The following is a 60,948-nucleotide window of genomic DNA, read 5'->3' on the forward strand; positions in this document are numbered from 1 at the left end:
TGCCCCCCCCCTCCCCGGATTGGGCTGCCCAACAAGGAATGCACTAAGGCAGATTTTGGGGGGTGGGCGCAGAGGGGGAACAGTGTTTGCATGCTTATGATCCTTTGCAAATATGATGAATAACCCTCAGAAAAAGGACGGGGTACTTTCCCCCACAGAAAAGTCACTCATGGGAGACCAAAATTATCAGGATCACCAGAAGACAATGCGAGAAAGGAGGTCATCGGGGGAAGGTTTTGACAAGATGGCATTCTTCCAATATCTGTTTCCACCTGTACTAAATTAAGCCTCGGCTGAAAAGACCGATCCTGGATAACGCCCATTGCAGATCCCCTATCAAGAAAGACTTTATTCTTATATCTTTATTAACCTTTAATAGGCATAAAACTTTATTCTTATAATAGTTGGATTGAATCTGTTTCCCATGTGTTCTTTGTGTTTTTTGTGCTAATATACACGACTCCTTCGTCAGCCTTTTCCCTCCCTGCTGAAACACAGAAGCCGCATACGACCAGATCAGAAACCGCATATTACCAGTCTGGTTGCTAGATTTCTCTTTATTGCCACGAGAACGCGAGGCCATAGTGCAAATAATTTTCCTAATGGTATCTGCCGTGTTACTATTCCCCTTAACTTTTAGTACTTGATTAGGCCCATAAAGGTTGACTGACTGACCGACTAATGCCTACTGCAGATAAACAGGTCTACTCTGTCCTAGATCTAAAAAAGGATTTTTAAAAAAAACCCTACTTCATGGGAGGCCAAGAATTTGGAGGTGCCCAGCAGAATTTGCCTTCCTTTGAGCAGAACTCTGTATTGCATGCTGTTTTTGAAACACACCACATTTTCTAAAAACGGATGAGTGATCCACCCACCCTGAGGGGAGGGGGCCCAACATCTGGTCGGGCCCCACCCTCCCTACTCTTCACCCCCAGGGTGGGTTGGTGGGCCTAAACCAGATGGCAGGCCCCCTCCCCTCAAGGTGGGTGGGCCATGACCTGATGAACTCCTTTCCCCTCCCTCCCCCTAGGGTGGGTGGGGCTTGACCAGATGGACTGTTAAGGTTAGGCTGACCAGCTGTCCCGCTTTTGGTGGGACCGTCACGCCTTTGTAATACCTGGTTCCGCTCTTCGCAATCAATTTATTTTCGGGAGGTTGCTGCATCGCCTTCTGGGGCGCAGCGCGCGGCAGCCTCCTCTCGCGGCGCCTGTCGCGAGCGTGCGATAAGTTGGGCTTGCCATTTGTCGCCTGTCACAGGGCTGCAAACGGCAAGTCCTACAGTCTAAGTTTTGCGGTTGCGCGATGCAATTCGCCGTCGCTTCCCCGTCCCGGATCACAAAGGTGACCATCTGGTCACCTTAGTTAAGGTCATTAATATATTCAAAGAGGAATGCAGCGTCAAACTACACAGTATCAAAAAAATCACACTGCACACCAGGCTGAACGTCTTCTTCAGTTTACCAAACTAATTACTTCCATAATATCTACATAACTCAGTACGTTCACATATCGCTCCAAGTTAAACAAAACAGCAACTCGCCACAGACAATACGCGTCAATTCACTTGACAGATTATTTAAAGAAACATGACACCGTATCTGATATGAATACGGGATCCAAGTCTCCGAATTTGTGTCGTCCTCAGCAACTGTCCAGTGTATAATACCGTGTTTCCCCAAATATAAGACAGTGTCTTATATTAATTTTTGCTCCCAAAGATGTGCTATGTCTTTTTTTCAGGGGATGTCTTATTTTTCCTGTGTTCTGTTCGTCGGGCATGCTTCCAAACAAAAACTTTGCTATGTCTTACTTTCGGGGGATGCCTTATATTTCGCACTTCAGCAAAACCTCTACTCTGTCTTATTTTTAGGGGATGTCTTATATTCGGGGAAACAGGGTAGTTCACCAATACGCATAACATAAGCCAGGCAGACACTAGTCATATCCTCTATAAGTCATTCACGAATTAGTACTTCTCGTTTATATTCCATTCTCAAATTGGTAGGTAAAACGCATAGCGTTTTCTGCAATCTTCTTTAGTACCACACCTCAATTCATAGTTTTTATGCTCAGGCATCCCATGTTATATTTATTTATTTATGGGATTTTTATAACTGACAAGCCAACCGAGTACTACTGGCAAGGGGGTGTGTTCTGAACTATTATACACTGGACAGTATTGGTGAACTACACATATACACTGCCTATTGGATTGAACTATGGTTCTTCCAGATACACTGGAACCAGTTGCCATAAGCTCCTGACTACTTGGCAAGGGGGTGCTGGCCTTATAGGTGGGATGCTTCATATTGCATCTCCCCCATGTGACCTACATAGACATTAGCCTATGAGAAGCCTGGGTATTTGAGACACTTGTGCTTTTCCCGCCATGTCCCCCCGGTGCAAAAAAAAATAAGACATCCCCTGAAAATAAACAAAAATTTTCGAGCAAAATTAATATAAGACCCTGTCTTACCGTGTCTTCCCCAAAAATAAGACAGTGTCTTAAATTAATTTTTGCTCCCAAAGATGCGCTATGTCTTATTTTCAGGGGATGTCTTATTTTTCCGCTCCACGGCTGCATGCTCTGGTGTTCTGTTCGACGGGCATGCTTCCAAACAAAAACTTTGCTACGTCTTACTTTCGGGGGATGCTTTATATTTAGCACTTCAGCAAAACCTCTACTACGTCTTATTCTCAGGGGATGTCTTATATTTGGGGAAACAGGGTATTTTGTGGTGTCAAGCAAGAAGCTGGGTGTGATGTACTCACGTACACTTATATAATCGACACTGGAAACATTTTCTGTGGAACGGTTTTGAACAAGATGCTGTTCCTGAACTCTTGAAAATCACCTTTTACCTCATGACTCACCTGGACTCTGCTTTCTGCATTTGACAATAGAGGACGGGCTTGGAGCGTCATGTTTCAAATTCCGCCTCAAGCACTTCTGGAGATTTTAAGGAAGTAGATTAATGGGTAACTTTATTACACTCTGCTGCATTAGCACATACAGATTTCCCACACCAAAGTTTTAAACTGATTTTTTTGGGGGGTGGGGGAGGGATCTGCTTCTAATGCTCATTTAAAAGATTTAACATTTTGTGGTATGCTCTGGCCAGCAGTTGGACCCTGCTCAAAATCTACATTCAAAAGTACTTAGCTGGAAATCAAGTCTCATTTTTCTCGTCAGATCAGCTCCGTGTAAGTCTACTGAAGTATCACTGAAATAACTGCCTCGGATAACTCTCTGCTTGAATACATGACGCATTTGCAGGGGCGGAGCGAGGGGGAACTCCGCCCAGGGCATGCCTCCGTCCTGTGCCCCCTGCACACCCCGGGGCACGCCCAGCGCATCGCGCCCCACCCCTCCCCCTTGGCGCTACACCATTGCACATTTGTAACAGAAGATCCTTGAAGACATCGTTTTATTAGCAAAAATGAAATCTGATTAAATTCTTGGTGAACAATATAAACTCTAAATGTCCCAGAAACAATGTCTGCTTAGAGGGCTGACACCCAGCTGTAGTCCAGTTTTCTTAATTTACGTAGCTCTTTTTCCTGGGCTTTGGTCAACTTTGGTGCGACGTCCCCCAGACTCTCGACTGCCCCTGGCGCCTGGCCGGGAATGTCACTAACTGCTCCCTCCTCTTCAGATTCATTCTCTCCACTGTCACTTTCCATTTCAACTTCACCCGGAAGTTCATCAGCACTGCTGAAAAACGAGAAAGAACAGTAAATAAACGCTGATTATTTTAGAGCTGATACCAGGGGTATGCAACCTGCGGCTCTCCAGATTTTCATGAACATCTGGAGAGCCACAGGTTGCAGACCCCTGCCCTATATGGTGGTCTCAGGCTGTTTTCACAATTGAAAAGTGAAGAGGAAGGCATTTTGCCAGATGCCGAAACTCATAAAGGATTGGCGCCTGGCAAATTTCCACGGGGAGGCTGTTCCACAGTGTGCAAGCCAGCCACGGAGAAAGCCCTCCCGTGTACCTGCATAAATGTGTGAGATACAAATAGCTACTTCATTGTGTATCCTGGAGCTAACAGAGATGATCTTGTGAGGTAGCTGAGCTTCAGCATTTTGGCCAACGCTTGGGGTGAATTTAATGAATGCCCTTCATAAAAAATACTTCTGTAAGTACAAAACTAGAAGAAGAAGTAGAAGAAGAAGAAGAGGAGGAGGAGGAGTTTGGATTTATATCCCCTTTCTCTCCTGTAAGGACTCAAAGGGGCTTACAATCTCCTTGCCCTTCCCCCCTCACAACAAACACCCTGTGAGGTGGGTGGGGCTGAGAGAGCTCCGAAGAACTGTGACTAGCCCAAGGTCACCCAACTGTCATGTGTGGGAGCATACAGGCTAATCTGAATTCCCCAGATAAGCCTCCACAACTCAAGCGGCAGAGCTGGGAATCAAACCCGGTTCCTCCAGATCAGAATGGACCTGCTCTTAGCCACTGCTCTTAGCCACTACGCCACTGCTGCTCCCTAGTGCATCAGGGAAAAAGTTAGCTCTTAAAATGTTATGCTTGACAGGTTAGCCTTATGCATGCAGGCAGTATTTCATGTTGGAGAACACCAAACGGACTTATCATGACAACCAGCAATTAAAGTGTCAAACGAAGATTAGGGAACCCAGATTCAAATGCCGAGGCAACCACATTGTTCCGGGTTGACTGGGAGATCAGCTCAGTCCCATCTCCTTCAGCTGAATCTACTCTGCAGGATTGTTGTGAGGATAACACAGAAAGATGGGTACCATGTACACTGCCCTCGAGTTACTTGCAGGTAGGAGGGGAATAGCACCCGGGACAACGCCTGCTCTGGCTGCCCCCCACCCCCAATTATCTTAGCAGGCGGGAGCCTGTCATGGGCTGTCCCTTGCCCCGGCCCCCACCAAGCATGGGATAGAAAATGTTGACAGAGAGAAATTTTTCTCTCTTTCTCACAATACTAGAACCAGGGGGCATCCATTGAAAATGCTGGGGGGAAGAATTAGGACTAATAAAAGGAAACACTTCTTCCATTTCATTTCCATTTTAACCTTTAATGGCATATAAGGAAACACTTCTTCACACAACGTGTGATTGGTGCTTGGAATATACTGCCACAGGAGGTGGTGATGGCCACTAACCTGGATAGCTTTAAAAGGGGCTTGGACAGATTTATGGAGGAGAAGTGGATCTATGGCTACCAATCTTGATCCTCCTTGATCTGAGATTGCAAATGCCTTAACAGTCCAGGTGCTCGGGAGCAGCAGCAGGAGGAGGCCATTGCTTTCACATCCTGCATGTGAGCTCCCACAGGCACCTGGTGGGCCACTGTGAGTAGCAGAGAGCTGGACTAGATGGACTCTGGTCTGATTCAGCTGGCTTGTTCTTATGTTCTTATCTCTGCCAGCTGAAGGAGCAGCCTGGCAGGGCGGGGCCGAGGGGGGCAATTCTTCACCCCCACGTGACCAGTTGGCATGTGCCCAGGGACATATGACCCCCACATGTTCCCATGAGCGCTACACCTCTGCGTGGGATAAAGGATAATATACAAAAATGATGCTGGGTTTCTGTCTGTCTGAGCACCCTGTGTTCTTGTAGTTTGACAACCTGTCAAACGAGCACAGCACCACACACAAACTTTGGGTACAACACTGGTAAAAGCCTGGTCCGACAAGCAGCACCCAGCTACTATTATTATTATTATTTATTAAATTTAGTATACCGCCCTATCCCCGAAGGGCTAAGCTTTCATCTCAAATAAAAAGGATTCTGGCTGTTGTGGGTTATCTGGGCTATCTGGCTGTCGTCTGGTAGTTTTAGCTCCTAACGGTTGGCCTGCGTCTACAGCTGGCATCCTCAGACGCATGACACAGTAAGATGCGTTTCTCTCCATGGCACAGTGTGGAGTGATTGTTCTGTGGGGTGTTCTATGTTTTGTCTACCCCACCTGAGGGTGAGGCGCACTTGCATCTGTCTGGGTGGAGTCCATTTGCAGTTGCATTTGAATGTCTCTGGTGTTTTTAGTACCGGTAACCAGGTTTTGTTGATTTTCAGCCTTTCTTCCATTTTTGTGGAAGTTGTCCCAGTGTTTGTGGATTTCAATGGCTTCCTTGTATAATCAGACACTGCCGTTGTCGGACTTGTCAAGAATGTCTGAGTCTTCCAACAAGGACACGGAAATCAAAATAGGGATTTGTTTAAAAACAACATAACTTTCTGAGGACCACCCCGCTGGTTCCTTACCTGCTATGCGCTTTTGGTGTCAGCAGCGAGTTGATAAATATAGGGCACAGGAAAGAAGCGGACGGCAAGATGTGGGCTGGAGTGTGAAGCAGCTGAAGGAAGGGGGGAAAAAAGAGAAGAGGCTCAACAAAATGGAGGCTTTGTCTAGGGTTCAATTCAGTATTTACACTTCTTTAGCATGCATTATGTGCTTGTGAGCTGTGATGCCAAAAGAGCTTTTGAGTTACTGAGGCTGCCTGCCCAGCTGCCCTTCGCTAAAGAGGAAAGGCTTGGCTGTAATAATGAATGGATGAATGACTTCAAATTCCATTAAAGTAACAGGCGCTGGCAAGAGCTGGCGTTGACAAAAGTGCCCAGCTTGGCTGCGTCAATCATACAATGGCCTGGTTTACAGTGTCTCCGAACAGCATCTTCCGGGTCCGATTAAAAACATTTCTAGCCTCGACAAGTGTGGGCCCTGGAGACCCCAAGAAGCCCTTTTCTTCCACAGGAAGTTAGCCATTCTTTCTTAAAGGCTCAGTAGCAATCAGAGTTATGGTTCAATGTATTGTCGAAGGCTTTCACGGCCGGAATCACTGGGGTGCTGTGTGGTTTCCGGCTGTATGGCCGGGTTCGAGTAGCATTTTCCCCTGACGTTTCGCCTGCATCTGTGACTGGCATCTTCAGAGGATCATGAGAACTAGAACACGGCCATACAGCCTGGAAACCACACAACACCTCAGAGTTGTAGTTATGTAGTTATCTGGGACAGGGACTTTCCTACAGTAGCTCCTCTCTCCCTGGGAAATTTTTTATGTATTAATTAATTAATTAATTAATTTTATATACCGCCCTCCCCCTAAGGGCTCAGGGCGGTTCACAACAAGATTAAAACATACATTAAAACATAATTTAGATATCAATTACATAAAAACAGAACCCATTTTAAAATGTGGATGGCATGCTCTGGTTACCCCCTCCCCCTTGTGCACCACGGGAGGCCAGGATGACAAGCGTAGATATGTATTTAACCAGGCTGGTTGAAACAAAACGCCTGGCGGAACAGGTCCTGCTCTTTGCAGGCCCTGGCGGAAACTCTGTAAGTTCTAGGGCCCCGATGTCCCTAGGGATCCTGTTCCACCTGTGTAGTGGGCCAGGGCTGAAAAGGCCCTGCCCCTCGCCGCAGGCCAGCCTGGATCATCATTTTGGGCCAGGGATCACGTTTAGGTAGGTCCTCCTCCGAGCGGAGGGGCCTACCGGGCAATATGGGGGAGAGGCGGTCCCCTTCAGGTATGTATGCAGGCTCCGGTAGACCGCCGAACGGCTTTGAAGGTCAAAACCAACACTTCCAACATAACTCGGAACTCAATCGGCAGCCAGTGCAGATGGTATAGGATCAGTGTAATTCGATCCCTGCTCGAACGGCCAGTAAGCAGCCTGGCTGCTGCATTCTGAATGAGTTTTAATTTCTGGATCACGGCCAAAGGCAAGCCCGCTTTGCACCACCTTGCTTTGCACCACCTCGCTCAGTTTATTTGCATATCAGGAAAAGGCCTTTTTTCCCCCCAGATTTCAGAAACCTTTAATAGGCATTACAAAAAAACCCCAAACAGTTAAAACCAAATAAAGTTACAGTTAAAAGAACATTACTACAAGGCATGCAAAACACGTATTAAGAATGTGGCTACAGCTTCGGATATTTCTACCTCAGGATTATTCAGTAACTTAATCATTTTTATTCTGTCTGGGAGAGATGCAAATCCTGCGGGAAATAACGCAACCAGGTCAGATCTAAGATTATTACGTTTAGGGCAGTGAAGCAAGACACACGCAAGTGAGTCTGGTATATGGAGACAGAACAGGCAGCGTCGCTCAAGATGAGGCATATTAGAAAAATGACCTTGGAGTAAAGCTGAGGGAAAGGAGTTACATCTTGCTCTGGCCATAACCCATCTAAGTTTATAATTTACCAGTTGATCCAGGTAAGGCTTTTTTAATTGGATTTTTAGAGGAATCTAGTTATATAGATTGTTGGGTCTGAAGGTTATTCTGTTCCTTGCTCTGGCACAGTAGGAAATCGCTGTTTTACTAAGCGAACGAAAAAACAGCGAACGAAAAAACGGAAGGTTCACTCTCTTACTTCTTTGACCGCAGGTGAATCTTGCGCCAAGGTCTTTAAGACAGGGACTCTCCCACCTTCGGCAGCTTCTTTTGTCTGTTGCTGGTGCTTCCCCAGTAGCAGGTAAAATGGAGTCACAGGTAGACTCTCCTCCGCAGTCAGCTAAAAAGTGATGCACAAATACAGGGAGAAGATAGAATCAGTGTTTTTAAATACACTTCACAATTTATTTTGGGGAAAACATTTACCAAGGTTATGAAGTGTAAGCTTGAAGATATCATAGAAGCGGATGATTAGAATTGATCCTAAAGGGCTTTCTACAAGGCTAGCTCCGCAGGACCCAACTCAAAAAGCCTAACAACTAAACAGAAACAAGCCCTTGAGAGTAAGGCTATAAGAGTCCTTTGCAAAACACATTGAAGTCAGCATATTTTCAGGTGTATAAGTGAACCTGAATGGAAACGGAGCCTCTGGTATGTCGCTGCCCTAGACTGGGGCTCCACACCGACTCCTGCCCCACTCACCGACCCCCACCCGTCAAGCAGGGAATGGTCTCTAAAGGACTGCTAGGTCAAATATCCCAGTGTATTTATTGTCATGGATCAACATTTGTGCATGTTTGTGTACCAGTAAAGCTTCAGCAATTCGGCAAGGATCTCTTAATTTTCCAAATCTGAGCAGGATATACATTAAGTACTTTAAGCCTCTCAATCAGTACCTGATCTGGGAGGGTGGCGGGGGGGGGGTCAGAGGGGTCAGATGTGACATGTGAGGGCGCACTGGGCTGTGCCCCCCCACCCTCTGTCCCAGAAGCAAGCAGCAGCAGCTCACCCACCTGCCAGGCCCGCTTGCTGGCTGCTTCTTCGGCCGCTTCTTGGGACCCTCCCCCCGCTGTTTGTGCTGCCGCTCGCTCGCCACTGTTGCACACCGTCTGCATGCCACAGCCCCTTTAAGCCCTTTAAGGCCCTTCCACCGATGACCAGGACATACTGGCGGCGCAGAGTCTGGCTGTGACACTGGAGAAGGGCCCAGGGTGTTCAGCCTAGCCCCGCACCCCTGCAGACTCCTGTGGCAGCGTGACCAGGAAGGGGGGGGGGGGCTCAGGTGCAGCTGTGAAGTGGATGTAGCTGTGGTGTGGATGCAGTGCCCAGGGCTTGTCCCGGCTGCCGTTTTACGATGGTACACCCCGTGCTCTCGACCCTCCCAACAAGAAGAAGAAGAAGAGTTTGGATTTATATCCCCCCTTTCTCTCCTGCAGGAGACTCAAAGGGGCTGACAATCTCCTTGCCCTTCCCCCCTCACAACAAACACCCTGTGAGGTAGGTGGGGCTGAGAGAGCTCAGAAGAACTGTGACTAGCCCAAATTTACCCAGCTGGCATGTGTGGGAGTGCACAGGCTAATCTGAATTCCCCAGATAAGCCTCCACAGCTCAGGTGGCAGAGCTGGGAATCAAACCCGGTCCCTCCAGATTAGATACACGAGTTCTTAACCTCCGACGCCACAAAACACCAACAACTGCTAATTAATAAAGCGGCGCTAGAAGAAGCTGAAATATGCATTGTGTTTTGAGAAGCCAACAAAGAGGACTTCAACAAAAGGAAGCCAAATTGCCAACGAAATCATACACGCTGCTGCTTCTTTGAACTGGAATCCCTGGGAACAGAAGTCCCCTTCCAAGAGTCAACTGAGTGGGCCAAAAGTCTGCGTTGGCATGCATGAAAACTCAAGGAATTGCCTTGTCCTGAATCAGATCCTTGGTCTACCAAGGTCAGTAATGTCCACTCTGACTGGTAGCAGCTCTCCGTGGTCTCAGTTCACTTTCACATCACCTACTTCAGGGGTGTCCAACTCTGGTGCCTCAAGATATTCATGGACTACAATTCCCATCAGCCCCTGCTGGCATGGTGCATGGTGGCAGACCCCTCTGCCAATTGGCCATGCCAGCAGGGGCTGATGGGAACTGTAGGGCGTGAACATCTGAAGCGCCAGAGTTGGACATCCCTGACCTACTACTTGGTTCTTTCTTGGCCCTCCGGGGATAGGGCGGTATAAAAGTCTAAAGTATAAATAAATAAAATAAATAAATAAAGTGGAGAAGCTGGGGGTCAAACCTGTGACCTTCTGCGTGCAAAGCAAAGGTTCCTCCACTGAGGCACATCCTCTCCCTCTGACCAGCAGCTGCTCTCCAGGGTCTCAAGCACAGGTCTTATATCACCTGCTGGCTGAACCTGCTAGCTGGAGATGCCAGAGATTGAACCTGCATCCTTCTGCGTGCCAAGCGAGTGATCTACCACTGAGCCACTCGCCGTATCTCTGACCCCCCCTTCAACTGCAAGGCTCTGCATTACACAACACGGAGAGACGCCCCCAAGCCTCTACCACTTGCTATTATCTTTAGATGCAACACTTTACAGTTGAAAACGGCTCAGATCAACCCCCTCAAAACAGATCCCCGGTTTTCTCGGCCGTGCCGCCAGCTCTTCTGAAAGTCCTACCTGTCTGCTGGAAGGGGTCAGCCTCTCTTCCGGGGTCTTTGTGCTGAAGGTCATCAGTTCCTAGACATCCAGAAATGAACAAAACATAGATTACAGCGCGATGGGCCTTCCTACAGATTTCGATCCATGTTAACGCAAAAATGTCAGCGGCGTTTGAAAGTTTCTCATTGCCAGTTCTTATCCTCGGGTCCATGACAAACACTTCCTCGTGGTCTGGTGATGGTGAACGCTGTCAAGCCACAGCTGATGTATGGTGACCCCTACAGAAGTTTTCAAGGTGAGAGAGGAGCAGAAGTAGTTTGCCATTGCCTGCCTCCTTAAATATCACAGAGCATGTACCTCAGCCTGGTTCAATGCCCTTCCATCGGCTTTATCGGAAGGAAAATATGCTCGCATTCCTTATGACCTCTGTCACTGTCCGTGCCAGTTGGGAATGATAGAAACTGTTGAATGTGGGATTTTATATTGTAGTTTCTATCAAGACATTTGAACTCAGAACACCTCTACAATGTCGTCTAAATAACCACTTTTATATCTCTCCAAATATTTGCCTCTTCTTCCTAACCCATTTCACAGAGGCTATTGTGACGACAAAAGGGGTAACGGTAATACAAGGAAGAGGCCTACAGAAACAACATTACATCAATGCAAATCTTCGTCCTGGTCAACGTTCACAACCCTGTCCCAGTTTATCTGTTCTTACTTACATGGGTTTCAGTCAGAAAGTAGAACTGAGAAAGGCTCAGCCACTGATATTTTTTTCTGGAGTGTAATACACTCGGCAACGCCTCTCGGCAACAAAGACAGCTCCACGGAACCTTTTCTCTACAGACTTGTTTCCGGATACACAGAGGTCGCGGCTCGCTGGGTTTAAACACAAACACTGAGGAGAGAAGGGTATTTTTTTTAAAAAGATGCAATTAGATTGTAAATCTAGACAAGCCTCCACAATAATTTCCCCCTGCCAGGGCAGATTTGGAGAAAGCGGGGAGAAAATCCAGGTCTCTGTGGTGCGAAAGGCTCTGGTTGGTTGCCAAGCCATTTGTTTTGAAGGTGTTCCTTACCTGAGGCTACTGGCATTTTGCATCCTATACCCTGTATACTGCAATAATAGCAAAATTGTTCAGCTCCTCGACTGTTCACAAGAGGTTGTCTCCTTATATAGGACCGTCAGTGGTGGGACTGCGCAGATTACTGTGTTCAGTATCCTGAGTCGCCACATCTCAAAAAAGGATATTGAAGAGATAGAAAAAAGGTGCAGAGAAGGGCAACAAAAGCCTGGATGATTGAGGGCCCTGGAGCGTCCCTTTCCAGTTGAAAGAGGCTGCGAAGCGCTTTGGGACTCTTTTAGTTTGGAGAGGGAGACGACTTTGGGGGGGGGGATAAGATCTGAAGCACCATTCGTAATAGATTATAGCATAGACCGGTAGTCCTCCAAATGTGGTACCACCAGAGAATTATGGGGCTCTCGACACCTGTCTACGCTCAGAACCAGGGGCCAATTCATTGAAAATGCTGGGGGGGGGAAGAATGAGGCTGACTAATAAAAAGGAAACACTTCTTCAGGCACGGGCCAGGATTAGTCTTTGGAACAGCCCTGGCCCCTGCCACAGGAGGTGGTGATGAACACTCTACACTGGATATCAGCTGTCCGGGCCCTGGACAGATTTATGGAGAAGTTCAAGTAGGGCCTGCAATTAACTTGATCCTCTTTGATCTGGGATTGCAAATGCCTTAATAGTTCAGGTGCTCCGAGAGACCACACCAGCCGCAGAAGGTGCCTCCTGCTTTCACCCCTGCTGTATAGGGTCCCAAAGGCATCCTGGTAGACCCATTACTCTCTTCTGGGAGTGAGAGCTGGACTAGATGGACTCTGGTCTAATCCAGCTGGCTTGTTCTTAGAATGTGAATTTTAAACTTTTTATATTTCATTTTCCAGGATATTTGGTGATTATATTGTGCACGCAGAAAGCCTGAGGTTCAAGCCCTGGGCACCTCCAGTTAAAAGAATCTGCCAGCTTTCTCCACTTGAGACTTAGGAGATCTGGTACCATTCAGAATAGATAATAACTGGACCAGAAGTCCCAAATATGGTACCCACGGACACTATGGGGCCTGACACCTGTACTGGGACTAGTCAAGTGTTTTTAAGAACGTGGGTGGGGCTGGGGGGGGTGGTGTCTAGCAGGGCTTCTGACTGGACAATGCAGATTAAAACAACACTATTTAGGGGGCACAAGCCACACGGTGCTGATTTCATTTTCTTACTTATTCCTCTTTCCAAGGCCCCTTCCGCACACGCAAAATTATGCGTTTTCAAACCACTTCCACAACTGCTTGCAAGTGGATTTTGCCATTCCGCACAGCTTCAAAGAGCACTGAAAGCAGTTTGAAAGTGCATTATTCTGCATGTGCAGAATGAGCCCAGGTGTATTTTTTTAAATTACTCTTCTTCTCCCCTGTGGCTTCTTCCTTGTATGTGTATGTGGCTCCACTTCCCAGGGCGGCCATTTTAGGGTTGTGCCCACCATGTGTCGGAACGCCCCATGGAATTCTGGGAAGCCTTGAGCTAGCCAGACCAGTGGCATGCCTGCTCTGATATAACGACAGCTCAGAATAATAGGGGGGGGGGGGGGGGCAACAAAAAGTAAGCACAAACACATCTTGAAAGCATGAGTCTGTTTTACCTAGTAAAGGAAATGAAAGAAAGAAAAGAAAGTATAAGTCCTGATTTAAGATCATATTCAAATAAACTTCAGCCTTCAGATATTACACTTTATATTCATTTTCAAGTCTTAATGTCTCCAAAACTTTATTCCATATACTTAAGAACATAAGAAGAACATAAGAACAAGCCAGCTGGATCAGACCAGAGTCCATCTAGTCCAGCTCTCTGCTACTCGCAGTGGCCCACCAGGTGCCTTTGGGAGCTCACGTGCAGGATGGGAAAGCAATGGCCTTCTGCGGCTGTTGCTCCCGAGCACCTGGTCTGCTAAGGCATTTGCAATCTCAGATCAAAGAGGATCAAGATTGGTAGCCATAAATCGACTTCTCCTCCATAAATCTGTCCAAGCCCCTTTTAAAGCTATCCAGGTTAGTGGCCATCACCACCTCCTGTGGCAGCGTATTCCTAACACCAAGCACTTCAAATAAAAGTGTATGACGTGGCCCCACTGAAGACTTGACGAGATCAGACCGATTAGCCTAGTGGGATTCAGTGATAATAGTTCTTTTGATATTAAGGGGTTTCATGTCATAATCTTTCGTTTGTTTTTGCAGTAAATCTTTATATTCCCACCAATGTATCACGATGCATCCCAAATCCGTTCTGAACCAATATCACCCGTATATATCACCCGTAGAACCGTTACGCACAATTCACACAACCATAAAAATGACAAAACGACAACAAACAAAACCACTTTTGTTGGAAGCACACGGAACAATGTATTGGATATATTAAGGCTCGAAAACGGATATGAAGTGTAATATCTGAGGACTGAAGTTTATTTGAAGGTGATATTAAATCAAGACTTATATTTTAAAGATATAAGTACTACATCTCTTTGAGCCAACAGCTGCACAATCAGGATGTTTGTTCCGGGGGGAGGATTAATTATTAAATAAATATAAATAAATAAACAAAAGGCAGCTCCCTGCCTTATTGGACATGACACCCAGGAAGTCCTATGAACTGTGGGACGAGCAAGGGAATCGGATTCAGACGACGTAGTTTCCATTATTTTTACAAGAGCTGTTTCAAGCGGCTTTCTGTTCCAAGGAAATAAAATAGGTTTCTAGACTGTGAGTTTATGTCAACCATCCTTGACAAAACTCTATAATTCCCGAAGCCTAAAGAAAGCCCAAAATATTTTGAGAGACCCGTCTCATCCAGCACACTCTCTTTTTGAACTGTTACCATCCGGCAGACGATACAGGTCTATCAAAACTAGGACAAAGAGGCTTGGAGACAGCTTCTACTCTAGAACTGTGGCTATGCTGAACTCCGCGGCTTCGTGTTGATGTGTTTGGGGCTGTGTAGGGATGGGTGGAGGAAGGGGAAAGTGAGGATGGGGTATGAGTCTGAAATTGTGTGCATCGAGGAATGCTGCTGTAAATTTCGTTGTGCGTGCACAACGACAATAAATGCTTATGCTAAATGCTTATGCTAAAACAAGAAAGAAAAGGACCTTTGTACTCACAGTCCGAGTATTCTGAGATGCCTGAAATTGCAGCAATGTTTTCGGACAGGCAGTCCGGCTGTAGAACCTGGACATTTAACTGGGCGCTCCATTCCACTGAAGAGCAAAAACAGCCAGGCATGTACAGGGAAACAGCCACACAAGCAAACATTTTACTGGGAGATGCACTCAGAAAGCTAACTAAAGCAGTAGCTATAATATCACGACTCTTTTCTTGCTGAGTTCGCAAGTTGACCGAGAAGTCAAACTCATTTCAATGGATAACAGTTCCATGGATAAGCCCAGGATTTATCCATTGAAGTTGATTCTCCAGAACACTGATGCTAAACAGTTTTGCACAGGCAAAACCTTTAAAACTGTTTAATGCATGCCCTCTGATACCGTGTTTCCCCGAATATAAGACAGTGTCTTATATTAATTTTTGCTCCCAAAGATGTGCCATGTCTTATTTTCAGGGGATGTCTTATGTTTCCTGTGTTCTGTTCGTCGGGCATGCTTCCAAACAAAAACTTTGCTATGTCTTACTTTCGGGGGATGCATTATATTTCGCACTTCAGCAAAACCTCTACTATGTCTTATTTTTCGGGGATGTCTTATATTAGGGGAAACACGGTAGGTTGCAGGAGGAAAATAGCTAAGAGCCCAAATCAATGCTTTCAGATAACCTGCTGTTAAAAGAGGAGCCAAATGATGCAAACTAGAAGAAGAGTTTGGATCTGTACCCCACTTTTCTCAACCAAAAGAAGTCTCAAAGAGACTTACATACTCCTTTCCTTTCCTCTCCCCACAGAAGACACCTTGTGAAATAAGTGTGGCTGAGAGAGTTCAGAGAGAACTGTGAATAGCCCAAGGTCACCCAGCAGCAGTGGTGGGATCCAAAAATTTTAGTAACAGGTTCCCATGGTGGTGGGATTCAAACTGTGGCGTAGCGCCAATGGGGCTGGGTGGGGCACGACGGGGGCGTGGCTGGGCATGCGGAGGGCGGGCACTTGGGTATTGTGGCAAGGACTTGGCAGCGCCGCCGCGCTGGTCCTTGGGCGGGAAACGAATGCACACGAGGCGAAGGTCGTCAATGCCACGCGCCGCCGATTGCACCTCCTGCTAGACTGCTTCAAGTTCTGCGCGCTACTGCTGAGAGGAGGGGCGTAACTAAGGCAAAAATCACGTGGCAAAATCACCAATCAGTAACCCCCTCTCGGCACACACAAATAATTAGTAACCTACTCTCGGGAACCTGTGAGAACCTGCCGGATCCCACCTCTGCCCAGCAGGCTTCATGTGGAGGAACAGGGAAACAAATCCAGTTCACCAGATAAGAGTCATGTGGAGGAGTGGGGAATCAAACCTGGTTCTCTAGATTAGAGTCCACCTGCTCCGAACCAATAACCCACACTGTTTATATTAAAAACTGTGATCTTGTCACTGATAAAGTTGGTTACTATGCAAAACCATCCAAAAATCACTGAAATATTCCTCCCGCCATACACAATGACCAGCAAGTTAATAATAACAATTAGACACATTGAGTGCTGAAATACAACCAGTTTTTAGTAAGGAAGAACGGGAAAAAAAATAATCCAAATGATCTTACATGTGCAGCTCAGTAGGTTCCAGCAGCACAAAAATCCATTACTGGTGGTGCCGAGAAGGTATTTGGAACAACTTAGCCTCCCAAAGCAGAGGTTTCTGGGAAAATGAAGGGTAAAGAAAGTTCTAAGTTGTGCCTGCACGAAACATCACTAGAAAATCCCCATCTGGGTCACTTTTTCGATACAAATGGCTGCAGCAGGTCGGTCGACTGTCATCTTTCCTCAGAAGGAAAAGGCTGTGGCTCGGTGGCAGACCATGTGTTTTGCATGCCCTGGTTTAATCCTCACAATTAAAAAGGAAGAGATATGTAGAAGTGAGACTTCCAGGATACATTTATCAGCTCCCCGCCATGGCCAATTGGCCATGCTGGCAGGGGCTGATGGGAATTGTAGTCCATAACATCTGGAGTGCCAAAGGTTTGCCATCATGGTGGTAGTAGGGCAGTGGTAGCAAACCTTTGGCACTCCAGATGTTATGGACTACAATTCCCATCAGCCCCTGCCACCATGGCCAATTATTGCATGCTGGCAGGGGAGCCTGATGAAACCAGTCCCATAACATCTGGAGTATAGTACCATCATGTGAGGATAGGGAAAGACCTCTGCCTGAGACACTGGAGAAATCTGTCAGCAGACAGTACTGACACTGATAGAACGCAGTGGCGTACTGCTAATGGGGACATGGGGTATCCCATGAGCCCGGGCGCACACCGTTTTGTCACGGGGGGGCGAACACGCCCCCACACCCCTGAGCTGCACGCTGCTGAACCTTGCCCCCTCCCCCCCGGGCCTCCTTGAAGGCCGGCTTTTGCTCTCCCCAGGCCCTGGAGATGGCAGGAGCCAGCCTGCAGGGAGGCCAAGGGGGGGTGGCAAGGGGCGGCCCAGGAGCCAGCCTGCCGCTGTGGCACCTGTCTGAGCCCCCCTGAGCCCCCCCACTAGTTCCCGTAAGTGGGGTGCAGGTAACTAGGCTGGGGAGGTGGTCATGCCCCTGGTACGACACTGCTAGAATGTATGTTGTTATATTGTCCATTATATAAGGGCAACTGTTCCACACGTCTCACCCCTAGTCTATCGAAGTTCCCAGGAAATTTGGGGAAATTCTACAAATAACCTCCTTGCAGACAGTTCCAACAAGACCACCTCTAAAAGGGCCAAATTCTGTGCTGAGACATCCATCCTTTCAACATTTTAACAATGTTTATGTATAGCTAATTACAGAAAAATATGGTTATGGATTTTAATCTCTGCATATTAATTTCATATTTGTATGCAAGTTGTGTTGTTGCGCTGATGCTGACTGCTTTTTTGATTGTAATAAATGTCTGACACTGCTTGACTCTGTATAAAGCAGATTTGTGTGTTCAAAAATGCCCACTTTTTAGGCAAGCAAGTATCAGTCATTTTAGCATACGCAATTAAAACACTGTTTAAATTTTTTTAACCAAAATAGAAGAAGAGTTTGCATTTATACCCGCCTTTCTCTCCTGTATGGAATCCCAAAGTGGTTCACAAACTCCTTTTCCCTGCCTCTCTCCGCAACAGACCCCTTGTGAGGTAGATGGAGCTGAGGGAGTTTTGAGAAAACTGAATGGCCCAAGGTCACACACAGGCTTCATGTGCAGGAGCAAGGAATCAAATACAGTTCATCAGATAAGAGTCTGCCGCTCATGTGGAGGAGTGGGGAATCAAACCCAGCAGTGGTGTACTGGGCCTAAATGGCACCGAGGGGCATGACCACCTCCCAGTGCCCCCCCCAGCTCCCCACGCTCCTCGTGCACCACTTATGAGAGCCAGCAGGAGGGGGGGCTGGGAGCGGGGCTGGGGGGCAGCTTAAATGGGTGCTGCAGCGGCAGGCTGGCTCCGGGACCAGCCTGTATGGCGGCGCCCGCCTGGGCCGCCTGCCACGAAGCCCTGCCCCCCGGCCCCCCCACAGGAGCCGGCCTGCAGGGAGGCTGGGGGCGGGGCTTGGTGGGGTGCGGCTTGAACGCACGCTGTTTTGTCATGGGATGGCACCCAGCACTCCACCACGTGATGAAACGACGGGCCCCTGGGGACATTAGCGGTACGACATTGAAACCCAGTTTTCCAGGTTAAACTCCCTCACTTTTAACCACCAGCTCAGGAAGGAGACCTGAGGACTGCTCTGGCAAGAAGCAGGATCCGATGGCCCTTTAAAAGGCTCCAGAGCCAAGGACAGCGTCAGGTGAGGTAATCTCTCGGCACCTTAGCCAGCTTTGTGGTGCTGGGCAAGAGGAAGTCCCAACAGAAGGCAAAACACTGACTCCCGCGGCAGCCGACAAGCAGCCTGGGTGAAGAGCCAACTGGGTCACAGCTCAGCATCTCATCTAGGTGAGATGGTTCAGCAGAAATGCTCATGAAAGCAGGGGGAGAGAGCAGGAAAGCAGGGGGAGAGAGCAGGAAAGCAGGGAGAGAGAGCAGGAAAGCAGGGAGAGAGAGAAGGAAAGCAGGGGGAGAGAGCAGGAAAGCAGGGAGAGAGAGAGCAGGAAAGCAGAGGGAGAGAGCAGGAAAGCAGGGGGAGAGAGCAGGAAAGCAGGGGGAGAGAGCAGGAAAGCAGGGGGAGAGAGCAGGAAAGCAGGGAGAGAGAGCAGGAAAGCAGGGGGAGAGAGCAGGAAAGCAGGGGGAGAGAGCAGGAAAGCAGGGGGAGAGAGCAGGAAAGCAAGGGGAGAGAGCAGGAAAGCAGGGGAGAGAGCAGGAAAGCAGGGGAGAGAGCAGGAAAGCAGGGGAGAGAGCAGGAAAGCAGGGGAGAGAGCAGGAAAGCAGGGGAGAGAGCAGGAAAGCAGGGGAGAGAGCAGGAAAGCAGGGGGAGAGAGCAGGAAAGCAGGGGGAGAGAGCAGGAACACAGGGAGAGAGAGCAGGAAAGCAGGGAGAGCAGGAAAGCAGGAGGAGAGAGCAGGAAAGCAGGGGAAGGCGATTGAAGAAGGCAGGGCAAGGAGACTGGGGTTAATTGGCAGGGCAGGGTGAGAGGATTTAAGAGGGGTTCTGATGCCAGGCTGGGAAGGAGAGAGGAAGTGTGGGCCGTAGCCAAAGCCCATACTCCTGGGGAAGAAGAGGGCGGATTTGGGAGCTGTAAGCCTTCCTCCTACTCATTCTATCCCTGTCCTGGGGCTCAGAGAGTGCCCCTCCCCAAAAGCAGAGCAAGAGGGCTGAGAAAAAGAGAGGGACTTCACAGTCCTTTAAGGAAGTGGGGAGACTGATGTTTACATTGAGACACATTAGGCTGGGCCAACGTTTCCTTGTCCCACTAAGCAGCTGTTACCTTTCTTCGGCTATAATTTCCATGTGCAATCGCATGGGTAGACTTTGGGACAGGTTCTGTTTTACGAGCACACAGTTCTCTGACTACGCAACCCCCCCCCCCCCACTGTTCCCCCTCTCAAGCAAATATTTATTCTGTAAGTATGGGCTTAACCAAGATCAAGAGAGACGTGTCAGAGACCAACTGAAGAGTGATAGCTCCCCACCAACTCCACTTACGATAACCCTGGTGTCAAAGGGTAGCAAAAAATATTTATGCTTTCCGGAGGTTTTTCACCAGACGGGTCAATAAACTGGCAGCGACTGGCTGCAGCCAGGTTTAAAAGGTGCTAAGAATTCAGGTACACCTTTTTATCACAGGAGGCTGTGAATTCACTCGGTTAAAATGTTTTGTTCTGCAGAAGTGAAGCCAGCAGAGGGCAATTTGAGCCACACAGTTCAATGAAGCGGCTCTCACACTTGACAGAACCACACATGTAACCTAGGTACAAGTGTCAAAGTTCCAAAAATTTAAAAACCATGGGGAAAACAAAGGTTTGGGTTTTTTTTTAAGCTCTCCATGGGGAGAGAAGGGGAAAGAGATTGCTTTTTTTGGGGAAAATATGCAATACTTTCTTAAACCAAAACTGTCTTACCTCTTTTACCATCATCTGCGAAAAAAACCTGTGAGCGTATTCTATGCTAAATCGAAAATGAGATGATGCACTTCGGTGTTTGCCATGGGAGAAATAAAGGAAGGACACCCACCACCCCCTCAAGCTGAAATGTAGCAAACACAATTTTGAAGTAAACAGAAGTTTCATGGGCAACCCATAGGAAGGCCGCTCTCCTTGCTACATCTAACAGTATGTCAGCATCACTACGTTCCTTCTACAGCAGTGGCCACTCCTTTATCCCTCCTGCCCTCAAATTTTTCAATGCCAAAGTCGCCTCGAGATTGCTTTACGGAGTCCCAATTTGGATTCAAGCTATTAACCACTCCTTGAATTCCCTTCAATCCAGTTTTTTTCATAAGATAACTGGACTCCCAAATTGGGTGCCCTTTGTCTGGAGTTAGGTCAAAACTCCTTGGAATCAGCCGCTTGGCTGAGGGCTTTTAGATTCTGGCTGCGAATCCATTTTCTCTCGGGCTGTAATTCCCTGGTCCACCGTCTGCTCTCTGACACCCATTCCAACCCCTGGTTTTCCATAATCGAAGAAAAAATGGCCTCTATTGGACTGTCAGTGGATTCACTTTGCCCTTTGTCCTATTCAGAAGCCTATAGAAAATTAAAAGGTCAACTATTAGATAGAGAGTTCTGTAACCTAATCACCGCAGCCAAGAAAACATGCTCCCCCCTGTATTTTTCTCTCCCATTTGAACAGGGCCACTTGGCACACTACCTGTATTGTTTAATAAACCCTGCTCAAAGGAGAGCCAGAATGCTCGCCAGGTTTAATGTTATGCCTTCTGCCTTGTTACATGGCAGATTTAACAAGCAAGAAAAGGCTAAAAGATTGTGCCCGTGTAATGATGGCTCAGTTGAATCTCTGGCCCACCAATTACGACACTGTTTCAGATTCAAGGAAATCAGATCCAAGTATGTGAATCTTACTCCTTTACATTTACCCGATCTCCCCGATTTATTTAGATTACACTACTTGCTGGACAATCCTGATCCTTCTCTGTTTGATAGTGGCAGACTTTCTCCTGGAAATTACTAAATGCCAGTAGATTTCCCTCCACTTAACATTTATTTCCTGTACTGTATATGTTTTTTTTAATCAGTTTTTTTTACTATTGTTGTACTGTTGTCTATGCCAATAAAGGCTTGCTTGCGAAGTAAACAGAAGAAAACCTCTCTCATTCAGTCACAAGCAGGATTGCCAAACTCCAAACTCGCAAAATTACAGTTTCTCTCGGACTACGCAGATCAGTTCCCCTGAAGGAAATTACTGCTTTGGATAGTGGACTCCATGGCATCATAACCAGCTGACATTACTCCCTTCGCAAATATCCCCTCCTTCAGGCTCTCCCTCTCCAATTCCCCCCTCCCCCAATCTGAAGTTTTTAATCCTACGAAGGAGTCAAGTTTGAAAGAGGAGCGTAACACACCGTATTGTTCCCGGAGGGTGGCAGAAAGTAGACTTCAGGTCCCACGTTTCTGAGTCCCACACAGTGACTATTCCTTCGAAGCTAACTGCAAGCAAAGAACCATCTTCGGAGAAACAGCAGTTTGTTGCCTGATAGTTGTGATAGCTTCCTACGAAATCGCAGGTCCAGTTTCCGCTCCGGCCTGTCGAGACAAAGACATTCGCTGTTGAAACAAGCTGACACGTCTTTAATGACAAACAGGGGGAAATGAAACAGCAGAAGGGCAGATCTGATCAGATTAAGACCCCAATGCGTACGTTCTTGAAGACTTCAATGAAATGTGATCTATGGGACGGCATCTCCCCCTATGGCTTTCATTAGACTCTGCTGCTTAAAACCTTAACTTGCTAATTTTGGCATACCTAAGGAGCTGTTTTTACTGTACACCGCCCTGAACCCTTCGGGGATAGGGCGGTCTATTAAATGCAATAATAACAATAACAACAACAACAACAACACAACAACAACAACAACAACAACAACAATAATATGTGTGCCACAACTACCATCTGTCTGTGACACAGAACTGGTGGAATCACAAACCTGAAAAGGTCACTGAAAATGAACACGTAAAACTACTCTGGGACTTCCGAATTCAGACTGACAAAGTTTTGGAACACAATACTCCTGACCTCACAATTGTGGGAAAAAAAGAACATAAGAACATAAGAACAAGCCAGCTGGATCAGACCAAAGTCCATCTAGTCCAGCTCTCTGCTACTCGCAGTGGCCCACCAGGTGCCTTTGGGAACTCACATGTAGGATGTGAACGCAATGGCCTTCTGCGGCTGTTGCTCCCGATCACCTGGTCTGCTAAGGCATTTGCAATCTCAGATCAAGGAGGATCAAGATTGGTAGCCATAAATCGACTTCTCCTCCATAAATCTTTCCAAGCCCCTTTTAAAGCTATCCAGGTTAGTGGCCATCACCACCTCCTGTGGCAGCATATTCCAAACACCAATAATCACCAATGCGTTGCGTGTTTAGAAGTGTTTCCTTTTTATTAGTCCTAATTCTTCCCCAGCATTTTCAAATGGAATGCCCCCCTGGATTTCTAGTATTGTGAGAAAGAGAAAATTTCTCTCTGTCCTCACATTTTCTACCCCATGCATAATTTTATAGACTTCAATCCTTCCCCCCCCCAGCCGCCTCCTCTTCAAACTAAAGAGTCCTGCAAAGCGCTTGCAGTGCCTCTCCTCATAGAGGAAGGTGCTCCAGTCCCCTCCAGCATCATCCTTGTTGCCCTTCTCTGCACTTTTTTCTATCTCCTCAATATCCTTTTTGAGATGCGGCGACCAGAACTGGACACAGTACTCCAAGTGCGGTCGCACCACGGCTTTATATAAGGGCATGACAATCTTTGCAGTTTTATTATCAATTCCTTTTCTAATGATCCCCAGCATAGAGTTTGCCTTTTTTACAGCTGCCATGCATTGAGTTGACATTCCCATGGAACTATCAACTAAGACGCCTAAATCCCTTTCCTGATCTGTGACTGATAGCACTGACCCCTGTAGCATGTATGTGAAGTTTGGATTTTTTGCCCCTATGTGCATCACTTTACATTTTGCTACACTGAACTGCATTTGCCATTTCTGGGCCCACAAGAAAGTCACAAAATGGCTGTCACGGGAGATGGAGCCAGCCGCAAGAAAGTGTGGATAGTTGATGTTGCAATTCCTGGTTGCAATTCCTGGTGACAGCAGGATTGATGAGAAGCAACTGGAAAAACTTACACGATACGAGGATTTAAGGATTGAACTACAAAGACTCTGGCACAAACCAGTAAAGGTGGTCCCAGAGGTGATCGGCACACTGGGTGCAGTGCCTAAAGACCTTGGACGGCACTTAAAAACAATTGGCGCTGACAAAATCACCATATGTCAGCTGCAAAAGGCCACCCTACTCGGCTCTGCACGCATTATTCGTCGATACATCACACAGTCCTAGATGCTTGGGAAGTGTCCGACGTGTGATGTAATACAAAATCCAGCATATTGATCTTGTTTGCTGTGTATAACTGTTTTTGTATCAATATAATAATAATAATAATAATAATAATAATAATAATAATAATAATAATAATAATAATAATAATAATAATAATTTTAAAAAGTGCAAGCACAAAACGCCTGCCACAGGAGGTGGAGCCAACTACAAAATGGCTGCCATGGGAGGTGAAGCCAGTCACAAAATGGCTGTCACGGGAGATGGAGCCAGCCACAAAATGGCTGGCACAGATGACGGAGCCAGCCATGAAGTGGCCCCCACCACCTGCCTCTTCAATCACATAGTGAAGATTCGTGAGATGTGGCAGCAGCTGCTGCCAAAACAACATTTCAAAAAAAATGCCAAACAAATCTCCAGTAGCCAACTGGAAGTCTGGCGGGACAAAAGCCCTATCTGGCCCCACTCACTTCCTAAAAACACTTGACAAGCACTAGGAAAGATGTCGGCGAGGATCACTGCTCTAGGAGGAGACTGACAGAAACAAAGGAGTCCCTCTCCATGACCTCTTGAAGCCTCATAAAGGTCACTTTCACCACAGCAAATCAAAATAGTTTTGAAGAGAATCCAGACTGCAACGCACGGCCCGGAAAAACAGACCTCCCCTCCTGCATGACAGAGGAATGAAGCAGATCCTAGAGAAACAGATCCCACACTTACTTCCCCCGTCAGTCTCAGTCAGCAGCATCCAGACTTTAAACCGTCCATCTTTGCCTGCTGTTACAACGGTTGGGGTGGCACTGTCGGGCTCTTCCATGCCACGAAAGCACAGAGCTGTGACGCGATCCTCATGCGGCATATTTATTTGGGTGTTTAGCGCAAAGCTAAGGCAAAGGAAGTAAAAATAAAGGAAGACAAATGAGAGGAAGAAAAAGAAATGTTTTCACGTGGTCAAGGGTGACCCGCCTTGGCCGTCCACTGTGGTCTTGGGTGCTAGTAATTTCAGACAAGGGCTTCAGAATCGATGCCTGGCAAGTAGCTGGGGGCTGGAACAGGTGGCCTATAGCACTCCCCTCCCCCCCCCGACTCCAGGACTGTGCATCTGCTGGACACTTTACTTTTCACTTTATCTCCAAAATCTGTTTATTCAGTGGGTGCTACAGTCTTAATTTATTTATTTGATTCAATTTATATCCTGCCCTTCCCCTTGTGAGCTCAGGGCGTCTTCCGACAGAAAACATACGATTAAATGTGCGTCTCCAGATCCAATAGAAGCCCCCCAATGGCGACAGCACCACCTGATCTGTTAAAATGCAATACTTGAAAACCCCTGACAATACAGGTAAAAGGGAGGAAGGGGAGAGGGAGGCCATTAAGATGAAACGACCGTAGCTGCCGCAACTGTCCGCCTGGCGGAGCAGCTCTTTCTTACAGGCCCTGACGGAATAAGTCCTGCAGGGCCCAGGTCTCATTGGTCAGAGTGTTCCACCAGGTCGGGGCCAGGGCTGAAAATGTTCGCGTACCTGGCGGGTACGGGGTTCACTCCCTGACATCAATAAGGATCAAGCGGCAGGTGATGTGAAACACCTTTGCCTGAGGCCCTGGAGAGCAGCTGCCAGTAGGCAAAACTGACCCCGATGGACCAGTGCTAGGGAGGGATCGTGGTAGAGTGGTAGAGCACCTGCTCTGGCCTGTAAAGGATGCAGGACCCAAGACAAGGGGGATATGATTGAAGTCTACAAAATTATGCATGGGGTAGAAAATGTGGACAGAGAGAAATTTTTCTCTCTTTCTCACAATACTAGAACCAGGGGGCATCCATTGAAAATGCTGGGGGGAAGAATTAGGACTAATAAAAGGAAACACTTCTTCACGCAACGTGTGATTGGTGTTTGGAATATGCTGCCACAGGAGGTGGTGATGGCCACTCACCTGGATAGCTTTAAAAGGGGCTTGGACAGATTGATGGAGGAGAAGTCGATTTATGGCTACCAATCTTGATCCTCCTTGATCTGAGATTGCAAATGCCTTAGCAGACCAGGTGCTCGGGAGCAACAGCCGCAGAAGGCCATTGCGTTCACCTCCTGCACGTGAGCTCCCAATGGCACCTGGTGGGCCACTGCGAGTAGCAGAGAGCTGGACTAGATGGACTCGGGTCTGATCCAGCTGGCTTGTTCTTATGTTCTTATGACTTTGGGCTGATCTGCCAGGCAACCTAAGCGCGAGCACCTTTGCTTCTGCTCGTCGTAAGCCCAGAGCTTCATCTGCGCTTCCGGTTCGCCGCCCTTTTCTTCGCGCTGCTCCACGGTGGCCAGCCAGCTGCCGCTGGAGTCGAACGCTGCCTTCACCAGCTCCACCTGGTTCAGACCGTGCTGGTGGATGTACTCCTGCTGCACGATGTCCAGCTGCCGGATTTTAAGAAGTAAAATAAGCTCCCAATCTCAGACACGGGGGATTTGTCACTGGGGAGACCTGGTGGGGGTTACAGTGAGAAACCAAAAAAAACAAGGGGGGGGGGGGAAGAATCACACACCCTCCCTTACATTGTTAAGCAGACGTGAAGCGAGCAGTTATACCTTAAAGTCAAAGTGCTGAACCTACTGATCTAATTGCTGCCCAATCCCTTACCGTAGAGGTCTCCAATATTTTTGGGACTGCAGGTAGAAGAAGAAGAAGAAGAAGAGTTTGGATTTATATCCCCCCCTTTCTCTCCTGCAGGAGGCTCAAAGGGGCTGACAATCTCCTTGCCCTTCCCCCCCTCACAACAAACACCCTGTGAGGTAGGTGGGGCTGAGAGAGCTCCGAGAAGCTGTGACTAGCCCCAGGTCACCCAGCTGGCGTGTGTGGGAGTGCACAGGCTAATCTGAATTCCCCAGAGAAGCCTCCACAGCTCAGGCGGCAGAGCGGGGAATCAAACCCGGTTCCTCCAGATTAGATATAGGAGCTCTTAACCTCCTACGCCACTGCTCAATAAACTCTTATATACGCTCCCAACATACCCCAGCTGGGTGACCTTGGGCTAGCCACAGTTCTTCTGAGCTCTCTCAGCCCCACCTACCTCACAGAGTGTTTGTTGTGAGGGGGGAAGGGAAAGGGGCAAAGTGGTTAAGAAAAGGTGTACTCTAATCTGGAAGAACCGGGTTTGATTCCCCGCTCTGCCGCTTGAGCTGTGCAGGCTTATCTGAGGAATTCAGATTAGCCTGTGCACTCCCACACACGCCAGCTGGGTGACCTTGGGCTAGTCACAGTTCTTCTGTGCTCTCTCAGCCCCACCTACCTCACAGGGTGTTTGTTGTGAGGGGGGAAGGGAAAGGGGCAAAGTGGTTAAGAGCAGGTGCACTCTAATCTGGAAGAACCGGGTTTGATTCCCCGCTCTGCCGCTTGAGCTGTGCAGGCTTATCTGAGGAATTCAGATTAGCCTGTGCACTCCCACACACGCCAGCTGGGTGACCTTGGGCTAGTCACAGTTCTTCTGTGCTCTCTCAGCCCCACCTACCTCACAGGGTGTTTGTTGTGAGGGGGGAAGGGAAAGGGGCAAAGTGGTTAAGAGCAGGTGCACTCTAATCTGGAAGAACCGGGTTTGATTCCCCGCTCTGCCGCCTGAGCTGTGGAGGCTTATCTGAGGAATTCAGATTAGCCTGTGCACTCCCACACACGCCAGCTGGGTGACCTTGGGCTAGTCACAGTTCTTCTGTGCTCTCTCAGCCCCACCTACCTCACAGGGTGTTTGTTGTGAGGGGGGAAGGGAAAGGGGCAAAGTGGTTAAGAGCAGGTGCACTCTAATCTGGAAGAACCGGGTTTGATTCCCCGCTATGCTGCCTGAGCTGTGGAGGCTTATCTGGGGAATTCAGATTAGCCTGTACACTCCTACGCACGCCAGCTGGGTGACCTTGGGCTAGTCACAGCTTCTCAGAGCTCTCTCAGCCCCACCTACCTCACAGGGTGTTTGTTGTGAGGGGGGAAGGGCAAGGAGATTGTAAGCCCCTTTGAGTCTCCTGCAGGAGAGAAAAGGGGGATATAAATCCAAACTCTTCTTCTTCTTCTTCTGGCAACCCAGTTGGGTTTCAAGGTAAGAGACTAACAGAGATGGTTTGCCACTGCCTTCTTCAGCTATCCCTTGGTGGTCTTCCATCCAGGGTCTAACCAGGTCTGGCCCTCCTTAGCGTCTGAGATCTGGCTCGATCAGGCCAGCTGGGGCCATCCAGCTGAGGGCCGATTGACTCCTAGCTTCGTAAGCTTAAATGAGGCATGGCTTCGTCCCACTGTAAAAAACCCCCAGTGTTTTCTGAGGCAGGGCAAAACAGAACTCAAATAACTTGACAGAATAGAATCATTCCCTCTATGACAGGAGTCTGCAACCTGCGGCTCTCCAGAGGTTCATGGACTACAATTCCCATCAACCCCTTGGCCATGCTGGCAGGGGCTGATGGGATTTGTAGTCCATGAACATCTGGAGATCCGCAGGTTGCACACCCCTGCACTATGAAAAGGCAACAAAGTGAAGCTGAATTAGAGTGTTGTGGGTTTTCCGGTTTATATGGCCGTGATCCAGCAGCATTTTCTCCTGACTTTTCGCCTGCATCCTTGCCTGTTCCAGCCACAGATGCAGGTGAAATATCAGGAGAAAATGCTACTGGAACACGGCCATACAACCCGGAAAACCCACAACACTCCAATGATTCCAGCCGTGAAAGCTTTCAACAATGCACTGAAGCTGAATTATTTGTGCCATGTTTAAGACAGCCAAGACGGAACACAAGAAAGTGGGCATTTCTTCACGTGTTTCTTTTTTAAACAGCGCACAAAAAAGAAGTTGCACAACAATGCAGGATACCAATTGACCGAGGCATGTTCAAGTCTTCCAAATCATGCCATGAACAATTCACTTTTTACCCTGTTATCTTTAACGTTTTCTAACATCCAGCCTTATTGTTTATTTTTACTCATTTATTGTGGCCTACTGACCCACACAAATTAAACAACCATGTAAAAATCGTTAAATAAAAACCACACCAGTCAAATAACTGAGCAGCAAATAAATTGTAAACCTGTGCTAGAAACAAACTGGCAATACACAAGTATTGTCAAAGGCTTTCACGGCCGGAATCACTTGGGTGCTGTGTGGTTTCCGGGCTGTATGGCCGTGTTCTAGTAGCATTCTCTCCTGACGTTTCGCCTGCATCTGTGGCTGGCATCTTCAGAGGATGATGCCAGCCACAGATGCAGGCGAAACGTCAGGAGAGAATGCTGCTAGAACACGGCCATACAGCCCGGAAACCACACAGCACCCAATGCACAAGTATTTACACGAAAAATCAACATCTGAGGAAATGTACTCGCTCCCTCTTCTATACTACATTGCTACTTTCAGGTGGCCCATGAAATGCACAAATGGGACTGTGGGCTTAGCTTACATTGTATAACTGCTTGTCATTTTGCAGTGAATAGAACTGCAGGTGACCCGGTTTGCCGTTCAGAACCAAAGCGTTTGTTCTGGGGTCCACCATCAAGCCGGTCTTGACGTCGCTGCCTGGAAGGAGAAAGACAGTCTGAGGTGGTAGGTTGTTTCTTCTGCCAAGATGATCCCCCCTCCCGCCCCCACGTGCTCAGATTATGTTTTTAAGAACGAACCTTTGATCAAGCCTTGGATTACTGCGGAGACTCTCAAACTGCTGTGTATGATGGTTATTTCTGCATGTATTGGAATAACAGAAAAGAGTTACAAGAAGGAAGGCTTACACGAGACAAAACCTTCTTAATCAGGAAGAGAATGGCTAGATGGGTGGTTTTTAAAGACAATAAGAGTTTGGATTTACACCCCATCTTTCTCTGGTGAACTAGATTAGCTTGTGCACCCCAACACACACCAGCTGGGTGACCTTGGGCTAGTCACAGTTCTTTGGAGCTCTCTCAGCCCCACCTGCCTCATAGGGTGTTTGTTGCGGGGGGGGGGGAAGGGGAAGGGAAAGGCGTTTGTAAGCCCCTTTGAGTCTCCTTACCACCACCCCGAAATCTAGCCCTGCTGTATATTTAGAACAGCTTGTTAATTTTAAGCGCAGATGGGTCATGACAAGAGCAAGGTGCAACTTATTCCCCGCGGTCTATTTTCAAGGTCGTTTCCTTAACATCCCACAAAGTGAGCGTTGTTGTCGGTACTGTCCCAACGCCATGGACTCAGTCCCTCATATCCTGCTTTACTGTTCGAGGTATAATGATATTAGAACCGATCTGGGAGCTTTACTACCTCTAGAATTTATGTTTCTCTCAGACAAACTAAAAATGTCTAAGCTATTGAACAGCCCTAATGTAGAAATTTCTGAAGCAGTTGCTACATTTTTAATCCGTGTTCTCCATGATATATAACAATGATCCTGTTTTTGTACTTGGAATGTATGGTACTTCTGGTTTATGCCTAATAAAGGTTATTGGATTGGATTGATTGGAGTCTCCTTACAGGAGAGAAAGGGGGATATAAATCCAACTCTTCTTCTTCTGCTGCTGCTCCCCCCCCCCCTCCTGCTGTAAGGAGATTCAAGGAGACTTACAAACTTTTTCTCTTCTTGTGAGGTAGGTGGGGCTGGGAGAACTGGAACTAGCCCAAGGTCACCCAGCAGGAAACAACCCCAGTTCCCCAGATAAGTGTCTGTCGTTCACCAAGCCTGGTTCTCTAGATTAGAGTCCACCGCTCTCAACCACAGCTGGGTCTCGTGGTTAATATGTCGGAATCGACCCTCTCTGGTGGCTGTGTTCACACCTGCCAAATGCAGTGGTGTGTCCTCTTCATCCTGCTGACCGTTGCCATGCACAGAACTGTCCCCCGGCCACAGACTGCCCCGCTGAGAACTAACTGCATGCACAAATTCTCAGAGCACGTGCTATTAGGGCATACAGTCAGGGTGGACTCAGCAGGAAAGTGTTGGCTAATTAAGGAAACCTTTCCAAGCTCACTAAACTATGAGCAAAAAAGATAGAAATGAAGAACTGTGACTGCCCACCCCCTTGCCCTTTAACATTTTGGATGAAGAAGAGTTTGGATTTCTATCCCCCCCTTTCTCTCCTGTGAGGAGACTCAAAGGGGCTTACAATCTCCTTGCCCTTCCCCCCTCACAACAAACACCCTGTGAGGTGGGTGAAACTGAGAGAGCTCTAAAGAACTGTGACTAGCCCAAGGTCACCCAGCTGGCGTGTGTGGGAGTGCACAAGCTAGTGTGGTTCACCAGATAAGCCTCCACAGCTCAAGTGGCAGAGCAGGGAATCAAACCCGGCTCCTCCAGATTAGAGTGCACCTACTCTGCAGCAGTGGCGTAGTGGCTAAGAGTGGCTATGATTGAAAAACTTACTGGTTTCCATGGTGCTGCTGCTGGACTTGACTCTTAACAATTCTGTTGCGGACCAACACAGCTATCCTCTGAAACCTCCTTCCCGACAGAGAAATGCATCTCTGAAGATGTCAACCGTAGATGTGGGCTAAATGTTAGGAGCAAAGACTACCAGACCACAGCTGCACAGGTTAGAGTGCACCTAGATTAGAGTGCACCTACTCTGCAGCAGTGGCGTAGTGGCTAAGAGCAGGTGCACTCTAATCTGGAGGAGCCGGGTTTGATTCCCTGCTCTGCCGCTTAAGTTGTAGAGGCTAATCTGGTGAACCAAACTAGCTTGTGCACTCCAACACACGCCAGCTGGTTGACCTTGGGCTAGTCACAGTTCTTCTGAGATCTCTCAGCCCCACCTACCTCACAAGGTGTTTGTTGTGAGGGGGGAAGGGCAATGAGATTGTAAACCCCTTTGAGTCTCCTATAGGAGAGAAAGGGGGGATATAAATCCAAACTCTTCTTCTTCTCTTTAACCACTATGCCATGCTGGCTTTTCCAAAAGACCAACACTCGGAATTATTTATAACCTAGGCAACATTTCAGCATGGCTGACTTGGAGACAGAGCTGTTTTAAAAATCTTTGAGAAGCAAATGGTGTCTCGGAAACAGTCCAATAAGGCTCACTTGCTTCCTGGGCTGCTAAAGAAGGAGAATCCAGATGAAGTGATAGGGAGAAGGAATGTTGCCCCGGATATATAGATCCCCAGTGAGATTCAAGGCGGATTACAAAGTTAAAAGTAAAAACAGAAAACAGGCTGTTGTGGGTTTTCCGGGCTGTGCGGCTGTGGTCTGGTAGTCTTTGCTCCTAACATTTAGCCCACATCTACGGTTGACATCTTCAGAGATGCATTTCTCTGTTGGGAAGGAGGTTTCAGAGGATAGCTGTGTTGGTCCGCAACAGAATTGTTAAGAGTCAAGTCCAGCAGCAGCACCATGGAAACCAGTAAGTTTTTCAGGATATGAGCTTCTGAGAGTCAAAGTTCTCTTCATCAGACACCTGACGACATCCCATGAAGGGAACTTTGACTTTCAAAAATGCAGAGCCGGCATGGTGTACTGGTTAAGAGCAGGTGGACTCTAAGCTTGTTTGATTCCCTGCTCCTTCATATTACCGGCAGACACTTATCTGATGAACTGGATTTGCTTTTCCGCTCCTACACGTGAAGCCTACCGGGTGACCTTGGGCTAGTCCCAGTTCTCTCAGAACTCTCTCAGGGACACCTGCTTCACAAGGTGTCTGTTGTGGGGAGAGGCAGGCAAAGGAGTTTCTGCGCTGCCTTGAGACTCCTTATGATTGAGAAAAGCAGGGTATAAATCCAAACAAAGCAGTGGCGTAGGAGGTTAAGAGCTTGTGTATCTAATCTGGAGGAACCGGGTTTGATTCCCCACTCTGCTGCCTGAGCTGTGGAGGCTTATCTGGGGAATTCAGATTTGCCTGTGCACTCCCACACTAGCCAGCTGGGTGACCTTGGGCTAGTCACAGCTTCTCGGAGCTCTCTCAGCCCCACCTACCTCACAGGGTGTTTGTTGTGAGGGGGGAAGGGCAAGGAGATTGTAAGCCCCTTTGAGTCTCCTGCAGGAGAGAAAGGGGGGATATAAATCCAAAGTCGTCGTCGTCTTCTTCTTCTTCTTCTTATATTCCAAGAATCTTCTTGTGCTCTTAGTTGCCGCTAGACTCAAATATACCTGCAGACCTGAGGAAGTTGAACTTCTGGACTTTTTGTCTTTCTGCCACTCTGAGCTGCTGACCCCAAAACATGTCGGGGAGAGATAATGGGAATGTCAGATCTGCTGGGTCAACATTGGAGTAAGCCAATCACAGGCTGAGATCCCAAGGTTCTCTCATATAACAGTGGAATGTATTGCCTCCTGCTTTCCAAGAGGGAATCCAACACAGAGTTTGCACGATCTCCTGGCTAGGAGGATCTGGCTTCGCTTGGATACAAACACTCAATCCAGCTGGTTTGTAATGTTCTTTGTATGACCAAGCTTTGCACAAGCTGTTAAAACACAGACGCGCGAGCGGCAGACAATTGTCGGAACTGGAAGAAAACAAAACTGCCCTTACTGTTATCTGAATGCGAGGTACACAAGACTGTTCCGTCGGGCGAGACAGAAATATTCTGGATCGTGGATCCCAAACGAGGCAAGAATTCCTTCTTAGAGTCCGATCCATCTCGCCACTGGACCAGTACCGATTCGACCCCGCCACTCAGAAGGCTGGTTCCTGTCCATCAGAACAAAGTAAACGTGCCATAGAAACAAATCAATACACAAATATGTATTTTACATGTTTCTCCATACGCATACACAACGTTTCTCGCACAATGTTATTTTCTGCATTAATTAGACAGGCTGGGTGTACTCTTGACTAAACATTAAGAAAAAATCCTACCCACATCTTTTGCTTGTGGTAGAGGGGCTGATTTCCCCCCCCCCCATTCCTCAACTCTTTGACCCCTGGACACAGCATGGGTAAGACAGTGGAGTTGGCGAAAACTGTACCCCCCTTGCCCCCTTGGTGCTATGCCACTGCCGAGTGCCCAAACTGGGGCGACAGCGTGCATGCCCACAAAGAGGGCTCTGAGTGCCACCTCTGGCACACGTGCCATAGGTTCGCCACCAGTGTCCTAGACGATAAGAGCAACAGAACTGCCTTGGCTGTAGTTAAGTTCCTTTCAGAGGCCGTAAGGATCAAACAACTTATGTTTAGCTTTGACAAATGATGCCGATTATAAAGTATAAATTATGACATTGTTCTGCCTGCTTTTATCTTATCATAACTGCTCGTTTTATATGTAATTGGGTCAGGAGACGTCAATAACTGAATTCATTCAACCACTTTTTTGTCTCTTGCCTTGAAAACCCCACAGGGTCGGCGTAAGTTGGTTCTGGCTTGATGCAACTTTGCACATAACAAACAGTCCTTCGGGCGCTAAGACCTGTCTAAGGTCACGTAGCGAGTCCATGGCTGATGTGAGCTCCTTACCTTCTACAGAGAAAGCAAGATCCATCACTTCGTCATGATGCCAGTGCAGCGTGGAGAATGTGTACTCTCTCTTGTGATGGAAGTTTCTCCTGTCGGGGGCAAGAGCCGTCATTTAAGGAGGAAGCATTCTAATATTCACTGCCTTGCCCAGGGCATAGTCACATAAATGTATGGGCTGAATATACATTAGCTAAAGGCATAAATCTAAACCAATGGAATAAAAAAGTATTTATGGTATTACAATAGTCTTTAACAACAACAATACTGGGCCAAATGACAGCCTCGCGAATGTGCATAGATACAAGGGGCCCGTACTGATCCTAACCAATATTTAGCTAATAATAATAATAATAATAATAATAATAATAATAATAATAATAATAATAATAATAATAATAATAATATATTTGTATACCGCCCTCCCCCGGAGGGCTCAGGGCGGTGAACAACAAGGTATATAATAGAGCACAAAATAAAATCAATAATACCAAAATTAGTTAAATAAGTAATTATGGCTCTATACACATTAAAACCAACCCTATTAAAATGCAGCTTCCAGATACCAAACATAATAGATGGCGGCCTACTATCAGATCCCCTAAAAGTCCCCTAAAAGAGGGGAGGAGGGGGCAGCAGGTTCCACCAATGTTATGGGGGGGAGCCCATCAGCGACCGGCCTGTCCAAAGGCCCGGTGGAACAGCTCTGTCTTGCAGGCCCTGTGGAACTCATTAAGATCCTGCAGGGCCCGCACAGCTGGAGGGAGAGCGTTCCACCAGGCCGGGGCCAGAGCTGTAAAGGCTCTGGCCCGAATGGAGGCCAGTCGCATCATTGAAGGGCTAGGGGTCACCAGTAAGTTGGCCTCTGCTGAAATATACCACAGAAAATCTGAACATGCATCATAGTAACAATATATCATACAATTGCCTTGTTCCCATAAGTTTTGGGTAGCCAGGGTTATCCTTGCAAGTATAATGAACTGATTCACAGACTCTGGCTTAATATTAAGAATAAAAAGGTAAAGTTTCCCCTTCAGTCATGTTTGACCCTGGTGTACCACTGCAAGCAGTGATTTCATTGGCAAGCCGTTTTTGTGGGGTAGTTTGCCATTGTTTCCCCTGGCTATTCTTTACCCCCTAGCTATGTGCTAGGTACTCCTTTACCGACCAAGGAATGGATGGATGGCTGAGTTGACCATGAGCCAGCTGCCAGGATATCTGACCCACAGGGGGCTCGAACTCCTGACCGTGTGAGTGTCAGTGCAAGCACTTAACCACTATGCCACGCAGCTTGTCAAAAACATTAAGAATACTTGTGTCTAATTGAATTGCTTACCTGGAGTAAAGGTTCTGTACTTTGGTATATTGAACGGGCCAAATTGTGGTAAGGTTAGCTCACTTAAGCGGCTAATAAAATGCTCTAGATCGACAAATTCTATGAACTTAGGCAAATCGTGAGAGGGCAGGAAGGAAAGAGTCTGGTCTCATCTCTTGCGGACCTTTCTTACATGCTCAGGGTAATGATGATCACCACTCCCACACACGCCAGCTGGGTGACCCTGGGCTAGTCACAGCTCTTTGGAGTTCTCTCAGCCCCACCTACCTCACAGGGTGTTTGTTGTGAGGGGGGAAGGGCGAGGAGATTGTAAGCCCCTTTGAGTCTCATGCAGGAGAGAAAGGGGGGATATAAATCCAAACTCTTCTTCCTCTTCTTCTATTCTGCGGTCAGAAAGGAGTTTTCCTCTAGGCCAGCTTGGCCAGGCATCCTGGAGGTTTTTCGCCATTTATGGATGTAGAGAAGGGGTCCCTGAGGTAGGGGTGTGTGTGTGGGGGGTGGGGGGGGAGGCAGTTGTGAATTTCCTGCATTGTGCAGGGGGTTGAGACCCCTTCCAGCTCTCCAGAGACAGATAAGGTATGAATGCTTTTCCAGTGGGTTTTTTCAAATAACTTTTAAATGATGGCTTCCTTTCTCAATACAGCAAAAGCCCAGATGGTAAGCTATTCTTGTCAGAGAGGTTTAGTTATGTAGAAGAGAGCAGGCCCGCACGTGAGAAATCCTTTTGGTTCTGAACCAGCAAGCTAGACCTGAACTTGCCAAAGCTCCCATGCACACAATGTCAGAAGGGATAAGAACACAGCAATACTTTATCCTTGCATTGTCGAAGGCTTTCACGGCCAGATTCAACTGGTTGTTGTGGGTTTTTTGTGCTGTGTGGCCGTGGTCTGGTAGATCTTGTTCCTAACATTTCGCCTGCATCTGTGGCTGGCATCTTTAGAGGCGTATCACAGAGAGAAACTTCTCTCTGTGTGACACCTCTGAAGATGCCAGCCACAGATGCAGGCGAAACGTTAGGAACAAGATCTACCAGAGCACGGCCACACAGCCCGGAAAGAAGAAGAAGAGTTTGGATTTCCTTTCCCTCCCCCCCTCACAACAAACACCCTGTGAGGTAGGCGGGGCTGAGAGAGCTCTGAAGAACTGTGACTAGCCCAAGGTCACCCAGCTGGCGTGTGTAGGAGTGTGCAGGCTAATCTGAATTCCCCAGATAAGCCTCCACAGCTCAGGCGGCAGAGTGGAGAATCAAACCCGGTTCATTGGCCCCTGCTCCACGACAAAAAATTCTGTCTTACCACAGACGAATCTTGCCATCTTTGTGGCCGCTGGCTATGCAGTCTTCTTTCGGGTGGCAGGCCACGCACGTGAAGAAGTTGTTGGCTCCTTTGCTGCATTTTGCACTCAGAGGGAAGCTTCAGAGAGAGAGAAATAAGGCTTTCGTTAGGTCAGTTGCCTGGGAAAGATCTGCAGAAGATCTCTAAGAACGCCAATTGAAGCCCCAGACAGGAATCTCACCTCAAGAGGGTGAAATGTAATTGACAACAGCAAGAAGCTTGATAAACTGTTGTTATATACGATTACAGCCCCCAGGCTGTTATATGCTCAAATGTGGAAAGATTGGAGAATACCTTCATCAGAAGACTGGAAATTTAAACTAACATTTTTCAGAAACAAGTAAACTATAATCTTTGATAAGAAATCAAAGTTGGGAATCGTACGCGGAAACCTGGCAGCCTTTCATATCTCATCTTAAAGCAAGCCATCCATATTACTTCTCTCAGGCTTTGTGGTGTAGGCAGCATGTAAACAGATTAGATGGGAAATATTTCTGATTAACCTAAACAGTTAAGTTAAACAGGATTGTAGTATCTGTTGCTCCTTTCCTTAGTAATTCAGAGATAACTCTTTCTAATAAGCTTGATAGATTGGCAAAGAGAACCTAAATCCTATCTAAAGTTTTAAGTTAAACAAATGGGAGTTTTGCGTTTGGGCAAAGAGAAGAAGAGGAGTTTGGATTTATATCCTCCCCTTTCTCTCCTGTAGGAGACTCAAAGGGGCTTACAATCTCCCTCCTCACAACAAACACCCTGTGAGGTAGGTGGGGCTGAGAGAGCTCCGAGAAGCTGTGACTAACCCAAGGTCACCCAGCTGGCTAGTGTGGGAATGCATAGGCTAATCTGAATTCCCCAGATAAGCCTCCACAGCTTAGGCGGCAGAGCGGGGAATCAAACCCGGTTCCTCTAGATTAGAATGCACCTGCTCTTAACCACTACACCACTGCTGGGACGGAAGTCTATCAGCCCAATCTATTGCGGTCAGGCGAGTGGGGACGGAGAGGCTTCCGTGCCGCTCCAAAGGGCTTTTCAGCAGCGTGGAAAGCCAAAAAAGTAAAAACAAAAGACTCACCTAACCACTGCCCCTCGCCAGGACGAACGCTGCAGAAAGCGTGGCATATCTCTGAGGCTGGGCCAGTTGGCACAATGGGGCTAGCTGGGCGGTGGAAGCCGACTATGTTGGCTCCGCCTCCAGGAACGCCCTTGCCATGCAACCACAGTTCGAGGCAGCGCAGGAGCACCAATGAAGAGCTGGGCTCTGCGGCGGGGCACCTCAGGGCCCTGCAGCTGGGTGCTGGCAGATTTGCTCCTCTGTGGGGAGGAGTGTCCCAGGGAGGGCAAATCTGCTGGCATAAGCCTGCACCACCTCCAACAGGGGAATTCCTCCTTGCCCCGGCTTGCACTGCCAGTCAATTGTGCCGGTGTATGTAAGTGATGTTTGTATGTTTGTTAATTTGTATGGATTTAAACAGGAAATTAAGACTTTAATTATAAAGGTCATGAACAAGAAAAAAAGAAGTGCAAAACAGGAAAAAATACAGCAAGGAGATTTAATGAAATGAGACTTATACAAACAAACATCTGTATTGGGATGCTGTGTGGTTTCCGGGCTGTATGGCCGTGTTCTAGCAGCATTCTCTCCTGACGCTTTGCCTGCATCTGTGGCTGGCATCTTCAGAGGATCTGTGGCATCTTCAGAGGATTCAGATCCTCTGAAGATGCCAGCCACAGATGCAGGCGAAACGTCAGGAGAGAGAGAATGCTGCTAGAACACGGCCATACAGCCCGGAAACCACACAGCACCCCAGTGATTCCGGCCGTGAAAGCCTTCGACTAAACATCTGTATTGTTGAAGGCTTTCACGGCTGGATTCAACTGATTGTGGTGGGTTTTCCGGCCTGTGTGGCAGTGGTCTGGTGGATCTTGTTCCGAACGTTTCGCCTGCATCTGTGGCTGGCATCTTCAGAGGTGTATCACAGAGGGAAGTCTGTTACACAATGTGTCCAATGAGAAGGGATATGGCAATATATACCCCACTAAACATTCCCTTCTCACTAGAAACAGTGTGTAACAGACTTCTCTCTGTGATACACCTCTGAAGATGACAGGTGCAGGCGAAACGTTCGGAACAAGATCTACCAGACCACAGCCACACAGCCTGGAAAACCCACAACCACCAACCAAACATCTGTCACACAACTTCCTGTCAGGAGTTTGCAGTTCATGATTATGTTGTAGACCAGTGGCTCTCAACCTTCCTAATGCCGCAACCCTTTAATACAGTTCCTCATGTTGTGGTGACCCCCAACCCTAACATTTATCCATTTTACAGATGGAGAACACTGATGCAGAGAGTCTTTGGCGACCCCTGTGAAAGGGTCGTTCGACCCCCAGGTTGAGAAGAAGAAGAAGAGTTTGGATTTATATCCCCCCTTTCTCTCCTGTAGGAGACTCAAAGGGGCTGACAATCTCCTTGCCCTTCCCCCCTCACAACAAACACCCTGTGAGGTGGGTGGGGCTGAGAGCTCCGAGAACCTGTGACTAGCCCAAGGTCACCCAGCTGGCGTGTGTGGGAATGCACAGGCTAATCTGAATTCCCCAGATAAGCCTCCACAGCTCAGGCGGTAGAGCGGAGAATCAAACCTGGTTCCTCCAGATTAGATACATGAGCTCTTAACCACTGCGCCACTGCTGCTCCAGGTAGCTCCTATGCCACGGTTGTAGACGATAAATCAGAAATTAGTGGAGGCTGCTAACATTTCTATTAAAAGCCAGACAATTCCTGACAGCCACAATACCCAGGCAAGAGTGCTCCCAAGTTCCACAATGTGGCCAGTTGGCGCCATCTTTCCTTACCTATGGATTCTTTTCCTCTTGAAAAAATAAACGAACAGGTGAAGGCCCCAGACTGATGCCACGTATTCCCCCTGTCAGAGTCAAAGAAGTTTAAGGTTTAGTATTTTGCCACAGTTTGAGAAAGCGTCTTTCCAAAAACAGGCTGGGACAATAAAGATGGACACGGAATTGCTTGGCAAAACAAGAGAACAGTGCCCCAGGCAATAGCGCATGTTACATGTCACATGTATTATTTACACTGATTGTTTTGTGCATTTTGAAACTCTCATCAGTAGTAAACCTAGAAGAATGCATTTGTAGTGCAGGGGCTCCAAAACCAATGGCCCACACACATAATTTCTGGGGTCACCAGATATCGCCAATCCCCACACAGACCATAACGTGAGTTCAATAGAAAGGTGCATTTTGCATACAAGGAGGCGAGGGAAGAAAGGGAATCCCAGCTGTTTAAAAAGCACAAGTTCAAACCCTTTTGGTCACACAGAACTAGCCATATTGGTGTTGTACTACGCAAGCTGGAATTCTGAATTCCCAATAGGGTTCTAGATTCCTTTGTTTTTTCCTCTTTTTTGCTCTTGCTGGCCTCACAGTGACTCCTGCAGAGCTTTACTCTGTGGAACTAAGAGAAGCATCATGAACGGTTTTACCCTCTCTTCACAAATAAAAAAAAAAAATCCATGAGGCAAACATATAAGTAGTAGCAGGAGAAGAGTTTGGATTTACACCCCGCCTTTCTCTCCTGTAAGGAGTCTCAAGGCGGCTTACAAACTCGTTTCCCTTCCTCTCCCTACAACAGACACCTTGTGAGGTAAATGGGGCCGAGAGAGTTCTGAGAAAACTGTGACTGGCTCAAGGTCACCCAACAGGCTTCATGTGGAGAAGCAGGGGGGAAATCCAATTCCAACACAAAGATATATTCCGCTAATACACAAGCCTCAATATAAAGTGCATAGTGTGCTTATTTTACTAATGAGATTCCTAAACATCCACTTATCACTATACCTAATGGACTACCACTATATACTATTGCCTAATTCTAACACATAACAAATACCTGTTGCCAAACATGTAATCATACAACTGTTACTCATAACATACAATCAATTATCCAAGAACCATTAAGGATGTGGAGGTTGGGGGTGTCAGCCCTTCCAGTTTTTATAGTCCAATTATTTAAGTTTAGTCCTCTTCTTGAGCGTCAGCTTGAGCTGTGGAGGCTTATCTGGGGAATTCAGATTAGCCTGTGCACTCCCACACACGCCAGCTGGGTGACCTTGGGCTAGTCACAGTTCTTCTGAGCTCTCTCAGCCTTATCCACCTCACAGGGTGTTTGTTGTGAGGAGGGAAGGGCAAGGAGATTGTAAGCCCCTTTGAGTCTCCTACAGGAGAGAAAGGGGGGGGGGATATAAATCCAAACTCCTCTTCTTCTTGGACTATGAAAAAAATTCAATTGTCCTTAACAGAATAGCAATGAGGCACAAATAGGCTTCTCTTTTCTCTCTGTCTGAGAATCTAAAACGGGCTAAGCGTGTATTCCACGTTTTTCAAAAGAATCTTCTTCAGGAGAAGCTCCAGTTGAAGTAGGTAGTCAATCATTTGATAAGGGTATCGTAAGCAGTCAAGCCACCTTCCCCCCTTGACCTGAAACTCAGATTCAAATAGAAATACGAACTATCTCAGCCTGCAGTCAAGTGAAACAGCACAGGAGAAGTTCACATTTTTGGTGAGGTGTTAATGTATGGGATATTTGTAACAGCACAGTTGAAGAGTTGTCACACGCTGAGTTGTGGCAGAAACTTGTTAAGTATAACTCAGGAAAATCGTAAGATTTGTTGCAGTGTACGTGTTGTGAAATATGTTTTTGAGAATCTATTACATTTTTACTTCGCCCTTCCTCTGAGGGGCTCAGGGTGACATGCATCGTTTTTCCCGCCTTAATTTTACACTCAGAACCACGCTGTGCGGTAGCTCTGGTTTACAAGAACGTGAATGAAGTGAGATCACCAATGCTTCTTATATTGAATTGTGCGACCCCCTTTCATGCCTCCCCCACAACTGCCCTTCAGCCCGCCTCTTGAAGATTGCCTGAGACAACACTACATGTGAAAGGGATCTGAGACTGAACATGAGTCAGCAGTGTGATGCGGCAGCCAAGAAAGCCAATGCAATCCTGGGCTGTATCAATAGGAGTATAGTGTCTAGATCAAAAGATGTAATTGTACCTATTTATTCTGCATTGGTTAGACTTCACCTGGAATATTGTGTACAATCCTGGGCACCGCAATTCAAGAAGGATACTGACAAACTGGAACGGGTCCAGAGGAGGGCAACTAAAATGGTCAAAGGTCTGGAATCCATGGAGAGACTTAGGGAGCTGGGTATGTTTAGTGTGGTGAAGAGAAGGGTAAGAGGTGACATGATAGCCATGTTTAGATATTTGAAGGGATGTCATGTTGGTGAGGGAGCTAGCTTGTTTTCTGCTGCTCCAGAGTCTAGGACCAGGAGTAATGGGTTCAAGGTGAAGGAAAAGAGATTCCACCTAAACATCAGGAAAACAGTAAGGGCTATTTGACGGTGGAACGCACTACCTCGGAGGGTGGTGGAGCCTCCTTCTTTGGAGGTTTTTAAACGGAGGCTGGATGGCCATCTTTGCTTTGATTATGGGTTCCTGCATGGCAGGGGGTTGGACTGGATGGCCCTTGGGGTCTCTTCCAACTCTATCATTCTATGATTCTAATACTTTTGCCAATTCCACTTCCTGGATGTAGCGATCATGGTGCTTGCTTGCTAAGGATCCTCTAAACATCAGAACATCGCTTTTTGGGATGTGATATATCTGCAAAGATTTCTTCTGGGAACGCGACCCATTTACGGCCATTGGGGACCCAACCTGCTACCTATGTAATATTATTCTAGTGCGTGAAAATATGGAAGGTGACCGTACTTCTCTTCCGAAGGCAGTGCACTTGGGTGACTGGCTGACCCCCTCCAAAATCACTTCCCACTCGTTGGCATTTATTTCTTGACCGGGTGCCTTCGGCAATTTCACCGAAACCAGCTGAAACGATCCTGGGGAAAGAAAGATTTCTTGTTAACAAGGTGTTGTGCATTTCACCCGCATAAATATTATACACGCAGAGACAGCAGACAATGGTTGTATCCTAAAAACAGAAAAGCGCCCCCTCTCTCCCCACCTGACCCCCACCAGTTGTCATTTAGAACTGGGGTCTCTGTTATGAGGTAAATGTCAGGACCACATCTTTTCACTGTAGTGTGCCAAAGATGGCCCCTTCTTGCATTTTGCTAGTGGTGTCAAATTTCAGATTTCCGGGTGGGGTAGGAGAAACAAAACTTTTTTGAATACATATCTAACGTACAGACTGCCGCAGTGGTTAAGAAGGCCCAGCAAAGACTGTACTATCTGAGACTTTTAAGGAAACAACAACTGAATGGAAAACTCCTGGTGTCCTTTTACCGCTGTGCTATAGAGAGTGTCTTAACCTACTGCATCTGTGTATGGTTCTCCAGTTGCACAGTGGCAGATAGGAAGGCGCTCCAAAGGGTGATCACTACTGCTCAGAGGATTATCAGCTGTCCTCTCTCCTCCTTGGAAGAACTCTATAATTCCTGAAGCCTAAAAAAAGCCCAAAATATTCTGAGAGACCCGTCTCATCCAGCACACTCTCTTTTTGAACTGTTACCATCCGGCAGACGATACAGGTCTATAAAAACTAGGACAAAGAGGCTTAGAGACAGCTTCTACTCTAGAGCTGTGGCTATGCTAAACTCCGCGGCTTCGTGTTGATGTGTTTGGGGCTGTGTAGGGATGGGAGGAGGAAGGGGAAAGTGAGGATGGGGTATGAGTCTGAAATGGTGTGCATCGAGGAATGCTGCTGTAAATTTCGTTGTGCGTGCACAATGACAATAAAATGCTTATGCTTATGCTTAACTGAGCTGCATGGAAATGTCTCATTTATAGATGCTTTCTTGCAATTTGGGGTGCTTTGGAGTTCACAAATGAAATAGCTCAGCGGAAGAGAAGAAGAAAAACTTGGATTTGTACCCCGCTTTTCTCTCCTGCAAGGACTCGAGTCGGATTATAAACTCCTTTCCCTTCCTCTCCCTACCACAGACACCTTGTGAGGTAGGCAGGGCTGAGAGAGTGCTGAGAGAACTGTGACTGGCCCAAGGTCACCCAGCAGGCTTCACGTGGAGGAGGGGGGGAAACAAGTCCGGTTCACCAGAGAAGAGTCCACCGCTAATGGGGAGGAATGGGGAATCAAACCCAGTTCTCCAGATTAGAGCCCACCACTCTTTAACCAATATACCACGCTGGCTCTCAGCCTCTGCCTGGCATGCAGAAGATCCCAGGTTCAATTCCCGACATCTGCAGTTAAAAAAACCAGGCAGTAGCTGATGTAAAAGAAGAAGAGTTTGGATTTATATCCCCCCTTTCTCTCCTGCAGGAGACTCGAAGGGGCTGACAATCTCCTTGCCTTTCCCCCCTCACAACAAACACCCTGTGTGGTAGGTGGGGCTGAGAGAGCTCCGAGAAGCTGTGACTAGCCCAAGGTCACCCAGCTGGCGTGTGTGGGAGTATACAGGCTAATCTGAATTCCCCAGATAAGCCTCCACAGCTCAAGCGGCAGAGTGGGGAATCAAACCCAGTTCCTCCAGATTAGAATGCACCTGCTCTTAACCACTGCGTCACTGCTGCTCCAGGTAGCTTGATACCCTGGAGAGCCTCCGTCTGACTGAGTAGACCGCACCTTCCCTGACGAACCAATTGTCTGATTCAATATATGTCCATATATATATATAAACTATAGCGAACCAACGCCCTTAAAAGTACAATTTCATGAGGCAAATCAGTGACGCTTCAGCAAATTTAAAAGCATTCATACTAACTCAAAGGTGCATTGACCTATGGAACCCCCTTAAGGAGCAGCAGTGGCGGAGGGGGTTAAGAGCTCATGTATCTAATCTGGAGGAACAGGGTTTGATTCCCCGCTCTGCCGCCTGAGCTGTGGAGGCTTATCTGGGGAATTCAGATTAGCCTGTGCACTCCCACACACGCCAGCTGGGTGACCTTGGGCTAGTCACAGCTTCTCAGAGCTCTCTCAGCCCCACCCACCTCACAGGGTGTTTGTTGTGAGGGGGGAAGGGCAAGGAGATTGTCAGCCCCTTTGAGTCTCCTGCAGGAGAGAAAGGGGGGATATAAATCCAAACTCTTCTCTTCTTCTTCTAAAGGGAAAAAGATATAGAAACCATTCCCTGTTCATTTTGTTACAACATGTAAGATCCATAACAGCACAAAACAGAAGAAACTAAGCCATACCCAGTCTTTCGTCATTGTCCTTTGCGATAATTACAAACGCCGAACCCTCAAAACTGGCAACTGCGTAGAAGGCAAAGAGTTTGTGCCCGACCACAAATGTCTGAAAGGGAACACACGTGTTCAGCATATGTGAAGAGTCCAACTAAAACCAAGCTGTGACAAGAGAAATAAAATCACTGAAGCACATCCTATTTTGACGCATTTGCGGCCACTTCCTCCCCCTCCGAGGAGACCCACTCTGAGTATGCTTTACAGTTACCGCACAAAATCCCAGGTGGTTCCCCCCCCCCCCAAAAAAAGGACAGCTTGAAAAGCTCCTGAGAACTTGCACAGGTCCAGTCAAGCCGCTAAGTTCTGCCCAAGAGTTTACAAAGTTCAGTCTACTACCTACGCCCCAAACAGCAAGAGCCAGCCATATAAATTGTTCATTTTAGAGGCTCCTGTTATTAGCCCGAAAGGGGTTGGATGACTGAGACCATGGAAGTCCCACAGACGCCTGCTTAAGAACATAAGAACAAGCCAGCTGGATCAGACCAGAGTCCATCTAGTCCAGCACCCTGCTACTCGCAGTGACCCAGCAGGTGCCTTTGAGAGCTCACGTGCAGGATGTGAAAGCAATGGCCTTCTGCGGCTGTTGCTCCCGAGCACCTGGTCTGTTAAGGCATTTGCAATCTCAGATCAAAGAGGATCAAGATTGGTAGCCATAAATCGACTTCTCCTCCATAAATCTGTCCAAGCCCTTTTTAAAGCTATCCAGGTTAGTGACCATCACCACCTCCTGTGGCAGCATCTTCCAAACACCAATCACACGTTGTGTGAAGAAGTGTTTCCTTTTATTAGTCCTTATTCTTCCCCCCAGCATTTTCAATGGATGCCCCCTGGTTCTAGTATTGTGAGAAAGAGAAAAATGTCTCTCTGTCAACATTTTCTACCCCACGCATAATTTTATAGACTTCAATCATATCCCCCCTCAGACGTCTCCTCTCCAAACTAAAGAGTCCCAAATGCTGCAGCCTCTCCTCGTAAGGAAGGTGCTCCTATCCCTCAATCATCTTCGTTGCCCTTCTCTGCTTCTCTGCTTGCATGAACCCGTTGCCTCCTGTCCTGCATTGTTGCCGTTTAATAACTATTTTCCCCCTCCTTTTCCTCTCTTCTCCTTTCCAAGTGTTAGCATTTAAATGCACACAGCCAACGACGATGGGGGGGGGGGGAGAGGGGAGTTTTGCTGAAGCTGACGGAGTTAAATAAACTGGCCAGCCCTGTTCTCTGAGCACGCTGTTTGCGGACGGGTCACGAGTGAGGATGTCAAGGTAGAAAGAATGAGCCCATCAGCTACACCCATTTTCGCCCCCGCCCCCCTGGAGGGGGCTCGTTTGCTGCCCGGAGAGGTTGCCCCAGGAAGGCTGAGTTTAGCTGGCGGCTTTAATGGCCGCTTTGCAAGGTAGGTTGCGTTTGGGGTGTGGGCAACGAGCAGAGGCTGCATTCTGCTCACAGCAGAGCAAGAGCGGCAGCAGGAAGAGAACCGCCCATGGCCGAGGCCCGCTGCTTCCGGCCACGCACAAAATGGCAAAGCGCCCAGGACGGCGCTGCCTTAGGAAACAACGAAGAGGCAGCTCCCTGCTGGCCCTAGAAACCAATTGCAGGGGCAGGCGGGGGACGGGGTGGAAAGTGGCCGGCCGGCACTACTTCAGCTCCCAGCAGAACGAAGACGGAAGGGCACGTTCTGGCCTTTTCGCTGGGAGGAGAAAAAGTACCTTTGAAAGTACGCAGAAGCATAAAAATCCCAGCTGAATAATAAGAGACTTCCTTCCAACTCCTTCCGCCCTTTCCAAGCTCCCTCCAACCCTCCCCACCCCAAACACCAAGGGACTATTTTTAGCAGCGGAAGCACTCTTCTCTCTTCTGCCGACGCACGACTGACCGCACTTAGATCTTTCTATAGGGCAGAGTATAATTATTGGGTTTGCTTCTTGAGTTGTTAAGACTATTCATTTTGGGCTCTTCTGGAACCTTCTGATCTGGTGCCCTTCTCTAAGTGGAACGCGTTAACACGTACTTATGCCAGAGTGGACTCTGTTCCCCTTGCAATTCCTTAAGCTCAGGGGTCTTCAAACTATGGCCCCCCAGATGTTCATGAACTACAATTGTCATCAGCCCTGCCACTTAGCCATGCTGGCAGGGGCTGATGGGAATTGTAGTCCATGAACATCTGGAGGGCCATAGTTTGAAGACCCCTGCTTTAGCTAAAAAATGATGGCACATGGAGTCACAATTGTATTAATCTGACCAATTTCACATGCTAGATTAACATTATGAGTCAGTCTAGAATGAAAAATTGGGGAGAAGATATATTTCCTTTTTCTCATTTTATTGCTTGCTGAATTTTGAGCTTCCCTGCTTTTCTGGTGCTTTTGGACCCACCCTCCCCCCGCACACAAATGAATAATTTAAAAAAGCTCAAACTGCAATGGAAAGGGCTCATGCACAGTACTCACTCTACCTTCTGTGCCTATAATGAGCACAGTCAATACTATCTCTGCAGCTGACATGGGCAATAGGAGATTTTACCCACAGAGCACTAAAGATCAAAGAAGTCCCCTATGCAAGCGCTGGATCATTAGAAGAAGAAGAGTTGGATTTATATCCCCCCTTTCCTAAAGGGGAATCCAAACGCTTTTCCCTTCCCCCCTCACAACACACATCCTTTGAGGTAGGTGGGGCTAAGAGAGCTCAGAAGAAGTGTGGTCACTCAGCTGGCGTGTGTGGGAGTGCACAACCTAATCTGAATTCCCCAGATGAGCCTCCACAGCTCAAGCAGCAGAGCGGGGAATCAAACCCGGTTCCTCCAGATTAGAGTGCACCTGCTCTTAACCACAACCCCACGGCTGCTCCCTGACTCACTGGGTGAGGATGTTATGGACTACAATTCCCATCAGCCCCTGCCAGCATGGCCAATTGTAGGGGCTGATGGGAATTGTAGTCCATAACATCTGGAGTGCCAAAGAAGAAGAAGAAGAGTTTGGATTTATATCCCCCCTTTCTCTCCTGCAGGAGACTCAAAGGGGCTGACAATCTCCTTGCCCTTCCCCCCTCACAACAAACACCCTGTGAGGTGGGTGGGGCTGAGAGAGCTCCGAGAAGCTGTGACTAGCCCAAGGTCACCCAGCTGGCGTGTGTAGGAGTGTGCAGGCTAATCTGAATTCCCCAGATAAGCCTCCACAACTCAAGCGGCAGAGCTGGGAATCAAACCCGGTTCCTCCAGATCAGAGTGCAGAGTGCACCTGCTCTTAGCCACTGCGCCACTGCTGCTCCAAAGGTTCGCCATCACTGGACTAGGCAGACTCCATTTACCGGGTGGCTTGCTATTGCCTTCCCCAGTTCTCTGCACTTTACCCCCAGCAAGCTGGGCACTCATTTTACTGACCTTGGAAGGAAGGAGGGCTGAGTCAACTTTGAGTCGGCTCCCTGAACTCAGGTTATGAGCAGAACTTTTGACTGCAGCCCTGCAGCTTACCCCTGTGCTCCACGGTGCTTCCTTATTTCATGCCATGCCCCGTTCACTTCTTGCAAACAAAGCGTTTCCTTGCAAACTGAAAGTTCTGGATCATGACAACTCTTTTCACACACAGAGCAACCAGGAGGCCGAGCCTTTATTTACTCGGGCACAGCTTTTTCACTCGTGAGCTAACCTTAATAAGAATTCCATCCAGAAAATCCCAAAGCTTAATGGTGCCGTCTAAAGACCAGGAGTAGAGCTGAAAGAGAAGAATTTTTTAAAAAGTTTATTTTGCGATTCAGAAAGCATTTGGACCCCCGTTATTGTGTAACTGCTGTTGTACCTGTGGAAGCTAGTAATGAACATGTTTTCTACAGCCGTGATAACAAAACAATCCATTTATTGTAATACCGTAGGCCAGTGGTGGCGAACCTTTGGAACTCCAGATGTTATGGACCTCCATCATCGCATCACAGAAGGCTAAGCTTTGCTGTTTTGTCGCACTCTCTTCTACTCCCTGTTCCCCCCCCCCCTTCATTACATATACTGTTTTTTACCGCTGACAAAATGTTGGGTTTGAAAGACTTCGGTGTGAATGAACCTGTGCGGTGTAGATCAAACTGTGGACAATTGTACTGATGGCGAACCTTTGGCACTCCAGATGTTATGGACGACAATTCCCATCAGCCCCTGCCAGCATGGCCAATTGGCCATGCTGGCAGGGGCTGATAAGGCCAATTGTAATCCACTAGCATCTAATAGATATAAAACCACTCCACTACGGCATGTAGACTGAATGGGATGTCTCCCAACAATAAAATAAAAAAAATAAGACGAGAACTGTACTAAATGTCATACTATTAAACAAAATGTATATGCTATACACTAGCCTAGGAGTTGTCCCTCCATGTTGGATATGTACTAAATTCTATTCATAGTATTTATAGAAAAGACGTACTTGTACAGGCATTTTTATACTGAAAAAGCCATTTGGATTATTTTTTTGTTGGAAATATATTTGATTTGAGGCATAAACCCAATTTTTGTCATATAGGTAAAACGATATTTATATTAAGTCCAATTACTACATATGAAGTAGACACAACTGCAGTGCTCATAAGCTGATCAGTTTATCTTTTAACATATGCTTTTTGTTCCATAGTATTAACATTTGGTACCATTCTCTTCCTGTTGCTTACTTTATACCTTGTACCAACCCGCAATTTTGTGTTTCACTCATATATAGTCGCCCAACGATAAGGCAACCTAGAAGGATTTAATACAGTTTAACAGTTTATTACAAGTAAGTGGGAAAAATACATTCCCAATGATTTCAACGAGTCCTGTCATAGAGATGCTTTTTTGGTAGTCACTCAAGACCCAGAAATGCTGCTAGAAGTGGGGTTGGCCATTGGTCGCCCACAACAGTGTTCCACAATAGATCAGAGAAGATACAACTCTCAGACTTTAGAAGAAGAAGAGTTTGGATTTATATCCCCCCTTTCTCTCCTGCAGGAGACTCAAAGGGGCTTACAATCTCCTTGCCCTTCCCCCCTCACAACAAACACCCTGTGAGGTGGGTGGGGCTGAGAGAGCTCCGAGAAGCTGTGATTAGCCCAAGGTCACCCAGCTGGCATGTGTGGGAGTGCACAGGCTAATCTGAATTCCCCAGATAAGCCTCCACAGCTCAGATGGCAGAGCTGGGAATCAAACCCGGTTCCACCAGATTAGATACACGAGCTCTTAACCTTCTACGCCACTGCTGCCCCCTTTACAGTTTTCATTTCTGTCACAAATGAACAGGAGGCAGCTTCCCCACCCAGGAATCCGAAGATACTTGCGGAAAAGTCTGCATGAATTAAAGATCATCACCAGGACTTTGAAAAGAGCCTGAAAACTTGTAATAATCCAGCATGACAGAGTACGAATAGAGGCAATGTTTGCACTGGGATTATACTTGGAAGTACTCATTTAATTTAGATTTAAGCACAATGCATAGCTAGTGTGCAGCTATTCGCTATCCCTGCCTTTCAGAGTTGCGCAGATTAACAAAAGGTGGACTCTAACCTAAAGAATCGGGTTTGATTCCCCACTTCTACACATGAATGACAAACTCTTATCTGGTGAACTGGATTTGTTTCCCCATTCCTCCACAAGAAGCCTGCTGGGTGACCTTGGGCCAGTCCCAGTTCTCTCAGAACTCTCTTGCCCCCTCCTTCCTCACAAGGTGTCTGCTGTGGGGAGAGGAATGGAAAGCAGTTTGTATGCCGCCTTGAGTCTCCTTACAGAAAAGAAAGGTGGGATATAAATCCAAACTTTTCTTCTTCTTTCTCTATGTTCTGGCCCAGGGATGAAGAAGAAGAGTTTGGATTTATATCCCCCCTTTCTCTCCTGTAAAGAGACTCAAAGGGGCTTACAATCTCCTTGCCCTTCCCCTCACACAACAAACACCCAGTGAGGTGGGTGGGGCTGAGAGAGCTCCGAAAAGCTGTGACTAGCCCAAGGTTACCCAGCTGGCGTGTGTGGGAGTGCACAGGCTAATCTCTATTCCCCAGATAAGCCTCCACAGCTCAGGCGGCAGAGCGGGGAATCAAACCCGGTTCCTCCAGATTAGAATGCACCTGCTCTTAACCACTATGCCAGTGCTGCTCCTGAAGATAATAGAGCTGTGGTGGCAAATCTATGGCACTCCAGATGTTCATGGACTACAATTCCCATCAGCCCCTGCCAGCATGGCCAATTGACCATGCTGGCAGGGGCTGATGGGAATTACAGTTCATGAACATCTGGAGTGCCATAGGTTCGCCACCACTGTAATAGAGGCTCTCCTGATGGTAACACCAAAAGAGCTCATTTGGTGGGTAACCAAAGACAGAGCCTTTCTAGTGCCAGCTCCACAGTAATGTAACAACCTCCCCATGGGGCTGCACCTGGCCCTCTCATGTTCGATCTTAACAAAGACTGTTTTCTGAGGACTGCATTTCCTTCAAGCAGTTTACAAGTTGCGATTTTAAAATTTGGTTCGGCTTTTCCCCCCCCATTTTTAAAAAATATACTTTGTTAATATTGAAAGAAGTTTTGAGCTCTGTATGGAAGAAAGGCGTAAACATTTTAAATGCATAAATATATAGATAAGTCAAATACTCATAGGTCCTTTCCAAGTCTGTACTACTGAAACTGAGACTAATAGCTCCAATTTATAAAAATTGTCACCAACCTGGAGATGATTTTGGGGATTCAGCTGGACTCCGGTCACAAGGTTGCTGTGACCTTGCAAGACGTGCAGACACTCTTCCGTAGCGGTGCTGTAGACCTTTACATAGTCCCCTGAAGCACACATAAGATACCTGCAGAGCAAATGAATTAAAGGCATTAATTGTGAATTAACTAAGAAAAGCTTTAGTACTCTCTGCTGACAAACTATATGTTTATATGAACAACTAGAAAACTAGAAATAACTAGAATAACTAGAAAAATTAACTGGCAGCCCTCACATTGAAAACAATGATGGGCTCCTTGCCATCTTGCCATGCATAACTGGCTAAGAGTCCAAAGGTCTGACGACGAACCCTAAGTCAATTGGCATCCTGTGCTTCCTGCACACCCATTGGCCCACCTCCGCCTGACCCCTCTGAAATGAAGAAGAAGAGAAGAAGAGTTTGGATTTATATCCCCCCTTTCTCTCCTGCAGGAGACTCAAAGGGGCTGACAATCTCCTTTCTCTTTCCCCCTTACAATAAACACCCTGTGAGGTAGGTGGGGCTGAGAGAGCTCCGAGAAGCTGTGACTAGCCCAAGGTCACCCAGCTGGCGTGTGTGGGAGTGTACAGGCTAATCTGAATTCCCCAGAGAAGCCTCCACAGCTCAAGTGGCAGAGCTGGGAATCAAACCCGGTTCCTCCAGATTAGATGCACGAGCTCTTAACCTCCTACGCCACTGCTGCCCTGAAGCTCGGCCCAAGACTCCGTAATTCAGCCCCCGCCCCCCAGTGACAAGCCATCCTCCCGGCAGCCTGGAATCCCACCCCCTTTACAATTCCCCCACACCTACCTGCAACACCGGCACCCTGAGGTGAGTCTGCCTGGGCCTGCGGTGGAGGCCAGTGGGGAGGGGGGGACATGCTTCTGGTGGGGGAAAGGGGGCAGGGGATCCCTGACTGGACCACCCCCCTTACTAGAGCCCGTTTTATTGAACACCAAAATGGGCTTTAGTTTTATTATTCTGGCAGAAATGGCTGAACTGGATAAAAAGTACTTACCGCTGCCACTAGTGTAAATGTGCCCTGCATACTAGAGCATCAGTGTCCAATCTTTTCAGAACGGGGACCCACATTTACCCCCATGCAACAGAGCTTGGGAGCAGCAGTGGTGTAGGAGGTTAAGAGCTCGTGTATCTAATCTGGAGGAACCGGGTTTGATTCCCAGCTCTGCCGCCTGAGCTGTGGAGGCTTATCTGGGGAATTCAGATCAGCCTGTGCACTCCCACGCCAGCTGGGTGACCTTGGGCTAGTCACAGCTTCTCGGAGCTCTCTCAGCCCCACCTACCTCACAGGGTGTTTGTTGTGAAGGGGGAAGGGCAAGGAGATTGTAAGCCCCCTTGAGTCTCCTACAGGAGAGAAAGGGGGATATAAATCCTAAATCCAAACTCCTCCTCCTCTTCTTCTTCTTCTGAGTTCTTTATGCTGCTCCAGCAAGGATGGCTGAATGGCGAACTGGATTTCTAACTGAATTGTACTAATTACGTGCATGTCAACTAACCCGCACAAATGCATTGCTCCTTCCCCACTTTCTGTACGTAGCCATCCCAGCCTCAACCCCCAGGGGCTGAGACCACTGCCTCAGAGTAAAATCTAATTTAGTCATCATATAATCTGAAGGATCAAATGTATATGTTGGGGATTACGCAGATTCAGGGAGAATAGCTGCATCAGAGGCTACTAACCAGGATGACTAAAGGAATCGCTGTATGCAGAAGCAATAAACATCTGAAAACTGCTGGGGCTCCATAGTGCAGAAAAACCTTTAGTCCCTGTTTGTTAACCTTCTAGTTACTAAGCAGCAGTGGGGTAGTGGCCGCTTCCAGTAAGAACATAAGAACAAGCCAGCTGGATCAGACCAGAGTCCATCTAGTCCAGCTCTCTGCTACTCACAGTGGCCCACCAGGTGCCTTTGGGAGCTCACATGCAGGAGGTGAAAGCAATGGCCTTCAGTAACATTTCTCTATTTACATCATTTACACCCCACCTTTCTCCCCAACAAGGACTCAAATCGGAGTACAACGTTTTCTCCTCCTCCTCCTCCAATTTATCCTCCTGACAACCCTGCGAGGTAGGTTTAGTTGACAGAAAGCGACTGGCATCAAACTTCTATGGCATGAATGGAGACCCAAGCCTGCCTATCCCAGATTCCAGCCCATGCAGCACCCTTTCAGCTTTATTTTATTTATTTATTTATTTTATTTATTTCATTTTTAAACCGCCCTCCCCCGAAGGGCTCAGGGCGGTGTACATCAACATCATAACACAAATATAAAACAATCTATAACAATTTTAAATTAATAGAATTTGAACAGTTTAAAATTTACAATTTATAGATGGCGACTTATCCGTAGTCCCATTCCAGCTCAATGGAGACCAAGATGGTGCTGGGGTCAGATGGTCGTCTCCATGGCCTAAAGCCCATTAGAATAGGGTCGAGTTTTACAGGTTCTGTCGAAACTCTTGAAGGTCCCTGGCGAGGGCCCTGGTCTCCTTAGGGAGCCTGTTCTTCCGAGGTAGGGAACAGGGCAGTAAAAGTTCTGGCCCTTGTTGCTGCCAGGCTGATTTATTCTTGGCCAGGGATTGAGCAACCGCTCCTCCGATTTATAGCGGAGGGCCCCAGTAAAGGCAGTACGGGGAGATGCGCATCCCTCAGGTGATGCAGGCCCAATGTCACTAATGGCCTTGAAGGTCAAGAAGATCAGCACTTTGAAGCATTTTGGCCCGGAACTCTATGGGCAGCCAGTGTAGATGGTATAGAATCGGAGTAATCCCGTCCCAAACTAGCTGGTCCCAGAAGTAGCTTCCGCTGCCGTGATGTTGAACGAAGTTTCAGAATTTCCGGATCACTGACAGAGGCAGGCCAGCCGCGAGAGCGCGCTACAAGAATCCAGGCCTAGAGGCGCACTATTGCATGGACTACTGTGGCCAGGGACAGATAATGGGCCAATTGTTCCTCCTGTCGTGATGGTAAAAAAGCGCATTCGGGCAGTTTGAGTGACTCATTCTCTCCGGCTGAGCAATAATGTCACCGGTCCAAAGCCACGCCTAAGCTCTTAACAGTCGAGGTTAGATGCGATCTTCGCCGCTTAGCTACCGCAAGCAAAAGTCCATCGGTCTCTCCCCTCGCCCCAACCACAGGACCTCCGCCTTTGCAGTGGCTTCATTTCAACTGACTTTGCTCTCAACCACCCAGCTACTGCTTCTAAACAGCACTGGAGAGCTCCAGGGGCCGTAGACGGGCTGCCCCTCCATCGTGAACACGAAGCTGGGCGTCATCGGCGCATTCTCGATAGCACCGCATTCGAAACTCCTGACTAAACCGCTATGGGCGCATGTAGATATTAAAAAGCATCGGGGAGAGGATCGCCTTCTGCGGCACTCCACATTCAATGGGGCAGTTTCTGGAGTTCTCACCCCCCGATGTCACCTAAAATCCTCGTTCTCGGAGAAACGAGGCCAGCCAATCCAAGGCTGACCCAAGAGACCCCGCTATCGAAGGAAGGCGAGACCAGGTGGTCAGAGATCTACCACGTCGAACGCCGCAGTGAGATTCCAACAAACATCTAGCAGCATCGACTAATCTCCATTCCTCTGTCCAAGTGAAGCCGGAGTTAGTCCACGAACGTTAAAAGCACCGCCTCGGTCCCATGGCTGCGCCACAGAAACCGGACTGGAAGGGGATCCAACACGCAGGCTTCATCCAGAAATCTCTGGAGCTGCTCCGCCATCACGCTCAATGCATCTGCCCAGGCATGGTAGATTGTAGTAAAACCGGGCTGCACCGGCCGGATCCTCAGGACCAAACAAACGTCTTTTCTGCGAGCGGGCGGACCACTGCCTCTTTAAGCCGAACCCGGAAAGCTCCCTGCCCAAGAGAGCCGCTGGATGAATATCCAACAGGTGGTCTCCGAAGCTAACCTCCCTGCCGGCTTTCTTCACCAGCCAGGAAGGGCACGGGTCAAAAGAACATGTGGAATCGCATGTAGCCGCTTTCAGTGTTCTGTCATCATCTTGAGCGGGTCAAGTCGGTCGAAGCGGTCCAGACGAGGACTCCGTGACGGGCTAAGGGCCTCTAGTTCACTCTTATTGTATCAACTGTCGCAGGTGGTGGTTTGGCAAAGAGCCAACACTTTGCCGTGAAGCAGCTCTCGCGAAATGTCCCACAGCTGACAGCCAACTTCTCTAATTTGAGAACCTATGCGCTGAATCGTCTAACACCGGATCGTAATTCTAAACAATTGTGCTTGACACGAGCCAGCTTCTGCCGTAGTGGAAGCAAAAAATACCCTCTTTGCAGCCTTCACGGCACCCTCATAGGATTTCATAAACGTCCGACAATGAAAGTACCATGTCTCCTCGCCAAGGGTCCGCCGCCAATACGTCACTTCCAGTCAGCTCCCAGTTCCCGCTTTATCTGTCGCAGCTCCTCAGTATACCGTTGGTTTCAGTCTGGTGCGCGATATAGGGCGCTAGCGACAGCCTCAATGGCTTCAGAGAGCCTGTTATCCCAGCTCCAACACATGCACCCTGGCTCCCAGCTGTGCTACCTCCTCCTCCAGCTTCTACAGTCGCCGGTCCATTCTGGTTCCTGTAAGGCAGGACAAGACATTAGCAAGCCTTTATTGGCATAGACAACAGTACAACAACAATAATAAAAGGATTAAAAAGCATATGCAATACAGGAAATAAATGTTAGGTCGAAGGAAATCTACTAGTGTTTAGTAATTTCCAGGAGAAAGTCTGCCACTATCATAGAGAGAAGGATCAGGATTGTCCAACAAGTAGTGTAATCTAATTAAATCGCGGAGATGGGGTAAATGTAAAGGAGTAACATTCACATACTTGGTTCTGATTTCCTTGAATCTGAGACAGTGTAGTAATTGGTGGGCCAGAGATTCAACTGAGCCATCGTTACGTGGGCACAATCTTTTAGTTGTAAGGCAGGAAAACATAATGACAATAAATGCAATTAGTCGTGCAAAAGAAAAAACCCTTCCAGGCGTGCCCCAGTGCAAAAAACTTACTTAGGGTCAAGTGCAGTCAACGAGGGATGGTTTAAATCTCTTTCACACCCGCCCCTTGATTTGGGAACTGGTGCCTAGGAAACAGGAAAGGATCCAAATTGGTAAGGTGAGAGGAACAGGTGTGTTTGGCTCACATAACACTTGGCAAACACTGCGGTGTTCATCCTGTCCACTTTCAGGTTATCTTAAACTTGTACTTCCTGGAGTGGATTGAAATATATACAACTGAAAGTGTATATACAGAGTGGATTGAAATACAACTGAAAATGATGAGAAATTTGACTGCCCTTGAATTGGGACAGTATTTATAAGTAATTCAAGCCACCAATTCATCACAGGATTTTTCACGACTGGTCATGAACTTGTGATGACAGCTACCACAATGGGTGACATTATGACGCTGATAAATATCGGTGTAGATTGGCGGGATACTAAGCTGGTTTAACAAATACATGATTATGGACCCAGGAGAAGGTTGTCTTGTAATAAATTGCCGTACGAATTGGACGAAGTGGAGATATATATGTACAGTGGAGATATATGTGTTGGCGTGGAGATATATAAAGTCATGGAGATATAGTTTTCAAGCCTGATAAGCCCAATATCAACAATTTGGCATACTTTAAAAGAAACTAACAGGTAATATAAATTGCTTGAGCCAGCGCCTATGAGCTACCATGGTGGGAAAAGCAGACGTCTCACCTTCTGCAGGGCTGCTGTCATTGCTGGATTAACCACGGCACAGTTGCCCTTCATGCCTTTAACGGCGCTGATGAGCTTCCGCCGCCACGGTCGAATTCTGTCCCGGCCCCCTCTTCCTCGCGAGCCCAACAATATCATCTGGTTGAGCAGAACCTGCAGATAGAAGCAATCACCCGCAGTCAATAAAACGTCCCGCCGGTTTGGTACTGGTAATAAGAACAATTCTGACCATGCTGGCCTGGAGAATGTAAGCACTCACTACGTGGCCGCCGGTCTGCCAGTCTTGGTCGGCCTGCAGCGCATCGAATACAGCCGCTTTGCTGGTATTCTGGCGCTACAAGAGCTTTTCTGGGCACGCCGCCCCAAACCTGCACCACGCTGAAAAACTCTTTCTTCAGTGCGTTTCCACTTAGAGCCCTCGGACTTTGCTCCTCCGTCCCGACGCATTCCCAAGCCCGCTTTCAGCTTCCTACAAGACTATCGCCTCTGTAGGCGCGGCACGCTTTGGTAGGTGACAAAACCACCGTGAAGAGCAGCATATCCCCTGTCCCTGATGGTGCTAAACATTATATTAATCTTCTTGCTGCCAAGCCACCCCATGTCTTGTTCCCTCCATAGCCATCCTGAGAATAAAGGGAAAACGGAAGGGGGGCTTCAGTCAGTTAACTTGTCAGAAACTCTATTGGCCCATTTGAACCACAGTATGAACGCCCACACGCGAGGGGAGCTCCGTACACGTTGAGAAATGTACCCTCCCAATTGTAGGGTCACCAAGACGTTTGAATGTTGACTCGAGTCTCCGACGCTCTAACCCTGAATGTGGCGCAAAGGCTAATTTTTACGCATGGGGAAAAGCTATGCATAACCATGCATTTTTTTCTCCAGAGTTCAGATTCTGTTGCAATCCACGAAATGTGGACACATTCTCGGGACTCATAAAAAATTAGTCACAAATCAAAAATGTGTTTTTCCTTTCTCCTGACACCTGCTTCACAGTTTGTCTTGGCTCCTCTTGAGCAGGAACTTCTGGAGGTGCTTCAGCCAGCATGCCGCGCAATCGCCCTCTTCCACATTTATGTGAGGATCGTAGCACACAGGCGCAGGCGCGACGTGGATGACTTCCCCTGGCCCGTATCTCCCACAGTGGCACGTTCTCTCAGCAGTTCCACTAGAGTGCCAATAGCCGCAGTGGTGCCTGTAACCCCCGCAGCTATTGTTGACATGTGCCGGTTGAGAGTAATAGGACTACCTGCCAGATTGCGAGCCCGGAGGACATGGGTCATGTGGGCTACTAAGTGCCAGGCCCTTAAAGGGTAGGCAGCCGCAATCAGGGCCAAGTACTCGCTATAGCCCCTCAACCAATTATCGAATGTGTGGTCTGCTGCGGGGTACTCCTTTTTCTTCTTATCTGCCTTTCCCCCCGCCAGATCCTGTTCTCCCTCCCGTCTCAAGCATTTGAAGACATCAGTGTAATAACCATCCAGCGCTTGCTCCCTTAGCTTCCTGGGCATGTGAGACCCGGGAGGGTTCCCAGTGTCATCAGAAGCTGTACCAGTAGGTGGCGCTTCTGGACTATACAGGTGCCTACATTTTGCAAGCCAAGAGGCCAAGGAAGGCGCCCTCTCGCCCTGATACCAGTATTCCCCTGTTGCCTGCATCTCGTTGTCCTCCGATGACTCACTGGAAGTGGAGGAGCTGGGAGACTGACGAGACGAATGAGAGCGCCGCGAAGATCGCTTCCTCCTGCGGCTTTCGCGCTCCGTTGTCCCCACCGATGCGTCGACCGACGTCGATGCTTTCACAGGCAGAGAGAGCTGGAGTGCTGGGGCCGGATGGCCCGTCGCACCCCGTTCCCCTGCGAAAACTGCTGCCGATGAAGTGGATGGCACCAGGTCGTCTGCCCCGGCTGGGGCGTTAAGACTCGCCGACAACCCGCACAGGGCCTGCGATAGATGGAGGAGCGTGTCCGCCAAGCTCCTCGTTAAGCTAGTATTGGGCCCTGGCTCCGATGCTACTGGGCCCCCCGAGGTGCTGGGCTGCAGTTCAGGAGCCCAGGGTTGCTCCGTGGCCACGGGAGCACTCCCCGCAAGGTTGGTTCTGATCCCCCTCCCTATTGGGGATAATTGCAAACTCTGTGCACTTCTTGAGGCTTCCGACCACGCCGAGCCTGCCCACCACCGGGTCCGGTTCAGCCGCTCCTGGGCCTGTCTGGGCCTTCACCCTATTCAATAGCGCTCTCGCTCGGCCCGAGGGAACCCGCTCACCTCCTGGCAACTCAATGCTCTTACTTCACTTTGGAGGCATAGTAGAACGGCAGACCCGCAGCCGCGGGGCCGATGCAGGGCAGAGGAGGAAAGGTGGCAGGAATGGAAGAGGAAAGGGAGGGAGGGATGGTGGTGGTGGGATAAGATGGTAAGGTAATGACTCGGTAAAGTAATGGGGGGGGTATCTAGTTCTCCCTACTCCGCTACCCTGAACAAGAAAGTGGGCTGACTCCCCTCGCAGGGATCACAGCCCGATATCACCAAAATCCGCTCCTTCTTGGCCTTATGCTCAGAACTCAAAGACGAGGACACTACGCCGTTCCTGAGTCTCAGCAGCCAAGAAGGCCGAGCTCAGGGTGTGGTGCTCCTTTATACCTTGGCTCCTCCCACCTTTTAGGCCTGGAGCCAATAATTGCAAACCTGGTGCATGCTTGGTCCCAAGCAATGCCTTTGCAAGCAACCTCCTTTGCCTCTTTGCTCACCACAGCCGCAATGGCTGCCCCCGGTGATTCGGTTGCTTCTATTTGTTTCATATGCCGTTATTTCGTCCTGTTTTTCTTTCTCTTTTCTCTGCCTTCTCTTCCTTTTCTGTCTTCTCTCTCTCCTCCTTCTCCCTTTCTTTCCTCTGTTCTTCCTCTTCTCCTACGATGGTGGTGGTAATGGTGATGTTTGTCTCTTTTTTTCCTGCTGACTGTTTTCGCTCTCTATTTGGAGCTTAGGGAGGCCTGCTTCTTTTTCTTACGTGTGACCTGTATGAAAGGCTCTTTTGACCTTGGTTGGCTCCCTCCACTTTACTTGTGGTGGCTTTGGTTGAGTTTGCCGCCTGAGTGGTTTTCTCTTGGTCGTTTTCCCTTGATTTGGCGGTTGGCTTCTTGGCCTTATCTTTTGCTCTTTTCCTCCTCTTTCTCTCCATGGATTCCTTTGTCTTCTTTTGTTTTTCTTTTCCTCTTTTTCTTTAGTTCTCTCATATGCTCGGGGGTACTTTCTGTTGTAGTATG

At 47.9% G+C, this 60,948-nt stretch overlaps 1 protein-coding gene across 2 annotated transcripts; it reads right to left on the reverse strand.

Annotated features, from left to right (window-relative positions):
* Positions 1–3,411: 3,411 nt before the first annotated feature.
* On the reverse strand, positions 3,412–52,049 carry WDR75 (WD repeat domain 75). 2 transcript variants are annotated; one of them, XM_048486856.1, is made up of 20 exons: positions 51,920–52,049; positions 48,896–48,961; positions 45,207–45,306; positions 42,813–42,937; positions 39,869–39,939; positions 36,974–37,090; positions 34,346–34,434; positions 33,425–33,583; positions 29,615–29,674; positions 29,398–29,513; positions 26,213–26,388; positions 24,704–24,867; positions 21,998–22,178; positions 16,629–16,723; positions 15,038–15,133; positions 11,543–11,718; positions 10,836–10,895; positions 8,361–8,501; positions 6,242–6,333; positions 3,412–3,712 (listed from the first exon to the last, which is right to left on the reverse strand). In XM_048486856.1, the coding sequence occupies exons 1-20, from the start codon at positions 52,040–52,042 to the stop codon at positions 3,505–3,507; spliced, it is 2,415 nt and encodes an 804-aa protein (XP_048342813.1). In that variant the 5' UTR covers positions 52,043–52,049; the 3' UTR covers positions 3,412–3,504. The 2 variants fall into 2 exon arrangements, with proteins under 2 accessions (XP_048342813.1, XP_048342812.1); XM_048486855.1 differs by having other exon boundaries at positions 3,412–3,715.
* Between the last annotated feature and the right edge of the window lie 8,899 nt (positions 52,050–60,948).

This window comes from Sphaerodactylus townsendi, linkage group LG02 (assembly GCF_021028975.2).
Source record: "Sphaerodactylus townsendi isolate TG3544 linkage group LG02, MPM_Stown_v2.3, whole genome shotgun sequence".
NCBI lineage: Eukaryota > Metazoa > Chordata > Lepidosauria > Squamata > Sphaerodactylidae > Sphaerodactylus > Sphaerodactylus townsendi.

Excerpts from the sequence above, each read along its gene's own strand:
- WDR75 (XM_048486855.1), bottom strand. The coding sequence starts at position 52,042 with ATGTGTGCTTCAGGGGACTATGTAAAGGTCTACAGCACCGCTACGGAA. Across the intron at positions 24,868-26,212 it reads TACGACGAGCAGAAGCAAAG|CTTTGCGCTAAACACCCAAA; the intron begins GTGCTCGCGCTT and ends CCTTTGCCTTAG. Across the intron at positions 15,134-16,628 it reads GAACCTACTGAGCTGCACAT|TGGAATGGAGCGCCCAGTTA; the intron begins GTAAGATCATTT and ends TTTGCTCTTCAG.